At 46.9% G+C, this 71621-nt stretch overlaps 3 protein-coding genes across 4 annotated transcripts; 2 read left to right on the top strand and 1 right to left on the bottom strand.

Annotated features, from left to right (window-relative positions):
* The first annotated feature begins 3697 nt into the window (after positions 1-3697).
* LOC147962907 (B3 domain-containing protein Os03g0212300-like) lies at positions 3698-5682 on the top strand. Its single transcript, XM_087534352.1, has 3 exons — positions 3698-3802; positions 3889-4119; positions 5677-5682. The coding sequence occupies exons 1-3, from the start codon at positions 3698-3700 to the stop codon at positions 5680-5682; spliced, it is 342 nt and encodes a 113-aa protein (XP_087390478.1).
* Positions 5683-32252: 26570 nt separating this feature from the next.
* On the top strand, positions 32253-38591 carry LOC125519632 (ABC transporter G family member 28-like). Of its 2 annotated transcripts, none has more exons than XR_015610773.1 (14): positions 32253-32591; positions 32756-32826; positions 33197-33466; positions 33582-33645; positions 33791-33937; positions 34238-34272; positions 34905-34978; positions 35091-35929; positions 36028-36324; positions 36448-36924; positions 37135-37283; positions 37516-37805; positions 37875-38039; positions 38216-38356. XR_015610773.1 is itself a non-coding variant. In XM_048684370.2 (14 exons), the coding sequence occupies exons 1-14, from the start codon at positions 32398-32400 to the stop codon at positions 38370-38372; spliced, it is 3186 nt and encodes a 1061-aa protein (XP_048540327.2). In that variant the 5' UTR covers positions 32253-32397; the 3' UTR covers positions 38373-38591. The 2 variants fall into 2 exon arrangements, 1 of the variants encoding a protein (XP_048540327.2); XM_048684370.2 differs by having other exon boundaries at positions 37918-38039; positions 38216-38591.
* Positions 38592-44699: 6108 nt separating this feature from the next.
* On the bottom strand, positions 44700-58489 carry LOC125519633 (putative disease resistance protein RGA3). The gene is made up of 6 exons (XM_087534351.1): positions 58340-58489; positions 58082-58180; positions 57904-58034; positions 56965-57828; positions 56247-56889; positions 44700-45311 (listed from the first exon to the last, which is right to left on the bottom strand). The coding sequence occupies exons 1-6, from the start codon at positions 58487-58489 to the stop codon at positions 44700-44702; spliced, it is 2499 nt and encodes an 832-aa protein (XP_087390477.1).
* Between the last annotated feature and the right edge of the window lie 13132 nt (positions 58490-71621).

Genomic DNA, 71621 nt, shown 5'->3' with positions numbered 1-71621 from the left:
CCAACAAATGGCTAGAGGCCATGCAATCTGAGATAGGATCCATGTATGAAAACAAAGTATGGACTTTGACAGACTTGCTCGATGATCGGCGAGCGATAGAAAACAAATGGATCTTTAAGAAGAAGACGGACGCGGATGGTAATGTTACCATCTATAAAGCTCGACTTATCGCTAAGGGTTATCGGCAAGTTCAAGGGGTTGACTACGATGAGACTTTCTCTCCCGTAGCGAAGCTGAAGTCCATCCGAATCATGTTAGCAATTGCCGCATACTATGATTATGAGATATGGCAAATGGACGTCAAAACGGCATTCCTTAACGGCTATCTTAAGGAAGAACTGTATATGATGCAGCCGGAAGGTTTTGTCAACCCTAAGAATGCTAACAAGGTATGCAAGCTCCAGCGATCCATTTATGGGCTGGTGCAAGCATCTCGGAGTTGGAACATTCGCTTTGATGAGATGATCAAGGCGTTTGGGTTTATGCAGACTTATGGAGAAGCCTGCGTTTACAAGAAAGTGAGTGGGAGCTCTGTAGCATTTCTCATATTATATATAGATGACATACTTTTGATGGGAAATGATATAGAACTTTTGGACAGCATTAAGGCCTACTTGAATAAGAGTTTTTCAATGAAGGACCTTGGAGAAGCTGCTTATATATTAGGCATCAAGATATATAGAGATAGATCAAGACGCCTCATAGGTCTTTCACAAAGCACATACCTTGAAAAGATATTGAAGAAGTTCAATATGGATCAGTCCAAGAAGGGGTTCTTGCCTGTGTTGCAAGGTGTGAAATTGAGCTCAGCTCAATGCCCGACCACGGCAGAAGATATAGAAGAGATGAGTGTCATCCCCTATGCCTCGGCCATAGGGTCTATTATGTATGCCATGCTGTGTACCAGACCTGATGTAAACCTTGCCGTAAGTTTGGTAGGAAGGTACCAAAGTAATCCAGGCAAGGAACACTGGACAGCGTTCAAGAATATCCTGAAGTACCTGAAAAGGACTAAGGACATGTTTCTCGTTTATGGAGGTGACGAAGAGCTCGTCGTAAAGGGTTACGTCGACGCTAGCTTCGACACAGATCTGGATGACTCTAAGTCACAAACCGGATACGTGTATATGTTGAATGGTGGAGCAGTAAGCTGGTGCAGCTGCAAGCAGAGCGTCGTGGCAGGATCTACATGTGAAGCGGAGTACATGGCAGCCTCGGAGGCAGCGCATGAAGCAATTTGGGTGAAGGAGTTCATCACCGACCTAGGAGTCATACCCAATGCGTCGGGGCCGATCAAACTCTTCTGTGACAACACTGGAGCTATTGCACTTGCCAAGGAGCCCAGGTTTCACAAGAAGACCAGGCACATCAAGCGTCGCTTCAACTCCATTCATGAAAATGTTCAAGATGGAGACATAGAAATTTGCAAAGTGCATACGGATCTGAATGTCGCAAATCCGTTGACTAAACCTCTCCCTAGAGCAAAACATGATCAACACCAGAACTCTATGGGTGTTCGATTCATCACAATGTAACTAGATTATTGACTCTAGTGCAAGTGGGAGACTGTTGGAAATATGCCCTAGAGGCAATAATAAAAGCATTATTATTATATTTCCTTGTTCATGATAATTGTCTTTTATTCATGCTATAATTGTGTTATCCGGAAATCGTAATACATGTGTGAATACATAGACACCAACATGTCCCTAGTAAGCCTCTAGTTGACTAGCTCGTTGATCAACTGATAGTCATGGTTTCCTGACTATGGACATTGGATGTCATTGATAACGAGATCACATCATTAGGAGAATGATGTGATGGACAAGACCCAATCCTGAGCATAGCACAAGATCGTATAGTTCGTTTGCTAGAGCTTTTCCAATGTCAAGTATCTCTTCCTTAGACCATGAGATTGTGTAACTCCCGGATACCGTAGGAATAATTTGGGTGTGCCAAACGTCACAACGTAACTGGGTGACTATAAAGGTATACTACGGGTATCTCTGAAAGTGTCTGTTGGGTTGACACGGATCGAGACTGGGATTTGTCACTCCGTATGACGGAGAGGTATTACCGGGCCCACTCGGTAATGCATCATCATACTGAGCTCAATGTGATCAAAGTATTTGATCACGGGATCATGCATTACGGTACGAGTAAAGTGACTTGCCGGTAACGAGATTGAACGAGGTATTGGGATACCGACGATCCAATCTCGGGCAAGTAAAATACCGTTTGACAAAGGGAATTGCATACGGGATTGATTGAATCCTCGACATCGTGGTTCATCCGATGAGATCATCGAGGAGTATGTGGGAGACAACATGGGTATCCAGATCCCGCTATTGGTTATTGACCGGAGAGGTGTCTCGGTCATGTCTACATATCTCCCGAACCCGTAGGGTCTACACACTTAAGGTTCGGTGATGCTAGGGTTGTAAGGATATGAATATGCAGTAATCCGAAAGTTTTTCGGAGTCCCGGATGAGATCCCGGATGTCACGAGGAGTTCCGGAATGGTCCGGAGGTAAAGAATTATATATAGGAAGTGCAGTTTCGGCCATCGGGAAAGTTTCTGGGGTCACCGGTATTGTACCGGGACCACCGGATGGGTCCCGGGGGTCCACCGGGTGGGGCCACCCATCCCGGAGGGCCCCATGGGTTGAAGTGGGAAGGGGAACCAGCCCATAGTGGGCTGGTGCGCCCCCTTGGCCCACCCCCTTGCGCCTAGGGTTGAAACCCTAGGGTGGGGGGGGGCGCCCACTTGCCTTGGGGGGTACTCCACCCCCTTGGCCGCCGCCCCCTTGGGAGATTAGATCTCCAGGGCCGGCGCCCCCCCAGGGGGCCTATATAAAGGGGGGGAGGGAGGGGCGGCCGCACCCTGAACCCCTGGCGCCTCCCTCTCCCCTGCAACACCTCTCCTCCTCCGTCACGCGCTTGGCGAAGCCCTGCCGGAGTGCTGCGTCTCCACCAACACCACGCCGTCATGCTGCTGCTGGAGCCATCTTCCTCAACCTCTCCTTCCCCCTTGCTGGATCAAGAAGGAGGAGACGTCATGCTGACCGTACGTGTGTTGAACGCGGAGGTGCCGTCCGTTCGGCGCTAGGATCTCCGGTGATTTGGATCACGGCGAGTACGACTCCATCATCCACGTTCTAGTGAATGCTTCCGCTCGCGATCTACAAATGTATGTAGATGCAATCTGAATACTCGTTGCTAGATGAACTCATAGATGGATCTTGGTGAAACCGTAGGAAAATTTTTGTTTTCTACAATGTTCCCCAACAAGTATAGTTTTACAAGCTTCAGCAACTTTTTCTTAACTGCTGCTGCTGCTGTTATGCCTGTATTCACTGCTGCTACTGCTGTACTTGTCATGATGTTGTACTTGTGATGATGCTACTTGTGATCTTCTGAATGACCCATTGGCGGGGATAATGATTTTGCAGGTACCCCGAGAGGCCCTTGAGTTTGCCGGAATGTCGATTAACTTCCGTTCCGGCAAATTCGGGTACTCCATATGTCCTATTTTCAGCAAAGATGTGGCTGAAGTTTTCCGTGAATTTTAGCATGACTTTGCTAAAAATAGGACATATGGGGTACTTGCGACTAATGTTGATTATCTTCTGCTCAAAATTTATGCTGCTATAATGTTGTAAGGGTACTAATTGGTCTCTTCTGCTGCTTATCAGAGATGGGGGGAAGCAGCCACCGCCGCTCTGCCTCACCGGAGTACGAGTTGTATGCTTTCGAGTTCTTCACTATCATACTTTCTTCTTTAGTATCAGCCACGAGGCAGGTATATAAAACGAGAGATCTCCCCTTCACCCATCTCATTATGATAACTCTGTTGTTTGCTACATCACTCCTTGTCCCAAATTGCAGAGGCTGCCTGACGCTTTTATGAAGATGCTGCGTGAAGATCCGCCAGATAATGTGAAGCTCCGACAGGCCGACAACGGGGTTCGCAGGCTGTGGGACGTGGAGTTGGTGATCGAGGAGGGCCACATGTACCTGTGCCGTGGCTGGAAGAAGTTCTATAGTGCCTATGACCTGCGGACCGAGTACTTTCTTCTCTTGAGGTACGACGATGACGCCACAATGCTCATCGTGAAGGTTTTCAACACGACTATGTGTCACATGCGCTACGCTGAAGATGAAGATGCCAGTGCGCTCTGCCTCTTCTTATTCCTCTACATTTGGTTTTGTCTCACATCGATTGTTAACGGTCATTGTTGCATTTGGACAGGCAATGGGAGTAGCAGCAGCGACACTGGCTACAGCGATTCTGGCAGCAGCGATTCTGGCAGCAGCGAAGACAACAAGAAGGATGATCCGGACTGGAGTGGGGGAGAAGAGGAGCAGAGTGGGGATGAGGAGCTGCAGGATGACGATGGGCATCAGGCTGAGGATGACCTAGCACTGGTGGTGGCTGACCAAGGGCAAGAGATGGTGGTGGCCGACCAGGTGCAAGAGATGGTGGTGGCTGACCATGGGCAAGAGATGGTGGTGGCTGAGGGTGGCCTCGCGATGGTGGTGGTGCCTGACAATTACCATGCACCGATGGTGGCGCCGGCGATCCCACAGCTGGGCGACATGACCACGCCAATTGTGGTAGAAGACTACATCCCACAGCTGCCTCCACCGCCTCGCCGCTCTTGGCGCATTAGGCTGAGGAAGGAGAAGGAGAAGAACAATGAGAACTGAACTATGTTAGGTATGTCAGATCTCCAAAATGATATATATATATATACTTAGTTACCTATTTATCTCTAATATGCTTATAGTCTTCTTCTTATTCTTCTTCTTATCCAAAATGACATATGTTAGCTTCATTTTACCTAAGTTGGCTCTAATATGCTAACTTAGAGCTTATATGCTTAGTTTCCTATAGGTTAGCTCCAAAATTACTTATGTTAGCACAAAATGACCAAGTTTACATAATAAGCTTATAGTCTTCTTCTTATTCTTCTTCTTATCCAAAATGACATAGGTTAGCTTCATTTTACCTAAGTTGGCTCTAATATGCTAACTTAGAGCTTATATGCTTAGTTCCCTATAGGTTAGCTCCAAAATTACTTATGTTAGCACAAAATGATCAAGTTTACATAATAAGCTTATAGTCTTCTTCTTATCCAAAATGACATAGGTTAGCTTCATTTTACCTAAGTTGGCTCTAATATGCTAACTTAGAGCTTATATGCTTAGTTTCCTATAGGTTAGCTCCAAAATTACTTATGTTAGCACAAAATGATCAAGTTTACATAATAAGCTTATAGTCTTCTTATTCTTCTTATTATTCTTCTTCTAGTCTTCTTCTTCTTCTTCTTCTCTTCTTCTTCTAACTTCTTGTTTATCATTTTGCAGATTTGATTTAATTCACGGAAGCTTGCATGGATGGAGTGCTTCTTTTCCATTTGTGTTTTTATTTTGTATCAATGTGAAACTTTTGTGAATTGATGGATAACGGTGTTGAATGAACATTGTGAAACTTTTGTAATATGTAACGATGGAACTATGTGTTGGCTATGTATGTATATATGATGAAACTTGTGTGTTGGATATGATCTGGTGGACGCAGGTAACATCGTTACATATGGCCCCCTGTATGTAAGCTAAGCAGATCTGTGTTGTATGTTATCTCTAATATTTTTTAACCTGTGAAAATATCAGAAATGAAAAAAAATCCCTAATATTCATACTAGTGGCGCACCACACAAGACACTAATGGCGCACTGTGATAATCACACTAATGGCGCATCACCCAACAGTGCGCCATTAGTATGCCAAAGCACATGGTTAAATATGGCCCCTGGGAGGCATACTAATGGCGCATGGTGCTCTATACTAATGGTGCACTGGGTGGTGCGCCATTAGTATACCAGATACTAATGGCGCACCAGTGGTGCGCCATTAGTAATAAATACTAGTGGCGTGATACTAATGGCGCACCAGTGATGCGCCATTAGTAGGCAAAACTGGTACGCCATTAGTGGGCCTTTTCCTAGTAGTGGTTAGACCGGTTGTGGAGTACGGCGGACACCTATCTAGATTTGGTAGCGAGTGCTGCTGATGCGACCGAACACTTTCGAGATCAAGAAGATCGCGAAGTGGAAAAGCTCTTCTGGTCGCAGTTCCACAATCCAGAGCGTCCACTGTCAGTGGCCGATCGTCTGGCCGAATGGGCCGAACTGAATAGGTTGTCCGGACTCGCCATGAAGTGCGTCATGAGTCATCTGTGGCCGGAGAGATCGGAGCCAAAAAGTTATTTCAGCTTGGTGCAGCAGTTCCTTGGTGCGGTGCCGCGTATTAATGCAATGAAGAGGTCAGCATGCATAGAGGGTGCGCGGATGGCTCTTGCCCGTGTCAAGACATACTGGGCGGAGATGGAAACCACCGCTGTTGCATCCCGAGATTCGGACGGAAGCCGAGTACCTGCCGAGCACTATTTTCCAGAAGTTCTACAAGGCGCTCGTGTAATAGAGACGCAGTGCTCGAAGGATGCTATATTCGAATAGCATGTGTTATTGTAAAACAATATTTTGATAAATTGTAGAAGCTTTTTATACTTGTGCCTTCAAGTATTGTAACACCTCCTGTGCGGCCGTTTACGATATATATATATATATATATATATATATATATATATATATAATCTGAAAGATGGCAGTCGTCGGCTTCAGCCCCCACGCAAATAATGTGGGGGTGTTCGCAGAAGGCGCATTTTCACACTTGATCCAACGTCTTGGTCCTACAAAGGAGGTGATAGCGCAGCGAACTAGGCAATCAGACTATAGTGCTTTATCACTTTCACTTAGCCATAGGAGCTTGACAGTGAGGCTACTTAGATAGCCCCTGGTGGCGACCGTGCTCGCCCGAATTCGGGGCGCGTATGTGCCTGGCCGAGAAACGGCCCTTCGTTAATGCGGAGGAATCCTATAGATTCCGGTAAGACATTGAGTGCTTGACCAGTCTCACGCTATATCATGACAGTCAGTTTTCGGCTTTCTCTACTGAGGTGCTCGCCTGGCCGAACCGGGGCACAATCGCAGTAGTTCTCCTAGTGCCGCCTTAGCCGATAGAGCGGAACGTAAGGCAGCAAAACACAGGAGCCGCGCAACCCAACATTTGACCAAAGACATGATTCGGAGCTGATGCATATAAGGCCAAACTCGCGACGCCGAACACTCCCTAAGGTATTCGGTCTTTATGAGGGCGGGCGAGACAACACCCTTAGTTATAAGCCCCTAGTGTCCAGGCACGCGCAAAAATTCTGACGTGGCCACATGCCAAGATACCAGCCTCCTCCTTGGTTATACCAGAAAAAACCAGGGGATGTGTATCAACAAGAGACAGTAAAAAAGGTTTACGCAGGGTATTAATCTGAAAAGAATCCTTGGAACGGGTCCCTGCTGCACGTCTGTGCCTGTGTCTCCGTTGTGCCGTATCCTGGACGGGCGCAGCACGGTGTTCATCTGTAAAAGAGAGGAACTTAGTTGAAAAAAGGGTCATGCCGAACAGAAGTTATACTAAATAAACAAAGTATAAATTGAAATGGGTAAAATTGAGCTTGATTTTCTCTTATTTTATATGCGCTGTCCCCCTAGTGCAGGGGTATATGGCTATTTAAGCCTTTATCAGTTATATGTTTATACCGGACTCGTCTAGCCATGTCCGTGGTCTTAACGACCTGTTTAGATGTTTTGGCTGGTGAAGCCGTTTTATTGTGAGGCTGTTAAGGCAGCCGCACAATGGGGGGGCGCACTCAATGTTTTCCCTTTAATGAGATGATGCCTCGTGGACCGGGCATCTTGAGCGTAAGAGACGCATAATGCGGTATTGCGTTAAAGCGGGCGAAAGCTTCGCGTCCCAGCAGTGCTTGATAGCGACTTGAGAATGGGGTGATGTGGAAAGTTAGCTTTTCGCGGCGGAAGTTATCGGGGGAGCCGAATATAACTTCAAGCCGGAGAAAACCCATGCAATGGGTGTCCGGACCTGGCGTTACCCCTTGAAAGGAGGTTTTGCTGTGGCGAATTCTTGTTGGGTCTATCCCCATGTGGCGGATTGTGTCCTGATATATTAGGTTTAGACCGCTGCCGCCGTCCATCAGGACATTTGTAAAGTGGAGTCCGCCAATTATTGGATCTAATACCAAGGCAGTCCAGCCTGCGTTCCTGATACTTCTAGAGTAATCCAGATGATCAAAGGTGATTGATTTTAACAACAAGTGGCGAGACTCCTTTGGGATAGGCCGTATGGCGCGTACCTTTATGGGCGCCGCACGTTTTGTTATGTGAAGTAAGTTTACTGTTTTTACTTCTTGTGGAAAATTCTTTTGTTTCCTGGTGCTCTGCTTTTGGGGTTCGTCATCGTCTTCGCTTGGTGTGTCGAGCCCCTTGTGTTCGGCGTTGAGTCTGCCGGATTGTTTAAAAACCCAGCAATCTCTATGGGTATGGTTTGCGGGCTTCCCAGGAGTACTGTGTATCTGACATATCTTGTCCAAGATTTTGTTTAAGTTGGACAGCTCGTCCTAATTATCTTTGAGGGGCGGCTTTTTCTGATTCTGCTGCGAGCTTTTGAATCCGGCATTGACTGTCGTGCTCTTCGGACTGTTTTCCTTAGTCTGGCGACGGTCCTTGTTGCATCGCAGTTTCCCGTTTCCATCCCTAGTTTCAGATGTACTTGGGTCGCTGGTGCTACATCTTGCCAACCAGCTGTCCTCTCCTGCGCAAAAGCGGGTCATGAGGCTTGTTAATGCGGCCATTGTTCTTGGCTTTTCTTGGCCGAGGTGTCTGGCGAGCCATTCGTCTTGGACGCTATGTTTAAAAGCTGCTAAGGCTTCGGCGTCCGGACAGTCGACTATCCGATTCTTTTTAATAAGAAATATATTCCAGAATTGCCGAGCTGACTCTCCAGGCTGTTGAGTTATGTGACTGAGATCGTCTGCATCCGGAGGGCGGACATAGGTCCCTTTAAAATTTGCTCAGAAAGCGTCCTCGAGCTCTTCCCAACTTCCAATTATGTTTTCAGGAAGGCTTTTGAGCCAATGCCGGGCTGGCCCTTTAAGCTTGAGGGGTAAGTATTTTATGGCGTGGAGGTCATCTCCTCTGGCCATATGTATGTGGAGGATATAATCCTCGATCCAGACTCCAGGGTCTGTTGTTCCGTCGTACGCCTCTATGTTTACGGGTTTGAATCCCGCTGGAAATTCATAATCCAGGACCTCATCGGTGAAACATAGGGGGTGCGCGGCACCCCTGTATTTGGGTGTGCCGTGATGTTTGGATACTGGTTTTGTTGCATTGCTTACGAGAGCTTGCTTTCTTGGCCCATAAATAGATCTGGCTGGGCCATCTTTTTGATGCGAATCCTTAAGTGGATCGCGTGCCGGCTTGTGTGCGGCGCCACTTGCCGCTCTGTGCTAGCCATGGGGTCGTCTATCCGACCGAGTGGCTTTCTTACTTTTTGACTGCGGGGGCTCTAAGGCCTCCTCGTCGAATTCAGGCAGTAGCTTTTGCTTCGGATAGCTTTTTGTGCGACGACTACCGCCGTATTTGTCTGCGGTGTTGAGTACTTTGCTCCATCTGATTCTGAGTGCATCTTTCGCAGTTTTTAGCTTCCGCTTCTGCTTTTTCAGGCTGCGTGCGGTTGCAACGAGCCTTTTGTGGAGGTTCTTCTGCTCCGTGAGCTTATCCGGCGTAAGGTCGTTTGGAATGCCGTTTTCGCCGGGGACGGGTTGTTCGGTTTCTTTATCTGAGTTGCCCTGTTCGGACGGTTTCTCTAAGGCATGCTCATCGTCCACTGGCTCATCCTGCTCTATGGCTGGGTCTGTATGGCTGTTGTCTTTATCGAGGCGGGGCTTGGAGCGGCGTTTACGCCGCCGCTTTGATTGCTTTTCGAGAGATCGATCCCTCGTTGCATCCCCGTGTTCCTCGTTGTCGCTTTCTTTAGGTGTATCCACCATGTACACATCATGAGATGAGGTGGCTGTCCAATGCCCTATAGGCGTTGGTTCATGTGCGTCTCCTGCATCGTCGTCCATACCGTCGATGTCTTCGGAGTCGAAATTGAGCACGTCGTTTAAATTATCGACAGTGGCTACCAAATGGGTGGTGGTGGGCTTTGAATTTCTTCATCGTCCATATCCCAACCTTGCTGACCGTAGTCCGGCCAGGGCTCTCCTGATAAAGAGAGAGACTTTAGTGACTTCAGAATGTCGCCGAAGGGCGAGTGCTGAAAGATGTCTGCGGCGGTGAACTCCATGATCGGCGCCCAATCGGATTCGACCGGCAGGGGCGCGGAGGGCTCGGAGTCCGGAGAGGAATCCGGCCCCTCGGAGTCACGGGCCTTGCGGAGTGCGGGGCTGGTGTTCGGCTCGATCGCCTTTGGGATCGCAGCCCCCGAGGCGGCGTCCAACCACTCATCCTCGATTGGTGCAGTTGGCTCCGAATTAAGGGTCGGAACCGATGCGTGTGCGGCCCCCAGGGCACTGTTCGGCGGCAGAGCTAGATCATGCCCATCGTGACAGTGCGGCGCGCTCGGCTGTGGATCGAATCGGTCGAAGATCAAGTCCCCGCGGACGTCAGCCGTGTAGTTTAAACTTCCGAATCTGACCTGATGGCCAGGGGCGTAGCTTTCGATATGCTCCAGATGGCCAAGCGTATTGGCCCGCAGTGCGAAGCCGCCGAAGACGAAGATCTGTCTGGGGAGAAAAGTCTCACCCTGGACTGCATCGTTATTGATGATCGAAGGAGCCATCGGGCCTAAAAGCGACGACACAGAGGAACTCTCAATGAAAGCACCAATGTCGGTGTCAAAACTGGCGGATCTCGGGTAGGGGGTCCCGAACTATGCGTCTAGGAGGATGGTAACAAGAGACAAGGGACACAAAGTTTTACCCAGGTTCAGGCCCTCTCGATGGAGGTAAAACCCTACGTCCTGCTTGATTAATATTGATGATATGGGTAGTACAAGAGTAGATCTACCACGAGATCAAGGAGGCTAAACCCTAGAAGCTAGCCTATGGTATGAATGTTGTATGTTGTCCTACGGACTAAAACCCTCCGGCTTATATAGACACCGGAGAGGGTTAGGGTTACACAAAGTCGGTTACAATGGTAGGAGATCTAAATATCCGCATCGCCAAGCTTGCCTTCCACGCCAAGGAAAGTCCCATCCGGACACGGGACGAAGTCTTCAATCTCGTATCTTCATAGTCCAGGAGTCCGGCTGAAGGTATAGTCCGGCCATCCGGACACCCCCTAATCCAGGACTCCCTCATGGGGCGCTGGCTTAAGGGCGGTATGCTCCAAGAGATCCAGCAGCGAGCAAAATCAACCCCTGTCAACCCATTCGCCATGAAGGCCCTAAGTTTGGATAGTTGAGGAAGCATATTTGAGTCTCTCCTTGGCAGTCAGCCTCTAAGGAAAAGGGTGTGTATTGCTCAGACGTTCCGGACGGTAACCCAACAGGGGATTTTCTTCGGAAGGAGAGGTGTCCTTGCAATAAAACCATGTCTGGTTCCATTCTTTGGGATGGCTGTGAAGATTGGCATGAGGGAAGGTTACTTCTTTCCTCTTTTGAATCGCCATACCGCCCAGTTCTGTGTTGGGTCCGTCTTTGAACTCTGTGCGACGGTTCAGGTGAAAGCAGTCTCTGAATAGCTCTACTGAAGGTTCCTCCTGAAGGTAAACCTCACTAAAGACTTGGAAGTGGCAGATATTGGTTACGGAGTTAGGACCGATATCTTGTGGGCGCAGTTGAAAATTGGCTAAGACATCCCGGAAAAACTTTGAACCGGGAGGGTTGAAGCCCCGACTTAAATGATCAGCAAAAACAACGACTTCTCCTTCTTTGGGAGTAGGAGGACATTCCGTGCCAGGGACCCTCTAGTGAATGACGTTTTTCTTGCTTAAAGCGCCCGTTTTGACCAAATTGTTTAGCTGATCCTCAGTCACTCGAGAAGGGATCCAGTTGCACTCATACGCTTGTTTGGCCATGGCAGGATCTACAATGCAATATTTGCCGGTTTAAGAACACGTTGGACAAATCTATAAAGATGCATATTTGCTAAACCGGGGTCAGCTATCTACAAACCGGAGTTCAACAATGAAGTAACGCCCTAGTAAAGGGATTGGCGGTTCAACCAGGGGACTAATGGTATATACCGGATTGTCATTTTTTCTGCAAAAGTTAAACCACCTAGCCTAAGCATCGAAGAGTCAAGACTATAGATGAGTAAGTGAATGAAAACAGGTTTCACAAGATTATGTTATGGTTTTGGATCTGAGGCATGTCAGAAAAGGGAAATATATTCAGAACCTAAGAAGCAGTACCGGACCAATGAGCAAAGGTTTGGATGAGATCTACTATTTTGAGATGCGTAAATGAAAACAGAGGCTAAAGGCTACCGCTATACAGAGCTGATATTCAGGAGTTATCATAATTATCATATGAAAAAAGATCTCCATTGATGAACACCAAAGAACTTGAGAACCCTAGAATGGATCTATGGCGGAAAGGGCAGAGAACTTACCGGAGATGAGGAAGAAGCGGAAGAGTGCCGCAGTGTTTTGGTGTGTTCAGGGTGATGCAATGGCCAAGGTTGGAGCAGAGATGACAGTCGATGGTCGACGGTGGCGGCGAAGCTCCAGAAGCTGAGAGGCGCAAGGAGGACGACGCGAAGAGGCACGAGGGGAAAAAAGGAAATGACCCTTCGGTCCTGTTTATAAAGGCAGGAGATAAGTGTCAGGCGCGAAAATCAAGGGCCCACGAATTTGGAAGTGAGGCGCAGCTGTCGCCTCGATTGTTGGAGACCCATTAATGAGGATATGTCATATACAGTTTCTTTATAATATATGACGTCACGACGGTTTACCAAGATCCAAGAAGATGATGTCACGGCGGTTTACCAAATTATGAAGATATTGAAGATGAAGTTTCTGCTAAGGATTGACATGAACCTGTTCAAATCAATCTGGGGCCTAATGTTGGGGATATTACTACTGGGCGTAAACCGGCCAGGACAGGCCGGGTTAACTTCATCAGTACTTGAGTATGCTTGAAGCCCGTGAAGGCAGATAGGAATGATAGATAGGGGCCCAAGGCCCAGAACCGGTTCAAGGCCTGTAACCGTGAACCGGCATTGGTATGTAACTTGTATGATAATATAGAAAGAGCGGAGACCGAACCGGACATGTTTATGAGCCGATCTCGGGACTCTGCAAACCGACGAGTGTCACCCATGTATATAAGGGGACGACCCGGCGGCGGTTCAGGACAACAGACAACAACTCGAGACTTAGGCGAAGCATATTCGCTCCCTGGTCATCGAAACCCCATCAATTCCATCACAACTAGACGTAGGCTTTTACCTTCATCGAAGGGGCCGAACTAGTATAAAGCCTCTTGCGTCCCTTGTCCGCTTTAACCCCTTCAAGTTAACACATAACGATGGCTCCATGACTAAGTCCTTTCAAGAGGACATCTGCCGTGACAAAACCACGACACCTTTAATATTAGCCATATAATCACCCAAGTGTTTAATCATATAGGAATCGTATTTCAATTGTCTACCAAAATAAGCATTGAAGTGTTCTTGCTTAAACATAAAGTTATCAAACTCATCCAAGCACTGACTAGCAATTTTAGTAGGAGGGATTTCAGCTTTATCATATCTATAGAGAGAATTTACCTATACTACCTGTGTCGGGTTATCGGGATCAGGAGGTTCTTCAATAGGTAATGGATCAAGATCATATGTTTCTTCAACAGGCGGTAAATTAAGACCATGTATTTCTTCAATAGGAGGTAAATTCTTAACATCCTCATCTTTAATACCTTTTTCTTTCATAGATTTCTTTGCCTCTTGCATATCTTTGGGACTGAGAAATAGAACACCTCTGTTCTTCGGAGTTGATTTAGGAATAGGCTCAGTAATTGGAGCGGGAGCTGGCTTAGGAGTGCCCAATTATTTTCATTTGCCAACATATTATTCAATAAAATTTCAGCTTCATCCGGTGTTCTTTCCCTGAAAAGAGAACCAGCACAACTATCCAGGTAATCTCTGGAAGCATCGGTTAGTCCATTATAAAAGATATCAAGTATTTCATTTTTCTGAAGAGGATGATCAGGCAAAGCATTAAGTAACTTGAGAAGCCTCCCCCAAGCTTGTGGGAGACTCTCTTCCTCAATTTGCACAAAGTGTATATTTCCTTTAAAGCAGCTTGTTTCTTATGAGCAGGGAAATATTTAGCAGAGAAGTAATAAATCATATCCTAGGGACTACGCACACAACCAGGATCAAGAGAATTAAACCATATCTTAGCATCACCCTTTAATGAGAACGGAAATATTTTAAGTATATAAATGTAGCGAGATCTCTCATCATTAGTGAACAGGGTGGCTATATCATTTAACTTAGTAAGATGTGCCACAACAGTTTTAGATTCATAACCATGAAAAGGATCAGATTCAAGCAAAGTAATTATATCAGGATCAACAGAGAATTCATAATCCTTATCGGGAACACAAATAGGAGAAGTAGCAAAAGTAGGGTCAGGCCTCATTTTATCTCTAAGTGATTCCTTGTTCCATTTAATTAATAGCCTCTTAAGTTCACGACTATCTCTGCAAGCTAAAATAGCGGCAGAAGATTCCATATCAAAAACATAACCCTCAGGAATAACAGGCCTTTCTTCATCATCACTTTCATCAATATAATCAGATTCAAGAATTTCTTTCTCTCTAGCCCTAGCAATTTGTTCATCAAGAAATTCACTAAGGGGCACAGTATTATCAGGCATAGAAGTAGTTTCATCATAAGTATCATGCATAGCAGAAGTGGCATCATCAATAACATGCGACATATCGGAACGAATAGCAGAAGCAGGTTTAGGTGTCGCAAGCTTACTCATAACAAAAGGTGAATCAAGTGCAGAGCTAGATGGCAGTTCCTTACCTCCCCTCGTAGTTGAGGGATAAATTTTTGTTTTTTCGTCTTTCAAGTTCTTCATAGTGTCCAGCAGATATAAATCCCAAGTGACTCAAAGAATAGAGCTATGCTCCCCGGCAACGGCGCCAGAAATTGGTCTTGATAACCCACAAGTGTACGGGATCGCAACAGCTTTCGAGGGTAGAGTATTCAACCCAAATTTATTGATTCGACACAAGGGGAGCCAAAGAATATTCTCAAGTATTAGCAGCTGAGTTGTCAATTCAACCACACCTGGATAACTTAATATCTGCAGCAAGGTATTTAGTAGTGGTAGCGGTAACAAAAGGTAACAAAAGCAAAAGTAATATTTTTGGTGTTTTGTAATGATTGTAACAATAGCAACTGGAAAGTAAATAAGCGTAAACCAGTAGATGGAAAACTCGTAGGCATTGGATCGGTGATGGATAATTATGCCGGATGTGGTTCATCATGTAACAGTCATAACATAGGGTGACATAGAACTAGCTCTAATTCATCAATGTAATGTAGGCATGTATTCCGAAGATAGTCATACGTGCTTATGGAAAAGAACTTGCATGACATCTTTTGTCCTACCCTCCCGTGGCAGCGGGGTCCTAATGGAAACTAAGGGATATTAAGGCCTCCTTTTAATAGAGAACCGGAACAAAGCATTAGCACATAGTGAATACATGAACTCCTCAAACTATGGTCATCACCGGGAGTGGTCCCGATTATTGTCACTTCGGGGTTGCTGGATCATAACACATAGTAGGTGACTATAGACTTGCAAGATAGGATCAAGAACTCACATATATTCATGAAAACATAATAGGTTCAGATCTGAAATCATGGCACTCGGGCCCTAGTGACAAGCATTAAGCATAGCAAAGTCATAGCAACATCAATCCCAGAACATAGTGGATACTAGGGATCAAACCCTAACAAAACTAACTCGATTACATGATAGATCTCATCCAACCCATCACCGTCCAGCAAGCCTATGATGGAATTACTCACGCACGGCGGTGAGCATCATGAAATTGGTGATGGAGGATGGTTGATGATGACGACGGGACGAATCCCCCTCTCTGGAGCCCCGAACGGACTCCAGATCAGCCCTCCCGAGAGGTTTTAGGGCTTGGCGGCGGCTCCGTATCGTAAAACGTAATGATTTCTTCTCCTCTATTTTTTTCTCCCCGAAAGCAAATATATAGAGTTGGAGTTGGCGTCGGAGGAGCTCCAGGGGGCCCACGAGGTCTTCATCTTTGGCAAGGATTTTTTATTATTTTTAACTTGACGTTCCATGGAGTTTCAGGTCATTCCGAGAACTTTTGTTTTCTGCTCATAAAACAACATCATGGCAATTCTGCTGAAAACAGCGTCAGTCCGGGTTAGTTCCATTCAAATCATGCAAATTAGAGTCCAAAACAAGGGAAAAAGTGTTTGGAAAAGTAGATACGACGGAGACGTATCAGGCAATTTTCCAGATCCATTTACACATCAACGCGATATTTAGAATCCTTGAGTTAGTGATCCCAAGGCCCCCCAAGGCCTTGGGTCGACACACCCATGCCCATTTAACCATATGATATTTACAGTTCGGACCAGTTCCTTCCCAAAAGAACTTGGCATAGGGTGTGTCCAACTTTGCATGAACCCCTTCCGCGAGCAGAAACAGGCCCATAGCAAACATGGCAGTGAGGAGAGGCTCGAGTTCATGAGGACGAGCCTTGCCTCTTTCAAAAGGAATTTACCCCTCCAAGGACATACCCTACCCTCACCTTGGCACATAGAGGTTCCCAATCCTCTGTCGTGAGATGTTTGGTGTCCACCGGTAGGCCGAGGTACGTAAACGGAAATTTGCGCACTTTGCAGTTGAGCAAATCAGCTATGCGCCTTCCCTCCTCCGGCACTACCCCCATCAAGAGGACCTCACATTTATGGAAGTTTATTTTGAGGCCCAACATGAGCTCAAAACAAAGAAGAAATGCCTTGACCGTAGCTATGCTATGATGATCCGGGCGAAACAGCAGTAGCGTATCATCCGCGTACTGCAAATGAGTTACTCCCCCTGGTATGAGATGGCCTACCAACCCTTGGATATGGCTAGCCGCGGCCACCTTCCGAAGCATAGCGGACAGCGCATCGACAACAAAGTTGAACAAAAAGAGGGGACATCGGGTCACCCTGCCTGAGTCCTCGTTTGTTCCGAAAGAAGTGCCCTACTTCTCCGTTCACCGAGACTGCAGTTTGGTCTCCCGAGACCAACTGCATTACGCGGTGCACCCAAACAGCAGAGAAACCACGGCTAATAAGCACCCGACGTAGGAAATCCCAATTTACCCGGTCGTAAGCCTTCTCGAAGTCTAGCTTCAGCAGAATGGCCGCAGGTTCCTTCGTGCGTTTGAGTTCGTGAACAATCTCCTGGAAGGCAGCCGGGCCTTCTAGAATGTTGCGGCCGCGAATGAGCGCGGATTGGTTGCGGTGGGTCGAGTGACGAGCAATCGGTCCTAGACGTGTGGCACACACTTTAGCACAAATCTTAAAAGGAACGTTGATGAGCGCAATAGGGCGGAACTGTCTAATGTTCTTGGCCCCTTGGACCTTCGGAATAAGCGATAAGACTCCAAAATTAAGTTGGGCTATATCTACCGTCCCTCGCATAAACCCATTGCAGATCGCAAAGATTGGGCCTCTAAGAAGTGGCCAAAAATTCTTGAACATAGCCACCGGCCACCCGTCCGGGCCCGGAGCCGTGTCCAGTTTCATACCCATCAGGGCGACGTCAATTTCTTCTAGGAGGAAAGCGAGCCCTAGATCGACATTCTCACACTCCAGGACTTGTTGTGAGGCTTCCCACACGTCCGCGCGAAGGCCAGCCCCCTGGGCCTCGCAAGACCCCATCAAGTTGATGTAAAACTCATAAATGTGGCATGTGATGTCCTCATGTCCCAACAGCAGTCCTTGTTCCGATTGCAACCTGAGGATTGTGCATTTCCTACGCCGGCCATTTGCATAGGCGCGGAAGTACTTGGTATTGGCGTCGCCTTTAAGTGTCCACTTCAGACCACCACGACGGCGCCAATATTCCTCCTCCGCGTGTAGTAATGCCTTGATGTGCCCCTCTAGAACATAACGATGGGCCCATTCCTGCTCCGAGAAGGCTCGTGCATCAGCCTGCGCGTCAATCCTCGCTATCTCCTTGCTAAAGTTGTTATTTATATTTCCTTATATCATGATAAATGTTTATTATTCATGTTGGAATTGTATTAACCGGAAACTTAGTACATGTGTGAATACATAGACAAACAAAGTGTCACTAGTATGCCTCTACTTGACTAGCTCATTGAATCAAAGATGGTTAAGTTTCCAAGCCATAGACATGAGTTGTCATTTGATTAACGGGATTGGCTTGACCCATTCCGTTAGCTTAGCACTTGATCGTTTAGTATATTGCTATTGCTTTCTTTATGACTTATACATGTTCCTATGTCTATGAGATTATGCAACTCACGAATACCGGAGGAACACTTTGTGTGGTACCAAACATCACAACATAATTGGGTGATTATAAAGGTGCTCTACAGGTGTCTCCGATGGTACTTGTTGAGTTGGCATAGATCGAGATTAGGATTTGTCACTCCGATTGTCGGAGAGGTATCTCTGGGCCCTCTCGGTAATGCACATCACTATAAGCCTTGCATGCAAAGTGACTAATGAGGTAGTTACGGGATGATGCATTACGAAGGAGTAAAGAGACTTGCCGGTAACGAGATTGAACTAGGTATTGAGATACCGACGATCGAATCTCAGGCAAGTAACATACCGATGACAAAGGGAACAACATATGTTGTTATGCGGTGTGACCGATAAAGATCTTCATAGAATATGTGGGGGCCAATATGAACATCTAGGTTCCGCTATTGGTTATTGACCGGAGACGTGTCTCGGTCATGTCTACATAGTTCTCGAACCCGTAGGGTCCGCACGCTTGACGTTCGGTGACAATCGGTATTATGAGTTCATGTGTTTTGATGTACCGAAGATAGTTCAGAGTCCCGATGTGATCACGGACATGACGAGGAGTCTCGAAATGGTCGAGACATAAATATTAATATATTGCATGACTATATTCGGACACCTGATAAGTTCCGGGGATCACCGGATAATTATCGGAGTGCCAGGGGGTTATCGAAACCCCCGGGGGGGACTATTGGGCCTACATGGGCCATAGGGAAGAGGGGAGGCAGCCCACAAGGGGCAGCCGCACGCCCACCCTATAGGGAGTCCGAATTGGACTAGGGAGGGGGGCGCGCCCGCCTTTCCTTCTCCTCTCCCTCTCCTTCCTTCCCCCTTCCTCCTCCTAGTTGGACTAGGAAAGGGGGAGTCCTACTCCTAGTAGGAGGAGGACTCCTCCCCCTCCTTGGCGTGCCCCAAGGGCCGGCCGGCCTCCCCCCTTGCTCCTTTATATAAGGGGGCAGGGGGCATCCTAACACACAAGTTGATCATTGATCCCTTAGCCATGTGCTGTGCCCCCCTCCACCATAATCCACCTCAGTCATATCGTCGTAGTGCTTAGGAGAAGCCATGTTCCGGTAGCTTCATCATAACCATCATCACGCCATCGTGCTGACGAAGCTCTCCCTCGACACTCTACTGGATCGTGAGTTCGTGGGACATCACCGAGCCGAACGTGTGCAGGTCGCGGAGGTGTCGTACTTTCGGTACTAGGATCGGTCGATCGTGAAGACGTACGACTACATCAACCGTGTTGTCATAACGCTTCCGCTTTTGGTCTATGAGGGTACTGGACAACACTCTCCCCTCTCGTTGCTATGCATCACCATGATCTTGCGTGTGCGTAGGAATTTTTTTTGAAATTACTATGTTCCCCAACAGTGGCATCCGAGCCAGGTTTATGCGTAGATGTTATATGCGCGTGTAGAACACAAGTGAGTTGTGGGCGATAATAGTTATACTGCTTACTAGCATGTCATACTTTGATTCGGCGGTATTGTTGGATGAAGAGGCCCGGACCGACATTACGCGTACACTTACGCGAGTCTGGTTCTACCGACGTGCTTTGCACACAGGTGGCTGGCGGGTGTCAGTTTCTTCAACTTTAGTAGAATCGAGTGTGGCTACGCCCGGTCCTTGTTGAAGGTTAAAACAACACATACTTGACGAAAAATCGCTGTGGTTTTGATGCGTAGGTAAGAACGGTTCTTGCTCAGCCCATAGCAGTCACGTAAAACTTGCAACAACAAAGTAGAGGACGTCTAACTTGTTTTTGCAGGGCATGTTGTGATGTGATATGGTCAAGACATGATGCTAAATTTTATTGTATGAGATGATCATGTTTTTTAACAAAGTTATCGGCAACTGGCAGGAGCCATATGGTTGTCGCTTTATTGTATGAAATGCAATTGCCATGTAATTACTTTACTTTATCACTAAGCGGTAGTGATAGTCATAGAAGCAATAGTTGGCAAGACGACAATGATGCTACGATGGAGATCAAGGTGTCACGCCGGTGACGGTGGTGATCATGCCGGTGCTTTGGAGATGGAGATCAAAGGCACAAGATGATGATGGCCATATCATATCACTTATATTGATTGCATGTGATGTTTATCCTTTATGCATCTTTTTTTGCTTAGTTCGACAGTAGCATTATAAGATGATCTCTCAGTAAGTTTCAAGGTACACGTGTTCTCCCTGAGTATGCACCATTACGAAAGTTCGTCGTGCCGAGACACCACGTGATGATCGGGTGTGACAAGCTCTACATTCACATACAACGGGTGCAAGCCAGTTTTGCACACACAGAATACTCAGGTTAAACTTGACAAGCCTAGCATATACGGATATGGCCTCGGAACACTGAGACCAAAAGGTCGAGCGTGAATCATATAGTAGATATGATCAACATAGTGATGTTCACCATTGAACTACTCCATCTCACATGATGATCGTACATGGTTTAGTTAATATGGATCACGTGATCACTTAGATGATTAGAGGGATGTCTATCTAAGTGGGAGTTCTTTAGTAATTTGATTAATTGAACTTTAATTTATCATGAACTTAGTACCTGATAGTATTTTGCATGTCTATGTTGTTGTAGATAGATGGCCCGTGCTGTTGTTCCGTTGAATTTTAATGCATTCCTAGAGAAAGCTAAGTTGAAAGATGATGGTAGCAACTATACGGACTGGGTCCGTAACTTGAGCATTATCCTCATTGCTGCATAGAAGAATTATGTCCTGGAAGCACCGCTAGGTGCCAAACCCACTGGAGGAGCAACGCCAGATGTTATGAAGGTCTAGCAGAGCAAAGCTGATGACTACTCGATAGTTCAGTGTGCCATGTTTTACGGCTTAGAACCGGGACTTCAACGCGTTTTGAACGTCATGGAGCATATGAGATGTTCTAGGAGTTGAAGTTAATATTTCAAGTAAATGCCCGGATTGAGAGATATGAAGTCTCCAATAAGTTCTATAGTTGCAAGATGGAGGAGAACAGTTCTGTCAGTGAACATATACTCAAAATGTCTAGGTATAATAATCACTTGATTCAACTGGGAGTTAATCTTCCTGATGATAGTGTCATTGACAGAATTCTTCAATCACTGCCACCAAGGTACAAGAGCTTCGTGATGAACTATAATATGCAAGGGATGGATAAGACAATTCCCGAGCTCTTCGCAATGCTAAAGGATGCAGAGGTAGAAATCAAGAAGGAGCATCAAGTGTTGATGGCCAACAAGACCACCAATTTCAAGCAAAGGGGTAAAGGGAAAAAGGGGAACTTCAAGAAGAATGGCAAGCAAGTTGCTGATCAAGGGAAGAAGCCCAAGTCTGGAGCTAAGCCTGAGACTGAGTGCTTCTACTGCAAAGGGACTGGTCACTCGAATCGGAACTGCCCCAAGTATTTGGCGGATAAGAAGGATGGCAAGGTGAACAAAGGTATATGTGATATACATGTTATTGATGTGTACCTTACTAATGCTCACAGTAGCACCTGGGTATTTGATACTGGTTCTGTTGCTAATATTTGCAACTTGAAACAGGGACTACAGATTAAGCGAAGATTGGCTAAGGACGAGGTGACGATGCGCGTGGGAAATGGTTCCAAAGTTGATGTGATCTCGGTCGGCACGCTACCTCTACATCTACCTTCGGGATTAGTTTTAGACCTGAACAATTGTTATTTGCTGCCAGCGTTAAGCATGAACATTATATCTGGATCTTGTTTGATGCGAGACGGTTATTCATTTAAATTAGAGAATAATAGTTGTTCTATTTATATGAGTACTATCTTTTATGGTCATGCACCCTTGAAGAGTGGTCTATTTTTATTGAATCTTGATAGTAGTGATACACATATTAATAATATTGAATCCAAAAGATGCAGAGTTGATAATGATAGTGCAACTTATTTGTGGCACTACTGTTTGGGTCGTATTGGTGTAAAACGCATGAAGAAACTCCATTCTGATGGACTTTTGGAATCACTTGATTATGAACCACTTGGTACTTGCGAACCATGCCTCATGGGAAAGATGACTAAAACTCCATTCTCCGGAACAATGGAGTGAGCAACAGATTTGTTGAAAATCATACATAATGGTGTATGTGGTCCGATGAATGTTGAGGCTCGCGGCGGGTATCGTTATTTTCTCACCTTCACAGATGATTTGAGCAGATATGGGTATATCTACTTAATGAAGCATAAGTCTGAAACATTTGAAAAGTTCAAAGAATTTCTGAGTGAAGTGGAAAATCATCGTAACAAGAAAATAAAGTTTCTACGATCTAATCGTGGAGGAGAATATTTGAGTTACGAGTTTGGTCTTCATTTGAAACAATGCGGAATAGTTTCGCAACTCACATCACCAGGAACACCACAGCGTAATGGTGTGTCCGAACGTCGTAATCATACTTTACTAGATATGGTGCGATCTATGATGTCTCTTACTGATTTACCTCTATCGTTTTGGGGTTATGCTTTAGAGACGGCTGCATTCACGTTAAATACGGCACCATCTAAATCCATTGAGATGACGCCTTATGAACTATGGTTTGGCAAGAAACCAAAGTTGTCGTTTCTTAAAGTTTGGGGCTGCGATGCTTATGTGAAAAAGCTTCAACCTGATAAGCTCGAATCCAAATTGGAGAAATGTGTATTCATAGAATACCCAAAGGAGACTGTTGGGTACACCTTCTATCACAGATCCGGAGGCAAGACATTCGTTGCTAAGAATGGATCCTTTCTAGAGAAGGAGTTTTTGTCAAAAGAAGTGAGTGGGAGGAAAGTAGAACTTGATGAGGTAACTGTACCTACTCCCTTATTGGAAAGTAGTTCATCACGGAAATCTGTTCCTGTGACTCCTACACCAATTACTGAGGAAGCTAATGATGATGATCATGTAACTTCAGATCAAGTTACTACCAAACCTCGTAGGTCAACCAGAGTAAGATCTGCACTAGAGTGGTATGGTAATCCTGTTCTGGAGGTCATGTTACTTGACCATGACGAACCTACGAACTATGAGGAAGCGATGATGAGCCCAGATTTCGCGAAATGGCTTGAGGCCATGAAATCTAAGATGGGATCCATGTATGAGAACAAAGTGTGGACTTTGGTTGACTTGCCCAATGATCGGCAAGCCACCGAGAATAAATGGATCTTCAAGAAGAAGACTGACGCTAACGGTAATGTTACTGTCTACAAAGCTCGAATTTTTGCGAAAGGTTTTCGACAAGTTCAAGGAGTTGACTATGATGAGACCTTCTCACCCGTAGCGATGCTTAAGTCCGTCCGAATCATGTTAGCAATTGCTGCATTATATGATTATGAAATTTGGCAAATGGATGTAAAGACTGCATTCCTGAATGGATTTCTGGAAGAAGAGTTGTATATGATGCAACCTGAAGGTTTTATCGATCCAAAGGATGCTAACAAAGTGTGCAAGCTCCAGCGATCCATTTATGGATTGGTGCAAGCATCTCGGAGTTGGAATAAACGTTTTGATAGTGTGATCAAAGCATATGGTTTTATACAGACTTTTGGAGAAGCCTATATTTACAAGAAACTGAGTGGGAGCTCTGTAGCATTTCTAATATTATATGTGGATGACATATTGTTGATTGGAAATGATATAGAGTTTCTGGATAGCATAAAAGGATACTTGAACAAGAGTTTTTCAATGAAAGACCTCGGTGAAGCTGCTTATATATTAGGCATCAAGATCTATAGAGATATATCAAGACGTTTAATTGGACTTTCACAAAGCACATACCTTAATACAGTTTTGAAAAAGTTCAAAATGGATCAAGCAAAGAAAGGGTTCTTGCCTGTGTTACAAGGTGTGAAGTTGAGTCAGACTCAATGTTCGACCACTGCAGAAGATAGAGAGAAAATGAAAGGTGTTCCCTATGCTTCAGCCATAGGCTCTATCATGTATGCAATGCTGTGTACCAGACCTGATGTGTGCCTTGCTATCAGTTTAGTAGGGAGGTACCAAAGTAATCCAGGAGTGGATCACTAGACAGCGGTCAAGAACATCCTGAAATACCTGAAAAGGACTAAGGATATGTTTCTCGTTTATGGAGGTGACAAAGAGCTCATCGTAAATGGTTACATTGATGCAAGCTTTGACACTGATCTGGATGACTCTAAGTCACAAACCGGAAACGTGTTTATATTGAATGGTGGAGCTGTCAGTTGGTGCAGTTCTAAGCAAAGCGTCGTGGCGTGATCTACGTGTGAAGCGGAGTACATAGCTGCTTCGGAAGCAGCAAATGAAGGAGTCTGGATGAAGGAGTTCACATCCGATCTAGGTGTCATACCTAGTGCATCGGGTCCAATGAAAATCTTTTGTGACAATACTTGTGCAATTGCCTTGGCAAAGGAATCCAGATTTCACAAGAGAACCAAGCACATCAAGAGAGACTTCAATTCCATCCGCGATCAAGTCAAGGAGGGAGACATAGAGATTTGCAAGATACATACGGATCTAAATGTTGCAGACCCGTTGACTAAGCCTCTCTCACGAGCAAAACATGATCAACACCAAGAATCCATGGGTGTTAGAATCATTACTGTGTAATCTAGATTATTGACTCTAGTGCGAGTGGGAGAGTGAAGGAAATATGCCCTAGAGGCAATAGTAAAGTTGTTATTTATATTTCCTTATATCATGATAAATGTTTATTATTCATGCTGGAATTTTATTAACCGGAAAGTTAGTACATGTGTGAATACATAGACAAACAGAGTGTCACTAGTATGCCTCTACTTGACTAGCTCGTTGAATCAAAGATGGTTAAGTTTCCTAGCCATAGACATGAGTTGTCATTTGATTAACGGGATCACATCATTAGAGAATGATGTGATTAACTTGACCCATTCCGTTATCTCAGCACTTGATCGTTTAGTATATTGCTATTGCTTTCCTCATGACTTATACATGTCCTATGACTAGGAGATTATGCAACTCCCGAGTACCGGAGGAACACTTTGTGTGCTACCAAACATCACAACATAACGGGGTGATTATAAAGGTACTCTACAGGTGTCTCCGATGGTACTTGTTGAGTTGGCATAGATCGAGATTAGGATTTGTCACTCCGATTGTCGGAGAGGTATCTCTAGGCCCTCTCGGTAATGCACATCACTATAAACCTTGCAAGCAAAGTGACTAATGAGTTAGTTGCGGGATGATGCATTACGGAACGAGTAAAGATACTTGACAGTAACTAGATTGAACTAGGTATTGAGATACCGACGATCGAATCTCGGCAAGTAACATACCGATGACAAAGGGAACAACGTATGTTGTTATTGCGGTTTGACTGATAAAGGTCTTCATAGAATATGTGGGAGCCAATATGAACATCCAGGTTCCGCTATTGGTTATTGAACGGAGACGTGTCTCGGTCATGTCTACATAGTTCTCAAACCCGTAGGGTCCGCACGCTTAACGTTCGGTGACGATCGGTATTATGAGTTTATGTGTTTTGATGTACCGAAGATAGTTCGGAGTCCCGGATGTGATCACGGACATGAAAAGGAGTCTCGAAATGGTTGAGACATAAAGATTGATTTATTGGATGACTATATTCGGACACCGGATGAGTTCCGGGGATCACCAGATAATTATCGTAGTGTCGGGGGGTTATCGAAACCCCCGGGGGGACTATTGGGCCTACATGGGCCATAGGGAAGAGGGCAGGCAGCCCACAAGGGGCAGTCGCGCGCCCTCCCTATAGGGAGTCCGAATTGGACTAGGGAGGGGGGCCCCTTTCCTTCTCCTCTCCCTCTCCTTCCTTCCCCCTTCCTCCTCCTAGTTGGACTAGGAAAGAGGGAGTCCTACTCCTACTAGGAGGAGGACTCCTCCCCCTCCTTGGCGCGCCCCAAGGGTCGGTTGGCCTCCCCCTTACTCCTTTATATACGGGGGCAGGGGCCCCCCCTAACACACAAGTTGATCATTGATCCCTTAGCCGTGTGCAGTGCCCCCTCCACCATAATCCACCTCGGTCATATCGTCGTAGTTCTTAGGCGAAGCCCTGCACTGGTAGCTTCATCATCACCGTCATCACGCTGTCGTGCTGACGAAGCTCTCCCTCGACACTCTGCTGGATCGTGAGTTCATGGGACGTCACCGAGCCAAATGTGTGCATATCACAGAGGTGTCGTACTTTCGGTACTAGGATCGGTCGATCGTGAAGACGTACGACTACACCAACCGCGTTGTCATAACGCTTCCACTTTCGGTCTACGAGGGTACGTGGACAACACTCTCCCCTCTCGTTGCTATGCATCACCATGATCTTGCGTGTGGGTAGGAATTTTTTTGAAATTAGTACGTTCCCCAACAATCATTCCTCCCTAGGTTAGCGCCCCACCCCTTGAGGCTAGCCCTGAGCCGTCGCCCGACCGCGTTCCAGAACTCCATCAGGCCCCACTGGGGCCCATCCTGGTTAACGCACGCCCACCATATTCTCCTTAAAGATCTCCTTGAAGCCTAGCGTTTCAAACCAGGCCGTTTCGAAGAAAAAACGTGGGCTACGTCGTAGCCTATCCTCCCCCGAGGAATAGACTAACGGAACATGGTCAGAGTCGATGCGAGTCTCCGCAATCAGTGAGCATAGAGGATAATCCATTTCCCACTCCGGCGACATGAACACCCGATCCAACACTGAGCAGACCGGGTTAAGTTGCTTGTTTGTCCATGTAAATCTCGCGCCCGACCTGGCCACTTCCCTTAGGGCCATGGAGGCAATGGCAGTATTAAACATGGACACCCGAGGCCAGTTTATGTTACTGTTGTTTTTGTCCGCTCCAGACTTGATCAGGTTGAAATCCCCTCCCACAAGGACAGGGAGCGCCGCTACAGTCACCATGGTGACTTTAGCTTGGAGTTCTCCGAAGAACTCTGCCGATTGAGAGTGATCAGCCGGACCATAGACCTGTATGACAACTAACTCGCGAAGAGATGCACAGATGCGAAAATGCACAGCAATGAAAAACATACCAATATCCCAAGCGATAATATCATACAAGGCACGGCTTAAACCCATCAGCATGCCACCCGAGTGCCCAACCGCGGGTACGTGCTGCCATTCAAAACGCTCAAGCGGGTCTACAGAAAGCAGCCCGTGAAAACGGAAGTCCGGCTTGATCGTTTCCTGTAAACCTACGATATCGACGTCCTCTTTGTGCATGTACTCCTTAAGCTGGGTTCACCGCCCCGTGTGGCCGAAACCATGAATATTCCAAAATAAGACTCGCATCTAGATCACGCGGTTACACAGCCGGACACCTCGCGAGGTGACCGCTTTTGCCACGCGCCTCGCCTTGCCCCTACAAGGCGAGGGAGAGGGGGCAACCCCTATTGCCTGACCCCCCTCTTCGGGCACAGAGAGAGCAGCGACGACCCCTCCCTCGGGGTCCCCCGGCCTCTGTTCGGCACGTGCTACAGCCGCAGCCGCAAGCGCTGCCTGCGCTACCTCCTTGGCGCGGACGAGGGAAATCAGCTCGCGAGCCCCACCCACACATGAGGGGTCAACACTGCTCACATCCAACACCTCATGCAGATGATCATCCGAGAAAGAATCTAAAACCGTAAAGCGAGGGGGTGGATTACCTGAAATCTCCATGTTCTTCTGCGCGTGAAGGAGTTGCGCCCACTGCAGGGACGTCATGTTGCCCTTGGCCCCTTGGAGCGTGAGCTGGTGCACACTGGCGCCGCCGGCACCGTCTTGGTGCGCTTGGCCTTGGAGATCAGCACCGTCTTGGAGGCTTCTTGCAGCAGCGGTTCAATGGAGGAAGGCACGGACGGGGCCGCCAATGCCATGACGGACCGCCGTGGAGTGGGAGGCGCACCCAACGTCTCCATTGCACGCACCGTCTCCGCGTTGACCTTGCGCACCGCCGTCTTCTTCATCTGCTTCACCGAGCCACTCAGGGAGGTGCCACGGCCGCCTGAGGCAGGGGACCGGGCCGGGAGGAGGCGCGACGGGCTTGGGGAGAAAGCGAGCGGGGAACAAACACTGCCCGCACCCACCACCGCAGCAGGGGCCGAACACCTGGGTGGTGAAGACACCGAGCCCAAGTTGGACCCGTACTGGTTGGGGATCAAGAGCGCCATCCCAGCAAAACCCGTCTCCTCGGTCGCTCGCGGCACCGCCGCCCCCACCGCCGGCGCAACAGGGCCTGGCACAGACATCCCGAGCTTGTCCCATGCTGCTTTGTCAATTGAGTCATCCTCCTCCATGCTAGCATCGTGGTCTTGGTCCTTGTCCTTGTCCTTGTACTTGTCCTTGTCTTGGTCGCCCGCGCCCCTACCGTTGGAAGGAGGAGGTGGAGGTGGGAGGGCAGGGGCCGCCTGGTGAGAGAGGTCCATCTCCGGCTCGAGCTTAATGTTGTAACCCTCACCATTGAACCAGATCTACACCAATCCATGCAACTTGGCCGGCGCACAGCTCGTCCACCACCAGAGGCCGGCCTATCATGGTCTTGGCCGCCATCAGTTGCTCCACCCGCCTCTGCTTTGGAGGAATGCCCCACATCTTCACCCACACTTCCGGCATGGACAGCGCCTTGGGCTCGGCGAGGGCCGCGTCACGTATATCTGCCATGATGTTGTTGATGGAGAGAAAGAGCTTGCCGCTGCGTGTCGCCATCCTCAACCTGACCGGGTCAGGGAAGGCCACTGAGAAACAGTCCTGTCGAAAGGGGCCACCAGCCAGTCCCACTCGCCCTCGAAGAGATGAGGGAGCTCCGCCTCCAGGAGCTCCTTGGACAGCACACCGGGCGCCACCGAAACCAGAGCCGCGTTGGCACCCAGCAGGCCTGCCGGCACCGCATCCGCCTCCCCGGGGTACTGCAAGCAGAAGAAACCACCGCCAGCAAATGCGTGGCCCATGGACTGCAGCATCAGAGGCGTGCCGCGCGTGGGGCAGTAGGCCGAGGCGTGACCCTCTTGGCTGCAGAGCACGCAAAGTTGCTTGAAGGTGCAGTCGTTCTGGTAGTGGCCCCATGCGCCCACACTTGAAGCACTTAGGCCCATCCGCCTCCTCAACGGGGATGGGCTCCGCCGTCGTACCCTTGGAGGAGGAGGGCTTGGAGGCCGCCGCCATCGCCGGCTTGTACTTCTTCTGCTTCTGCTAGGAGAAGGGGTCGCCGACACAGTCGCCGCAGTGGGGGTGGAGCACCTCCTTGCGCTTGAGCTCCAACCCCTGTTTCTTGTACTCCTCCTTCTTCTTCTTGCACTCCTGTTCCTTGAGCCACCAAGGAGGGGGAGTCCCCCCAGCCACCCTCCTCGCCGGCGCGCTCCGCTGCGTGCGGCTTCGCCTGGGTTCACAGATCTCGCTCGCGACGCCGCTCCACCTCTGGATCCGGCTCCGCCCGCTTGTCCGCACGCCGGTCCACCTTGGATCCCATGGCCATGACCTCGGTGAAGGAACGCACGAGGGGTGGGGCAGGGGAAGGGGGGAGAAGGAGCGTGCGGATTAGCCGAAGCACCGCACCTCAGAAGGAGTGGCTGGAAACCCTAGAGAGCAATCTAGGGCGCCCCGACGGATCCAGAGCCACTTAAGTACCGGGTGCGACGAAAGCGGGTCAGGGGAGCCAGGCCTGGGCCGAGCAGCACAGCCCACGTCCTCATGCACCGCTCCCACCGCGGGGGGACCGGCAACCTAGGCCAAGCACGGCTCGCACGGGGCGGTGCGGCCCACCACCAGAGTCTGGCCCAGCGGCCTGTCCAGGCCACCCGAGCCAACCCTAGGCCAGGGCTCGGGCACCTCCGCCGCCGCCGCCCGTGGCATCGCCGGCGCCGCCGCTCCGGGCTCCGCCACCGACGCCGTCGCAGGCACCAGGGCCCGCGGATGAGAAGCAGCCGACGACAAGGCCACTGCTCCTCCCGCCGCAGCCCACGACGCCCGCGCCCGCGACGCCTCCGCCGCGCCCTACTGCGATGCCCGGCACGACACCCCTAGTCGGCGAGGACCGCGGCCGCCGGGTGTGAACGCGCTGCGCCTCCCGGCTCTGAGCGAGCCCCCAAGCTCCTCAGCCCAAGCCACGAACTCGCCGATCGACGGCAGCGTTCCATCACCGTGTCTAGCAACACCCTTGCCATCTTCCACGTCCGAATCCTTGCAGTCACTTACCTCGGCCAACACCCAGAATCTGCTCCCCACCCAGCTCGAAGACGCCGCTGTGCCCAAGGTCGACGCCGGGGGCACGCGCCCCGGCCGCACCGTCGCTCGTACCTCCGACCAGGCCTCCGACTCGCTGGGGCAAGCGGCCAACGCCGCATCGCCAGCCCCATCGCCGCCCGAGTCGCCAGGCCGTACCAGAGCCGTTGGAGCCATCCACCCAAAACCTCCTTTCTTGCCTTAATCCTGATTTGTATTTTTCTGTCGATGCTGCTGCTTTTCATTTTCAGGGTCTTCATCGATACCAACAAGACATCAATGTGCGGATGGTTGTCACACAGATTGATGCTGCTGCTTTTGATTTTTCAGGGCCTACACACAAACGATATGCATGCATGCGTAGTGCTTCAACAACAGGGAACCTACACACATATTGTTGTCACATGACGCTCGATGAGTAATTGAGTCATTGCCTCCCGAGGTGAACTGGCGAGACTTAAAATCAATTTTTCTAAGAGTCACGGGTACTTCCCTCAAAAAAAACTTTGATTTTAAGTCTCGAGAGCGCTTCGAAGCAAAGGAGGATGAACTTTAAATGAGCAATACAAGGATTGTTCAACTCAACCATAATAATCGTATCATCATCGTACTGAAGATGTGTCAGCCCTTCCGGGAGGAGATGTGAGACTATAGGAGAGATGTGACCCGCTGCGGCCGCCCGGGATAAGGTACAAGAAATGGCATCGGCCACGAAATTAAACAACAAGGGGGATATGGGGTCCCCTCTCTTCCGGGAGGAGAAGGAACCAAGATTAGACCATAAGGGGGCGGGGATATGAGAGGAGCATTTCTTTCTCTCTCTTTTGCATTGTAACATGTGCCTCATTTATGTCGTAAAGATCATAGTGTCACGTAGACACGGATCTGACATGACTGAAACGACGACACAAAGAAGCACCGGCTAAGAAAGAGAAATACTATCAAGATCGAAAAATCCCTTGAGCTTGACGCCTCCGGCACCACCATAACAACCACCTCCTCACCCGAGCTCGAGGTGGCTCCATCGCTAATATGCAGCTTTGCAGACCTCCAAGACAGCTCATCAAAGTTGAAGCCATTGTCGTTGAAAGGATCAGACCCTGGCAACACCCCGGAGCTCCGGATCTGGCACCCCCACATGACTAAAACGTCGGAAGAGGCGGACCACAAAGCCAGGAGATGATCCACTATCTTCCGGATGGATGCCGTCGATGCAGTCCACACTCCATATCCGCTCACTCTTGGACTACCTCCCAAACCCAGCGTCGGCATTGGAGCAAACGGCGTCACAACAGAGAAGCCCAAGGACACACACAGGGCACTATGATGATCTGACGCCGCCGCCACGCCACGCCGTCCTTACTCGAACAGAATTGAGGGTCAGAGACTATTGAGAGTATGTATAGTGTACGTGGTACTAGCTCTTTTTTTTTTCTTTTCATTTTGCCGTGGACGAGGAAAATGTAAAAAGACACAAGTTTTGGGAGAAGGACGCAAGTTTTGCGAGCAGCTTGTGTCTCCGCCGCATCCTTCGCAACCCGCGTCTCCCGCTCCCTCCGACGACGTGGGGATGGAGATGGTGATGGTGATGGGGATGGGGATGGAGACGGAGACGGAGAGTCTCCTCCGCTTCCTCCTCCTCTTCCCGCCTTCCCCTTCCTCCGTTGGCTGGCACGGGCATCCCGTCTTCTCCGGCCCGCTCCGGTGGTCTCCGTCCCCGTCCGGCCGGTCGCCATGGCGGCGGCGGGAGCGCCAGCGCGCGCGCTTCTGCCCACCGTCCTCCTCCTCTTCCTGGCGGTGGCGGAGGCGCAGGTGGACCCTATGAGCAACGGCGCCGTCACGTCGGCGCTCAACGCCAAGCTCAAGAAGCTGACTGACGCCTTCGCTCCGCAGGTGAAAAGGGAGCTCGGTTACTGCATCCAGGACACGTACGCACGCTTCCTTCCCTGCTGTTTCTTTCTTCAATACAATCATCGATTCAATTTCAATCTCAGTCCCCCCAAATCAAATCAAATCAAATCGAATCAAATCTTGCCGGACCGGAGAATGAATCGAATCGAATGGAATTGCTAATTGAATGGCTGCGCTGCAGGGACGCCGAGTGGGACGCCACCTTCAACTTCTCCTCCGATCCCAAATTCCTCGTCGACTGCATGAAGAAAGGTAATTAACCTGCTCTGCTCAATTGCGCTCATCTCATCCATGCTGGAATGGAATGGAACGGAACGGAAGGATTGTTTCTTTATTTATTACATTATTACATACACTTTTAATGGATAAATGAATTGAAATGCTTTCATTAATCCATGGTGGCAAATTGCAGCATTTTTTGCATCCATGAGGCAAAGGGGGTGTGCCAATTTCCATGCTATGTTCCTCACTCCTCACTCAATCTTTCTGAAACCATGGTTAAGCATTTTGGTTTCTACTTACCCACCGGACTCGATCCGACCTCATGCGATACCGATCCTTTACTTACTTATTATGTTTACGCGTGTGAATTAACCCATCCGGCGCGTGTGCGTGCGTGCAGGGGACCTGCCGCAGCGCGTGTGCACAGCCGCCGAGCTCAAGTTCTACTTCGAGAGCATCCTCAGAAGAGGCAAGAAGAACTACGTGAGGCCAAACAAGAACTGCAACCTCTCGTCCTGGATCGACGGCTGCGAGCCCGGCTGGGGCTGCACCGCCGACGCCGGCAAGGAGGTGGACCTGCAGGACGCCGAAAACTTCCCCTCCAGGACCGTCGACTGCCAGGGCTGCTGCCCCGGCTTCTTCTGCCCCCGCGGCCTCACTTGCATGATACGTACGTAAGCCCTCAGCCTCACACCTACACACAAACACTCCGCGTCCCGTGCGGTCATTTCTCTCTTCAGATTTTTGGATTGTTCACATTCACACGCATGCTATTGCTGATGCAGCCTGCCCTCTGGGAGCATACTGTCCACAGTCCACCCTCAACAAAACCACCGGAGTCTGCGATCCGTAAGTTTCTCTCCTCTCTTGCTCGTATATATTCATTCTCTCCTCTCTTTTATATACACACTGTCCATGGAAATACATACATACCTATATGGAAAGGAAATGGAAGGGTGAATGAATTATCGATCATTTGCGCACTGCACTGCAGATACAACTACCAACCGCCTCCTGGGCAGCCCAACCATACTTGCGGCGGTGCCGACAGATGGTCGGATGTCATGAGTACTGACGATGTTTTCTGTCCAGCTGGTTACTACTGTCCAAGCCCTATCCTCAAGATCGATTGCAGTAGTGGGTAATTCTATCTATCTATCTATCTATCTATCTATCTATCTATCTATCTATCTATCGAATGCTTCATTTCTCATTCGGCCAATCTCCATCCTAGGATTGAACCTTGATCCTTACAATGATTCCCATGCCATTGCCACCACACCACACCACACCACACTAGTAATGAAAGCTCCATTTATCGGGAAAAAAAAGAGTAATATGCGAAAGTGAGCTGCCTTACATAGCAGGTCAAACTTTTTTAATTTTTACATCATTCCCCAAAGAAAATTACTGAAAAATGCAAGCTTCTGGATGTGTGCAGGTTCTATTGCAGGAAAGGATCAACTATCCAGACCAGTAAGTTTGCTCCTTGTATTGTCGTGTTCATATAATATACTTCTATAATAAGATAATATGATGCTTCCCTTTTTCTGCTTTTACTACACTGTGTTCTTCATTAATTGACATTTGACGGTAATTTTCAGTATTGTAAGAAAAAAAATTGAAGCTTTCCCAGAATCCTTAGTATTGTTTTCTTGATTTTATAGATTTTTTTTCATTTTTTTTCTGAAAACTATGTATTTTTACACGGAAAATTTGGGCATGAAATAAAATTTGACGGATTTTAATTTTTAAGAAAAAGTTTCTGAAAATTTCTTGGAATGCTAATTATTGTTTACAGAATGTTTTCAATTTCTCTGAAAACTTTGAATTTTTGATAAAATTGGGCAGAAAATGAAATTTGCATCAACATGGCTTGCTGACTGGATGGTCAGCGTGGTCAAAACCACCTCACAATGTTCTAGGGGGGCAAAGTAAATGATATTGATAGTTTTAGGCTGTGTCGTAACCGGTTTAGAGTTGGAGGTTGAAATATATATGCACTTGTCTCTCAATAATTCAATAGGGTTTGCCCTTCAAGGTGCTTGAAATGATGGAATGTGCCAACTTGTAAGCGTATTAATTGATTTGCTTTTAACTGCATGCAGAATGCTTATCCAAGGGCAGTTGTAAACCAAACTCTACAACCCAAGACATCACAATATTTGGTGCCATGCTAGTGGTAATTAACATACAACATTTCCTACACGCACGCTGTTGATATCATCATCAAATCTTTAACGACCTGACATACAGGTTGAGCTGTGCTTAATTAATTTGCATGACCAAATTAGGTTGCCCTGAGTTTAGTGCTGTTGATCATTTACAACTTCTCTGACCAACTTCTGACCAACCGAGAGAAGAAGCAAGCGAAATCTAGGGAGGCTGCTGTAAGACTCGCGAAAGAGACCGTACAGGCCCGTGAAAGGTGGAGATCAGCTAAAGATGTCGCAAAGAAGCATGCCGCAGGCCTGCAGACATCTCTCACCCGCACATTCTCGCGCAAGAAGAGTCTCAGCAGCTCACATGAATCATCTAAAGGGCATCCACCTGAAGAGCATGGTGCGGATCATCCGTCAGAAGAATCAGGAGAGAAGAACACCGGAAGCCCCACTGCGGAAGTAGGAGGAGGAGGAGGAGATAAAAAGAAGAAGGGGGGGAAACATGCGCACACGCAGAGCCAAATCTTCCAGTATGCGTATGGTCAAATCGAAAAGGAGAAGGCACTGGAACAAGAAATGGAACAAAACAGTAATAACCTTTCCTTGTCAGGAGTGGTAGCCATGGCAACTGATGAAGATTTAAGGCAAAGACCTAGAATTGAGATTGCTTTCAAAGACATTACTCTCACCTTGAAGGGGAGTAAGAAAAAACTATTAAGGTCTGTGAGTGGGAAGCTTATGCCTGGTCGGGTAGCTGCCGTGATGGGCCCATCAGGCGCGGGAAAAACCACCCTCTTGAGCGCTATTGCCGGCAAGGCGACTGGATGCGCGACAACCGGTACGATACTCATAAACGGGAAGCAAGAGCCTATCCGTGCATACAAGAAGATCATCGGCTTTGTCCCGCAAGACGATATTGTCCATGGAAACTTGACTGTTCAAGAGAACCTCTGGTTTAATGCGAGATGCAGGTATGTTATGTATTATATGCTATATATGCACATGCACATTCTTTTTTAATTTATTGCATGCATTTTCACGATTAATTCTTGTAATTATGTCTCCTCAGGCTCCCTGTTGAGATGTCCCAGGCTGAAAAAGTTCTTGTCGTGGAAAGAGTTATCGAGTCCTTGGGGCTGCAACCGGTTCGCGATTCCTTGGTTGGAACTGTTGAAAAGCGTGGCATCTCTGGTGGCCAGCGTAAGCGGGTAAATGTCGGCCTAGAGATGGTCATGGAACCCTCTGTGCTCATCTTAGATGAGCCAACATCTGGTTTGGACAGTGCTTCGTCTCTGCTTCTACTTCGCGCTCTACGGCGGGAAGCTATGGAAGGGGTCAACATCTCCATGGTGGTTCATCAGCCCAGGTTAGTACTGTACTGTACTGTACTGTAGTATAGTAGGTTGCTTCCACTTACTAGTCCCACACGACCTTAATTTTACTCATGTGAATTACTCCTGAACCTGAGGACATGCTTGCTTACATGCAGCTACACACTGTACAATATGTTTGATGACTTGATACTTCTCGCCAAAGGTGGTATGCCTGTTTACCACGGGCCTGTGAAGAAAGTGGAGGAATACTTTAAAGGGTTGGGGATTGTCGTCCCGGACCGCGTGAATCCGCCCGACTACTACATAGACATCTTGGAGGGGATTGTGAAGCTAGACACGAATGCGGTCAACGTCAAAGATCTCCCTCTGCGGTGGATGCTGCACAACGGCTATGAGGTTCCACGAGATATGCTCCAGAGTTCTTCCGGCTCGGAATCATCGTTGAGTGGGGAAGCAGGTGGTCATGCCCCCCAAGCTGAGGCCAAGAAGTCCGTTCTTGGTGAATTGTGGGGCAATCTCAGGGACATACTAGGCCAGAAAAAGGATGAGTACGATTACAACAAATCTTCTGAAGATTTGTCTAACCGCCGCACACCTGGAAAACTTAGGCAGTACAAATACTACCTGGGAAGGTACGTAAATTACTGAATTTTGTTTCCTTCCTTCCTTCCTTCCTTTCTTCATTGTTGTTGTTGTTGTTGTTGTTGTTGTTGTTGTTGTTATTGTTGTTGTTGCTGCTGCTGCTGCTGTTGTTTTTGTTGTTGTTGTTGTATTCCATTCTTATGAGCTCGCTAGCTTCATGCATCCCTTTCTGTATGTAAAGATTTCTTCTTCTTATTCAGATGTGGCAAGCAAAGGCTTCGTGAATCTAGCATACAAGGAGTCGACTTTCTGATTCTGGGTCTTGCTGGTATCTGTCTTGGGACACTAGCTAAAGTGAGCGACGAGTCTTTCGGAGCACTTGGCTACACATACACCGTCATCGCTGTCTGTAAGTTTTCTTTTTCCATTCATTCTTCTGGACGACATGATGCATGCATGCCCTCTATATATGTGGACTCAATTCTCGCTGCAACATGTTTATGAATACAACATTGCAATTCAGAGTCAGACTGGAGCTTACATAAACATGTTTCTGAATTCAAAAATTGAAACACGTACTAGAGTTCTTTCAATTCTCTTAAGCAAACAAAATATAGTTAATTAATGTTGCCTGGCTGCAGCTCTGCTTTGCATGATTGGAGCCCTCCGCTCATTTTCCTTGGAGAAGATACACTACTGGCGAGAGAGAGCGGCGGGCATGAGCTCGCTCGCATACTTCATGTCCAAGGACACGATCGATCACTTCAACACGATCGTGAAGCCGATTGTCTACCTCTCCATGTTCTACTTCTTCAACAACCCGAGGTCGTCCATCTGGGAGAACTATGTCGTTCTCGTAGCGGTCGTCTACTGCGTCACGGGGATCGGCTACACCTTTGCCATCTTCTTCCAGCCCGGTTCAGCGCAGCTGGTATATATGGTTTCCGCACCAACTACTGCTAGTAGCTAAGCTCCATTAATATGTTTATTGATTAACCAGGGCGAAGAAAGTGATGGCTTGTGTGGTTTTGATGATGATGCAGTGGTCAGCGTTGCTTCCGGTTGTCCTGACCCTCTTCTCGAATGAGCAGAAGGACAGCGTCTTTGCTAACCTATGCTACACAAAGTGGGCGCTCGAGGCGTTCGTGATTGCAAATGCGCAGAGGTAACTTATCATCCGTTCATTTAGCTCGATGCTGCTGTGGCTGTTTGCTGCAACTCAATCAACACTCGGCCGACCGTAAATATGAAATATTTTGAGTTGCAGAAGGACAGACATATAGAACACTAATACATAAATATTTCGATTAAAAACTTAGGATGCGACGGAATGCAATGCAGGTACTCTGGTGTTTGGCTCATCACGCGGTGCGGTTCGCTGGTGAAGATGGGGTACGACATCGACCACAAGATCACGTGTATACTTGTCCTCGCTGCAAACGGGATAGTGTTCCGGTGTATAGCCTTCTTCTGCATGGTCATCTTCCAAAAGCACTGATGATTTCTTTCGTTTTTCTTTATCAGCATATGTATCCCATGTATGTATGTATGTATATATGTATGTATGTTTGTAACTGACAGACTGATCGAGTAGTAGTAGAACAAGAAGAAGAATTAATGCATACAGTGAGTTGTTAATGTATGCCGAATTAATTAGATGGATCGAATTCCCTTACATGTACTCCATTAGCCAGATAACAAGTTGGGTTAACAAGAATGTGTGTGTGCTACATGCACCATTTAGGCACACTCAGCTGTCAGGTTATGTTTGTATTTTGAACTCTATGTGTGAAGTACGCGGTTGTTATTACAATCACACACTAGGAACTACGCCATAGAATCAATAAAAAGGAATCATCCAACCTGAGATGATGGTGATGATGATATGGCTATAGAAGAATCACAGCATAGTTTCTATGAGATTGACTGGAACACAGCATAGCTTCTTCCTTGCTTGGTTAATGAAACAACACAACCAAGGATGCAAAGTACTCAGTAGAGCAAGTGATGATTACATTAGTAGTCTCTCTCATACCATCTCAGGAGAGATGGAGCCGAACTACTCGAAAAAACGCATGTCCTGGGCTCCTTCCTGACTATGGTTGGTGCCTTGGAACTTCACTGCCACTCCGAAAATGCCGACTGTCCCACCTGCCCGAAGCCTTCTTCCTCGAGCCTCTATCACCTCCCTCTGCATTCACTCCGAAAATGTCAACCGTACCCGTGTTCGTTCCAACGGCTAGCAATTGATTAGCTCAAGTAACACCACAATCGGCATTGATTAGCTCTGACAGACGTAGGGAGCAGGCAAGTAAGAGTGAGGCACTCACAGATATCAGTCACAGTGATCTGTGACAGACGTAGGGAGCAGACAAGTAAGAGCGAGGCACTGGTCCTTGGCACAAGTAAGATCCGCATGTAAGCAGCAGTCGACACGCAAGTAGATCCTTGGTCTATGAAACGATTGTGTCACCTCAATATTTCAATTCAATTGAAATGCTCTTTATCAAAAAAAAAGTAGATCCTTGGCAATACTGATAAGTGACATCCTGACATATATCAAAACTGCACTGTTGGTCATGGATCAATGCGAACATGAAAAATCTTTATCTTTATCTTTATCTTTATCACTTTATCTTTATTTTTATCTTTCTCTTTATCTTTACCTAATAATAAAGCGGTTATCGCTTCTTACCATCGTAATTTCGTCCGTTTTTCGTCCGTCGTCGGTCCACTTCACCCATATTATTTTCTATATTCGAGGTGGGACTAATATGTCTATATACCACGATCGATCTTGCAAGTCTCGCAACTCATGATTGTCGCTAGCAAGGTCAGATGGGCCTTTGCTACTAGATGGGCCGGCCAGGCTGTGTCCAACTTTATGTTTACCCGTGTTCATGCCCAAAATACGGAATCAATTATGAGAAAGAGAGTTTAGGAACGTGAATGGATAGTTTTCAAGTGGTGGGCTCTCTTCCCTCAAAAAAAAAAGTGGTGGGCTCTCTTGAACGAGTACACGTGAGACGTACTGCTGTACGTGGCGCCTAAATTACATGGGATGTGCAGTCCATCGCACTGTTGAAAAACAGAGAGAAATTGCAGGTTTTTTCTTTGACGGTTGGGGAGTTGGGATATTTTTCTCAATTTATTGTAGACTTTTCGCGCGATGTCCGCTCAGTGAGAGAAGACGTTCCTGTCGACTACGAAGACACATGTGGTAACTTCGTCAATCTCAAGCGTGTTGTGAGCATCTGCACTGTACCGTGCTAAAAAAAGATAGGTGTGACATGTGAGGGCTGGGCTCATCACCTTGGGATTGGCCCTGTTCGAACAAGTTTTAATCAAGTGAACCGGTTGACCTTTGTCTATGAGCAGAGGCGGACCACGAAGAATTTTTAAGGTGGGGCGAAGTCTCACTAAGATTTTTCTTTATGCGAATCAAAGGAATCAATACACACTCATAATACACACTACAAACTAATAACCAAAGACAATGAAATTGTAGACATGTTTCGATAGGAAAACAACCTAAAACATACCGATAATGACGCATTTAATGGCGTCTAGAAGAGCCAGGCAATGGCAGTGCCCTACCCTCCTTCTGAAAATCTTCCTTAATTTTACCGAGATCAATACTTTGAAGATCTCTCGCTCAATGTAACACACCATTAAGTCAATAAGCCAGCCATCAGACATCTTGCTGCGCAACTCAGTCTTGATGATTTTCATTGACGAGAAGGCTCTTTCAACTGTTGCCGTCGCTACCTGTAGTAGCAATGCCTAACTCAATGAGGCGATAAACAGCAGGAAACATGACATGCCTTTCAAGTTCAACCATTTTTTTTAGCTAGACTTGCAATATCATGACAAGCTCTAAAGTCTTCAATTCTTCTCATATAGATAATGAATAGCTCTAGGTTATCAACTCCTCCCCTTTCCTTTGGATTTTCTACTGCCTTCCTCTTCCTTTCCATCTTCGGGCAATCTGGCCGTGACTGCGCCGGTCGGACTCAGAAGTGGCCAGACGACCGGACGGCCGGACTGCTGTTGCTGCTGCTAGGCCCCGGCTGGAGACGCTGCTTGCTGCCGCGGTGCCACCGCCCTCTAGCCCTCCAACTGCCGCCGCCGTTGCCTGCCCTGCCGCTGGCTGCCCCACCGTTGCCTGCCCCGCCCACTCCTGGCGACCTGGCCAGCCACCGCCGCCGCCAACGGTAGCTTAGGGATTAGGGATTTAGGGTTGGGGAGAGAACAGAGTGTGCTGCGTTGCGTCTCTGCTCGCTCGCGTGGACGCTCGAACCTGGCTGGCTGCCTCGCGTGGAGGCTCGAATCTGGCTGGCTGTTGGCCCATCTGGCCGCTCGCTGTGTCGGGCCGTCGGCCCATCACGTATTAACAGCGACAAGGCAGTGTATTGTGCTAGCGATCGATGCATATTAGCTATAAATTTTTTTTTGCTCAAAATTAAGGTATGGCAGGCGCCATACCCTGCCCACCGGGGAGGTCCGCCAGTGTCTATGAGGGTAGAAGGATAAGTGGCAATATATATGAGGTACCTTTTATTCCAGACTTTTCGCGCGATGTCCGCTCAATGGGAGAAGACGTTCCCGTCGACTACAAAGACACACCTGGTGGCTTCGTCGATCTCAAGCGTGTTGTGAGCATCTGCACTGTACCGTGTTCAAAAAAAGATAGGTGTGCTGTGTGAGGGCCGGGCTCATCGCCTTGGGATTGGCCATGTTCGAACAAGTTTTAATCAGGTGAACCGTTTGACCTTTGTCTGTGAGGGCAGAAGGATAAGTGGCAATATAGATGAGGTACCTCATAGTATTGAAATAGAATATGTGGACATATATGTATGAGGTGTCTTATGACATGCTTACTACTCCTTTCCGTTCCTAAATATTTGTCTTTTTAGAGATTTTAACAAGTGACTAAATACGAAGCAAAATGAGTAAATCTACACTCTAAAATATGTCTATATACATCTATATGTGATAGTCCATTTAAAATATCTAAAAATACAAATATTTAGAAACGGAGGGAGTAAGTTAGGTGCGTACAATATTATTTCTGCCGTTGCAACGCACGGGCATGTTTTCTAGTACTAATAATTACAGATCGAGAACAAGATTAAACTCAACAAATGTAATTTCCGTGTGATGTTATACCGACCCCGCAAAAAAAACATAGTAAGCTAGTTTTGATTATTAATATGGGCTGCAAAGTGCAGAGCCTACTTCCACTGTAACTTGAATAATTCACTATTTCCAAAGTTGTATCACACGCCACGTATTCGTATTACTACTTTTTTTGCATAAACACCACAACAGTTATACAACCACCTTCCATACAGATGCAAAGCGAGAACCTTTCAGTGATCTGACAGATGAAATTGCATCCACTGGGTAGTACCATTCTCATGTGGCCGACCAGATGATCTTCTACAAATTAAAGAAACATCATACATAATTGACGTGGGATTTTATGTCTATTTAAAATAGGAAGGATAATATATATATATATATATATATATATATATATATATATATATATATATATATATATATATAAAGTGGACACTGAAAACTGTTATACCTCAAAACACGAACAGAAGTAGTATGCAGGGTACACTGTTCTGAAGTTCTGTTCAGTTCAGTACCTTACTAAGAAATAACACGAAACTTCTGCGTTACTTGAAATGCAAATCGTGTACAAGACTGCATGCATGGTGCTTTTTACCATGATAGAAGATTGATAAGAGATCTGCAAACCATAAAATAAAAAATATGTGAAAATAGTAAAACATACTATGCCATACTAAGTCGAAATTCAGGTCAATGCATCAACTTACTCTGCAGCTTCACGAGTACATTTTGGTGACAATTGCATAATTCGGAGTGCAACTGACATGATAACCAGCAGTACATGCATGCTTGGAGCTCTCATATATAAGAGCACACCTTGATTCTATTTTCAAAGAATAAGATCATAATATGAATCAAGTTAATGCCATGATGATTGTAAAAAAGTCATCACTGAGTTGTAACCAAAAAAACCACCTCATGTTTCTGAAAGATTATAGCGTGATTTCTGAAAATCCATATCACAAGCAGACCTGTAAAGCAAAAGAATGTGCTAGGATAAAATAACTGAAACAACGTGTATTTGATGTTTAATAGTGAATTCTTTACCAATATGACTGAATGGCACGCCTCTTGCCACATCACATAATTTTCCAGTGGAACACACTCATAGCTCAGGATCCTCTTCATAGATAAAGCTGACAATGCAAAACTGAATTTGGGAGATGGCCGGTAACGATCTAGCAATGAATTTGAAAAACTGCAAACCTAAATATGAGCAGCAAAACACTGAGAAGTTGTTTTTTTTTCACAATTATCCATAATGATCTTTTGATTCTCAAACCTAAACTCGTCCAGGTACGTACACCACCGAGCCTTCGTGAGTGTCAACCTGAACCCTACCAGAACAAACATGAAGAACACCTGCACGACGAGCCAAGATAACTGGTGAGTGGAAGAACACCTGGTACCAATAGCAATGTAGCGGTGGGTAAGAAAATGGCAAACCAGAAAACCCAAGACTGATTTATATATTCCACAATATAATCATCCCGGCCGGCCACCGAAAACCTTAATATTTTGATCTTAACACCACCAAGCCTGGATGAGTCACGGCCACCAAAATATAAATGCAAAGTATGCATAATAAGCCAAAGAGAATGATCATAAGAACACCGGCCTGCACAGAAAGCAAACAGAAATGGTGAAAGAATGCATGACAGATTTCATGTATTTTCATCTAGAAAATAGAGAAAGAAACTCCCCAAAGGAATTAACTGATAATCATATATAGTATTGATTTCTCATCTTGTGATAAAAAATACGTGAAATCTGTCATGTATTCACCATTTATTTTTGCTATCTTGGAAAGAAAAGAAAAATAGAAATCTGCCATATGAGGAATATAAGTGGGAGTTGTTTTGATATATATATATATATATACTTACCAGATTTATGTACATAAAGGAATAACCGAACAATATGGCCACAATATCAGTATTGTAGCACCTAGCTACGCCATGGTGATATTCTCACACCTGAACTAGGCAAGTAGACCACCAAGTATTTGAAGAGCACTCAAGACCCAAATGTGAATGGAAAGTATATATGTAGAAACCTATCAGAATAATGGTACAGCAAGAGCAAATTAGTTCTAAGTTGGATATACTTACCAGATTTATGTACATGAAGGAAGACCAAGGAGTACAAGTGCGCCGTGAGGGTTGAGATCTAGTACAAGGCTAGAAGAATGTACAAAGGAACTCCAAGGCAGAAGCCTGTGTAGTAGGTAGAAGGAAACAAACACTGATCAGAATATTATTACGCAGGAAAAGAGCAAGGCTAATTAATGTCGCCATCTGTGTTTGTTACCTTGGTCAATCTCAAATTGCCAGGAAGATTTCTGGTATGGTCAATTTCTCACTAACCCATCGCACTGCTGTATTAGCTCATCGTTTTGGCACAAGCTGACATCTAAATCTTGAAGTGATTTGGGGAGGCCGGCCATCTTTGGGCAGCGACCGGACGGCCGGACATTCCCAAACTAGCAACCGCTTGAGGTTGGTAAGCTTGTGGAGTGTTGCAGGGAGACTGTGAAGCTTGTTGAATTCCTTAAACTCCATCTCTTCTCTGCCGATCCCAAAAAGTGTCAGACGGCACAACAAGGAGTCCCATGGCATCATCCGTACGTCATCAGACTCTAGTTTGGATGAACTCGGGGCAACAAGCCTGGGATTAATTGTCATCCCATCCAGCAAACAATATAGGGCTTCTTCTTCGGGGCAACAAGCCTGGGATTAATTGTCATCCCATCCAGCAAACAATATAGGGCTTCTTCTTGGAGAGCCTTGGGAGGTGGGTGAGCCTCATCTCCTGATGATGGCCCAACCAGACCATCTAAACTGTCTGTACACAATTTCTTCAGTGAGGTTAGCATCAGAAGGTGCTTCCACTCCAAAGGTGGGCACTTCCTGAGGTCCAGACACTCAAGCCCTATCAGTCTATTGAACGCTACCACCTGATCTAAGCTCTGCAGATCATCATTTCCAACAATTTCCAATCTTACTCCATAGTATGATTTTGGGTCGTAATCAAACATCTCAAGTAGCCTTACGTCACTTATATAAACAAGACAAAGAGTCCCAGTCCACGGGATCTGAGGCACTAACAATAATTCTGTACAGTTAATTATCTCAAGCTCTTGTAGTTTGGGAAACCAATCAATGTTCCAATTTTGATCTGGTTTAGGGTAAACAATGTGGTTTGAAAATGGCAACTCCGAGAGTTTAGGGCAGTCTCTAATAATCAATGCTTGCAAGAGAGGAAACATATGATGAGGGTCATGTGATGGTACCTACCACTACCAGAAAAACTGGGGTTGCCGACGGCCAAATCTATGCCGAGGCCCCCGTCGGCATCGCCAGACATATGCCGACGGCCAAGGATAGGCCGTAGGCGTAGAAAAGCCGTCGGCATACATCCATCTACGCCGACGGGGCCGTCGGCATAGACGAGGCCGTCGGGACCGTCCGAGATACGCCTACGGGGCTCGTCGGCATAGGTCAGGCCGTCGGCATAGCACGGGCCCACCTGCCCGGTCAGCGCTGACCATTTGACGGCGTTGAACCTACGCCGACGGGTGGTAACGGCGGCCGTCGGCATATCTGTGGCAGAGGTATGCCTACGGCACAGCCGTCGGCATAGGCCCCTCCGCCACGTCATCAATCCTTGTGCCACGCCACGTCACCGATCCGTGGGACAACCTCCGTGTGTGCACATATATGCCGACGACCTTGCCGTCGGCATACGTGGGCATTACTTTATTTTTTATTTTTACTTTGTTTTGTTATTTTTACTTTATTTTAGTTTTTGCTTTTGCATAAGATAATTATGCCTTATCTAAAAAAACATAACCGATGGTATATCGATTGCCCCCCGTTACGAATGTCGCTATCGCCGTGTCACGGAGGGGGGAAACGGTCGACACGGAAGGAATTCTGGTTGGTGGGGGGGTTCGGGGTGTAGCTATGTCACCGAAACATCGCACGGGTCCCGATGCATATGTGAAAGTGTTCATGCATGCGTAGACGCCCGTCTTGGGGCTCCGGGGTATGCCCCCCCTCACGGACGGCGCCGCCGCCGGCACCTGGAGGGGGGAAACGGACGCGTGGGGTCTACACGGAGGGGATCTTGCTGTGGGTCTGGCCCGGATGTTGCTCCAAAGTGTTCCTATGGGCTGACCTAACACAACCGGTGGGGAGGTCCACTGGTCAAAGCCCGTCCGTGCAAAGTCAAAGGGCTAGATCTCGTGGTCAAACGCTACAGGGTTAGGCGGGACGGGGGCACTGGGGGGGGGGGGGGGTAGCAATGCCACCGGAGCGTCGCACCGGGCCCTCATACATGCGGGGTGGTGTGGTGGCATGTCCGAAGAGGCGGGACGCGTCTCCGGGGCGTGGGCCCCTCTCACGGACGGCGATGACATGGTAGTAGACGTTCTGCGGTAACGATGCGGCGTCAATATTACTAAATACTCGGAGCACAATAAAATCATAAGTTTTTTTGCACGACGCGGGCACATGTTCTATAGGAATGATGTTATTTTTTCATAATTTTTGGTGATGGAGAAGTCTCTGAAAAATTCCCTCTACGCGGATTGCCCTTCGCGCGTCTACGGCTGTGGCCGGCGGCCTCCGGGGGCTAGCATGCCGCCAAATCTTGCGTAGGCGGCCTCTCACAAGTCTGGAAGTGTTGTGGCGGTTGCAAACGCCCGGCACGCGTGTCCGGGGTGTGCCCCCCCTCACGGACGGCGCCGCCGCCGGCACCTGGAGGGGGAAACAGACGCGTGGGGTCTACACGGAGGGGATCTTGCTGTTGGTCTGGCCCGGATGTTGCTCCAAAGTGTTCCTATGGGCTGACCTAACACAACCGGGTGGGGAGGTCCACTGGTCAAAGCCCGTCCGTGCAAAGTCAAAGGGCTAGATCCCGTGGTCAAACGCTACAGGGTTAGGCGGGACGGGGGCACTGGGGGGGGGGGGTAGCAATGCCACCGGAGCATCGCACCGGGCCCTCATACATGCGGGGTGGTGTGGTGGCATGTCCGAAGAGGCGGGACGCCTCTCCGGGGCATGCCCCCCCCTCACGAACGGCGATGACATGGTAGTAGACGTTCTGCGGTAACGATGCAGCGTCAATATTACCAAATACTCAGAGCGTGATAAAATCATGAGTTTTTTGCACGACGCGGGCACATGTGCTATAGGAACGATGATATTTTTTCATAATTTTTGGTGATGGAGAAGTATCCGAAAAATTCCCTCTACGCGGATTGCCCTTCGCGCGTCTACGGCTGTGGCCGGCGGCCTCCGGGGGCTAGCATGCCGCCAAATCTTGCGTAGGCGGCCTCTCACAAGTCTGGAAGTGTTGTGGCGGTTGCAAACGCCAGGAATGCGTGTCCGGGGTGTGCCCCCCCTCACGGACGGCGCCGCCACCGGCACCTGGAGGGGGGAAACGGACGCGTGGGGTCTACACGGAGGGGATCTTGCTGTGGGTCTGGCCCGGATGTTGCTCCAAAGTGTTCCTATGGGCTGATCTAACACAACCGGGCGGGGAGGTCCACTGGTCAAAGCCCGTCCGTGAAAAGTCAAAGGGCTAGATCCCGTGGTCAAACGCTACAGGGTTAGGCGGGACGGGGGCACTGGGGGGGGGGGGGGGTAGCAATGCCAGCGGAGCGTCGCACCGGGCCCTCATACATGCGGGGTGGTGTGGTGGCATGTCCGAAGAGGCGGGACGCGTCTCCGGGGTGTGGCCCCCCCTCACGGACGGCGATGACACGGTAGTAGACATTCTGCGGTAACGATGCGGCATCAATATTACTAAATACTCGGAGCGCGATAAAATCATAAGTTTTTTTGCACGACGCGAGCACATGTGCTATAGGAACGATGTTATTTTTTCATAATTTTTGGTGATGGAGAAGTCTCCAAAAAATTCCCTCTACGCGGATTGCCCTTCCCGCGTCTACGGCTGTGGCCGGCGGCCTCCGGGGGCTAGCATGCCGCCAAATCTTGAGTAGGCGGCCTCTCACAAGTCTGGAAGTGTTGTGGCGGTTGCAAACGCTCGGAACGCATGTCCGGGGTGTGCCCCCCCTCACGGACGGCGCGCCGCCAGCACCTGGAGGGGAGAAACGGACGCGTGGGGTCTACACGGAGGGGATCTTGCTGTGGGTCTGGCCCGGATGTTGCTCCAAAGTGTTCCTATGGGCTGACCTAACACAACCGGGTGGGGAGGTCCACTGGTCAAAGCCCGTCCGTGCAAAGTCAAAGGGCTAGATCCCGTGGTCAAACGCTACAGGGTTAGGCGGGACGGGGGCACTTGGGGGGGGGGGGTAGCAATGCCACCGGAGCGTCGCACCGGGCCCTCATACATGCGGGATGGTGTGGTGGCATGTCCGAAGAGGCGGGACGCATCTCCGGGGCGTGGCCCCCCCCTCACGGACGGCGATGACACGGTAGTAGACGTTCTGCGGTAACGATGCGGCGTCAATATTACTAAATACTTGGAGGGCGATAAAATCATAAGTTTTTTTGCACGACGCGGGCACATGTGCTATAGGAACGATGTTATTTTTCATAATTTTTGGTTGTGGAGAAGTCTCCAAAAAATTCCCTCTACGCGGATTGCCCTTCGCGCGTCTACGGCTGTGGCCGGCAGCCTCCGGGGGCTAGCATGCCGCCAAATCTTGCGTAGGCGGCCTCTCACAAGTCTGGAAGTGTTGTGGCGGTTGCAAACGCCTGGCACGCGTGTCCGGGGTGTGCCCTCCCTCACAGACGGCGCCGCCGCCGGCACCTGGAGGGGGGAAACGGACGCGTGGGGTCTACACGGAGGGGATCTTGCTGTGGGTCTGGCCCGGATGTTGCTCCAAAGTGTTCCTATGGGCTGACCTAACACAACCGGGTGGGGAGGTCCACTGGTCAAAGCCCGTCCGTGAAAAGTCAAAGGGCTAGATCCCGTGGTCAAACGCTACAGGGTTAGGCGGGACGGGGGCACTGGGGGGGGGGGGGGGGGTAGCAATGCCAGCGGAGCGTCGCACCGGGCCCTCATACATGCGGGGTGGTGTGGTGGCATGTCCGAAGAGGCGGGACGCGTCTCCGGGGTGTGGCCCCCCCTCACGGACGGCGATGACACGGTAGTAGACATTCTGCGGTAACGATGCGGCATCAATATTACTAAATACTCGGAGCGCGATAAAATCATAAGTTTTTTTGCACGACGCGGGCACATGTGCTATAGGAACGATGTTATTTTTTCATAATTTTTGGTGATGGAGAAGTCTCCAAAAAATTCCCTCTACGCGGATTGCCCTTCGCGCGTCTACGGCTGTGGCCGGCGGCCTCCGGGGGCTAGCATGCCGCCAAATCTTGAGTAGGCGGCCTCTCACAAGTCTGGAAGTGTTGTGGCGGTTGCAAACGCTCGGAACGCATGTCCGGGGTGTGCCCCCCCTCACGGACGGCGGCGCCGCCAGCACCTGGAGGGGAGAAACGGACGCGTGGGGTCTACACGGAGGGGATCTTGCTGTGGGTCTGGCCCGGATGTTGCTCCAAAGTGTTCCTATGGGCTGACCTAACACAACCGGGTGGGGAGGTCCACTGGTCAAAGCCCGTCCGTGCAAAGTCAAAGGGCTAGATCCCGTGGTCAAACGCTACAGGGTTAGGCGGGACGGGGGCACTTGGGGGGGGGGGGGGGGGTAGCAATGCCACCGGAGCGTCGCACCGGGCCCTCATACATGCGGGGTGGTGTGGTGGCATGTCCGAAGAGGCGGGACGCATCTCCGGGGCGTGGCCCCCCCCTCACGGACGGCGATGACACGGTAGTAGACGTTCCGCGGTAACGATGCGGCGTCAATATTACTAAATACTTGGAGGGCGATAAAATCATAAGTTTTTTTGCACGACGCGGGCACATGTGCTATAGGAACGATGTTATTTTTCATAATTTTTGGTTGTGGAGAAGTCTCCAAAAAATTCCCTCTACGCGGATTGCCCTTCGCGCGTCTACGGCTGTGGCCGGCAGCCTCCGGGGGCTAGCATGCCGCCAAATCTTGCGTAGGCGGCCTCTCACAAGTCTGGAAGTGTTGTGGCGGTTGCAAACGCCTGGCACGCGTGTCCGGGGTGTGCCCTCCCTCACAGACGGCGCCGCCGCCGGCACCTGGAGGGGGGAAACGGACGCGTGGGGTCTACACGGAGGGGATCTTGCTGTGGGTTTGGCCCGGATGTTGCTCCAAAGTGTTCCTATGGGCTGACCTAACACAACCGGGTGGGGAGGTCCACTGGTCAAAGCCCGTCCGTGAAAAGTCAAAGGGCTAGATCCCGTGGTCAAACGCTACAGGGTTAGGCGGGACGGGGGCACTGGGGGGGGGGGTAGCAATGCCAGCGGAGCGTCGCACCGGGCCCTCATACATGCGGGGTGGTGTGGTGGCATGTCCGAAGAGGCGGGACGCGTCTCCGGGGTGTGGCCCCCCCTCACGGACGGCGATGACACGGTAGTAGACATTCTGCGGTAACGATGCGGCATCAATATTACTAAATACTCGGAGCGCGATAAAATCATAAGTTTTTTTGCACGACGCGGGCACATGTGCTATAGGAACGATGTTATTTTTTCATAATTTTTGGTGATGGAGAAGTCTCCAAAAAATTCCCTCTACGCGGATTGCCCTTCGCGCGTCTACGGCTGTGGCCGGCGGCCTCCGGGGGCTAGCATGCCGCCAAATCTTGAGTAGGCGGCCTCTCACAAGTCTGGAAGTGTTGTGGCGGTTGCAAACGCTCGGAACGCATGTCCGGGGTGTGCCCCCCCTCACGGACGGCGGCGCCGCCAGCACCTGGAGGGGAGAAACGGACGCGTGGGGTCTACACGGAGGGGATCTTGCTGTGGGTCTGGCCCGGATGTTGCTCCAAAGTGTTCCTATGGGCTGACCTAACACAACCGGGTGGGGAGGTCCACTGGTCAAAGCCCGTCCGTGCAAAGTCAAAGGGCTAGATCCCGTGGTCAAACGCTACAGGGTTAGGCGGGACGGGGGCACTTGGGGGGGGGGGGGGGGTAGCAATGCCACCGGAGCGTCGCACCGGGCCCTCATACATGCGGGGTGGTGTGGTGGCATGTCCGAAGAGGCGGGACGCATCTCCGGGGCGTGGCCCCCCCCTCACGGACGGCGATGACACGGTAGTAGACGTTCCGCGGTAACGATGCGGCGTCAATATTACTAAATACTTGGAGGGCGATAAAATCATAAGTTTTTTTGCACGACGCGGGCACATGTGCTATAGGAACGATGTTATTTTTCATAATTTTTGGTTGTGGAGAAGTCTCCAAAAAATTCCCTCTACGCGGATTGCCCTTCGCGCGTCTACGGCTGTGGCCGGCAGCCTCCGGGGGCTAGCATGCCGCCAAATCTTGCGTAGGCGGCCTCTCACAAGTCTGGAAGTGTTGTGGCGGTTGCAAACGCCTGGCACGCGTGTCCGGGGTGTGCCCTCCCTCACAGACGGCGCCGCCGCCGGCACCTGGAGGGGGGAAACGGACGCGTGGGGTCTACACGGAGGGGATCTTGCTGTGGGTCTGGCCCGGATGTTGCTCCAAAGTGTTCCTATGGGCTGACCTAACACAACCGGGTGGGGAGGTCCACTGGTCAAAGCCCGTCCCGAAGGGGGGAAACGGCCACGTCGGGCCGACACGGGGGGTATCTTTGGGTGGGTTGGGCCGAGATGGTGTTGGGGGGTGCAGCTATGGTCTGGGCTACGAAAATCAGGTGAAAAGGTCCACCGGTCAGACCCAGTCCGGCACAAGTCAAAGAGCTAGATCCGGCGGTCGTCTATGTCAGGGTTAGACGGGACGGGGTACCGGAGGGGGTTGCAATGCCGCCACGTGTTGCGGTGGGCCCTACTACGCTTGTGGAAGCATGGTGGCACGCTCAGGCACCCGACACGCGACTCCGGGGTGTGCCCCCCTCACGGGCGTCGCTGCCGCCATGTCTTGGAGGTGGAAAACGGCATCCATCATGGAAAGTGGACTATCACGGTGAAACCTTCAGACTATTTTTGGGCGAGGTGGGACTATTTTTTACATTGTGCTGAGAGTCACACATATGTCGTAATAAAAAAATAAAAAATGCAAAGTATCTATGCCGACGGCTTAGCCGTCGGCATAGCAGCGCGCACGACCACGGATCGATGACGTGGCAAAGGGCCAGGCCTATGCCGACGGCCAAGCCGTCGGCATAGGTTGACCTTATCCGCTGCGGTTCGCCCCCGACCACACATTCCCCATCTCCCCCTTCCTCCCGACCCACACCCGCGCCGCTGCCGGATCCTCTGCTCCGCCCGCCGCTGCCCTTCCTCTCTAGTCGCTGCTGCCGCCCTTCCCTCGCCCTGCTCCGCCGCCGCCCCACCCGCGCTCTGGGCCACCACCGCCTTTCCCTCGCCACTCGCCGCAGCCGCCCCACCCGTGTTCCGCCCCGGCCTCGTTGTCTCGGGTCGCGCCGCCGCCGCCCTTCCCTTGCCACGGTGGGGTGCGTGGAATCCTACCCGGCCACCCCTCGCCCGCGCCCTCGTCGAGCTCGGTTCGGCCGGACCTCCCCGAGCCCACTCCTCCCTCAACGCCGCCCGACCGTCGCTCCGGCCGGCGGCTAGGCTGCACCGGCCCTCCTTTGCCGCTGCTCCGGCCGGCCTAGCCCGAGCCCGAGCTCCCCTCCGCCTCCCCCTCCGTGCCTGCCCCCCCTGAGCCAGCCCTCCCCCACGGTGAGCTCCTTCCCTCCCTCTTTGAAGGAATTTTTTTAATTTAGTTAGATGATAGATGGATGGATGCATTATGTATGATGATATATGGTTATATGGATGTATGCATGCATTATTTATGATGATAGTTAGATGATAGATGATTTGATGATAGTTAGAAATATGAGAAACGCAAGAAATGCAAAAAAAAATAGATGATAGATGATGATGTTGATGATGATAGATTATGATGTTAATGATGATAGATGATGATGTTGATGATAGATGATAATGCTTTTTTTATGCCTTGATAATTTTTAGATGATGATGATGACAGATTTCCATTTTTTGCGAAAGAGATGATAAATGATGATGATTGTTGGATCATGATAAATGATGATGATGATTATTTTTTTATGCTTTGATGATTGTTACATGATGATAGATGATGACGGCGATGTTCTTAAATTTTGTCACAGTGCAGGTTCTGTGGTGTTCCATCTCGGTGGAGTGATCGTCGTAGGAGCTGTTGGACCCCGGTTGGGGAGGGGGAGGCAGGCGAGGAGGAGGGTGGTGGCGGGGATTATGGTGGTGACGGGAAGGGGGTTGACAAGAAGGGGTGGCTGCGTGGCAAGGCAAAGCTACCAAAGCAGGTTCCTGCTACTGAGGAGCAGAAGTGGCTCATTGAGCCCACGGGAAAAGAGTAAGTGGTTCATTATTTTGCTTGTCACATGCTTATTCCGGTTGTTATTTATTTTTCTTGTCACATGCTAATAGTTCATTCTTTTGCAGCAACTGGATATATTCTAAAGGGGTCCGTATTCCCAACGGCCTCATCACCGTCTTGCTGAAGTTATATTGGCCGGGGTTGTACTGTCCTGATCTAGTCAGGCAGCCGGACCGTCGGGTTTTGGCCACGAGCTGGGACCACTGGGAAGCGGCCCGCCACGCGGACCATGAGACCCATGCCAAGGCCGTGATCACTACTTTCTGGGTGAGTTCTCTTCAGAAGCACAAGTTCATTCTAGTTTCACGAATGATTTAACTCATGGCTTCTTCCATTCTTGTTTCATGCATGATTGTAGAAATTCTATCGAGTTCTTCCGGAGCACAGGGCTAGAGCGGACCAGATCGTGCTGTGCCAATGCAAGAAGAAGGCCCGCCAGATGCAGTACGAGGTGCGCTATGTGGCCATCTCCACATACTACCACGACTATCTTGGTGTGAAGATGACCAAGGAAGAAGCGCGGAGGATGGGCATTACCTTGGAGAGGCCCGAGTTCTTGGCGGTAAGTATAAAAGATTTTTCATTATGCTTTCATATATTATGCTTTCATTATGCTTTCATTACCTTGTGGTACATTATGCTTTATGCTTTATGCTTCCATAACACCAATTTGGACACACCTACATGCCATTATGCTTTTATTATGTAGGTGTGTCCAAATTGGTGTTATGGAAAAGACGAGTCCTGGGCGGCATTGGTGGATCTTTGGTGTGATGAGGCTGGAGCCTGGGCGGCTATGAGAACCAAAAATAAGGCTAACCGAGGGACGGAGGGAGTACATGCTCAGGGAAACCGAAACCACTATCTCCACAAGGCAGTTAATGTATGACTAACCCCATTAAACATTCTTCTTCTTCTATTTACCATCACTTTCTTATGTATGACTAACCTCTGTTTGGTGGTGCAGGAGGAGAAACTGAAGCGGCCGCTCTCACACATGCAGGCGTGGGAGATCGCCCATACGCGGAAGGACCCCAAGCCTGGCGAGCCCAAGTACTACGGCAAGAAGACCGCAGGGAGGAAGAAGGCCTACTCCGAAGCGTATCTGAAGTTACATCCTGACACACCTGACCCCATTGCGGCGCCTCTGGACGACATGGCGGTGGTGAGGATGGGGCCCAAGGAGCACGGTCGGGAGGCGGTTCTCGATGCTGTGATCACTCCTAGTATCTCCTACACACAGCTTCGTCGGATCGACCCGAGCCTGAGCCAGCGCACGAGCCAGCCAGTGACTAGTACACAGTCCCTCTTTCAGGAGCAACAATCTGTAAGTATTTTCCCTCTTATCTTCATTTCTCACTTCATTTTCCGCATTTAGTAGTTTTATGAGTTCCATCATGTCATACCGTAGGCCTACATGGAGTACACACGCCAGGAGACCATGGCGTGGCATCAGAGGCTTTATGAACACCAAGCGCAGAGGGATAGCCAGATGCGGCAGGCTTTTCAGGATATGGCGGCCGGCAGGTGTCCTCAGTTCCCTCCAGCACAATGCCCTCCAGCACAACCAGTGCTGATGAGCTTTGAGGAGTTCGTGGCACAGAACGCTGGCCCCTTGCCGGTTAGTTCATCCCCAATCTATTCACCCAAAGCATGTCATGCCTTTCAACACAGTCATATATCCCGTGCATATGTCTTTTCAACATCCAGGGAACAGGTGGATCTACCGTTGGCGGTGGTCTTCGCAGCACTCCGGAGACACGGAGCCCGACCACTCCAATCCATGGAGGCGGAGGCGGAGGCGGTCTTGGCGGTAGCGCTGCCACTAGCAGTGACGACCTGGGCTTTGGCCGTCTTGGCGGTGACGACCTCCGCGGTGCTCGATGATCCTTGTGTGGTGATGATGCTTGAGATGACTTGTGTGTGGTGATGATCATTTAGATGACTTGTGTGCTTCTCTATATGCTTATGCTTATGTTGGTTGTGATGATGTTCATTTAGAGACTTGTGTGTGATGATGCTTATGCATATATTGTTGTGATGGTGCCGGATGATATCCCGTTGTGTTTTATATGTCTATCCCATCATATATATCTGCTGATATGTGCTGCTATTTGAATTGAATTGATCTGAAAACAAACAGAAAAAACAAAAAAAAGCAAAAGCAAACTATGCCGACGGCTAGGCCGTCAGCATAGGGCTAGCGTGAGCTCCCAGTAGCTGACACGTGGCACCTATGCCGACGGCCTAGCCATCGGCTTAGTTTAAAAACTGTGCCGACGGCTAGGCCGTCGGCATAGGCACCCACGTGTCAGCTACTGGGAGCTCTGTATGAAGGACTATGCCGACGGCCTGGCCGTCGGCTTAGTTTCAAATTATGCCGACGGCCAGGCCGTCGGCATAGCCCTGGTCCTAGAGCAGCGGCTGGTCGCCCCGTGGCACACCCATGCCGACGGTCGAGCCGTCGGCATAGTTTTTGACTAAGCCGACGGCTAGGCCGTCGGCATAGTGGTGCCACGTGGCGACTGTTCGTTGGGCAGACTTGACAGCCGCCGCCGTTAGGCGTGATAGTTGCCGATGGCCAGGGCCGTCGGCATAGATGTACGGCCCCCGTCGGCGTATCATATATGCCGACGGCTTTTCTATGCCGACGGCCTCCCTGGCTGTGCCGACGCATATGTTGCCGACGGCCCTATGCCGACGGGGGCCGTCGGCATAGGCCTATCCCGACGGGACTCAGGCCTATGCCGACGGCCCTGGCGGGCCGTCGGCATAGGGGGCGATTCCGGTAGTGTACCCATTTTTTAAAACTTTCCAAGCCAACAAGTTCAAGCCTTATTAGCCTGCAAAAGCTTTGCTCTATAACAAACTCCTCCATTGCCACCATATCCTCCAATATTACTTTACAAAGACCCCACATCTTCTCTAAAGACGGGAGACTTTGCCAAGAAGCACCAAAAAGACGGAGAGATTCAAGAGATTCAAGGGTGATTAGCCATGATGGACAAGAAGGACCTCCATGCCCTCTAATGCATAGATCTTTAACATATATATGTGATTTAAGGCTATCAAGGACAACTCTTTCGACACCAGGCTCGATATTAGACCGTTCACTATCGCAGTCCAATCTTAACCTCTCCAAGTAGTTTTTTTCCAGTAGTTTTGCTTTTGCTGCTTCTTCTTCCGTGTGTATATTCTCAAGGTTGTATATACCAAGCTCTCTTAGTTCGGTCAAATGCTCTAGTTGTGTTGGTTCAAATCCTTCATTTTCTTTATTGACTCGAAATACCTTCAATTCTTCTAAGAGTCTAAGTTTCCCCACATTATAAATATCAGCATGAAGCTCGTCACTTCGGGTATGAGAACAACACAATTTTGCAAGGTTGCTCAAGTCTCTGGGTAAATCACTACAGCCATACCAGGATCCTAGATCCAAAATCCTTAAATGATACAATATAGAAATGGCAAGTGGTAATTGCATCTCCCTTGCATTCCTTTTTTTCATTAAATGATACCTTTTTGTCCCCAGGCATAGGTATTGTAGGTGGATAAGTGTCGATAAGTTATGTAAAATGGACTCCACATAAGACGGCATGTCATCAAAATGAAGAACACGGAGAGCATTCGCTTCCCTAAATAGATCACCCAAAATATTGGCAAAACCTTCATCCATTTTTCCAAATAACATCAAACTCTGCAAATGTTCAACCTTCAACCTTGTCTTTAGTTTCCTCAATTCATTCTTAAAGTTTCCATTGGACACACCATTATCAACCCCTAATTTATTAATGATTATAGACATGTGACGGATGGATGGCTGGATTTCCACCGACCCCGTGTTGGAGTGATGTAAACTTATACAATCGTGAGAAGAAACTTGCAATGCCAAATCATGTAGCAGGTCATGCATAACATAGTACAAACAATCATCAGTCTCCTCTTCTCCAAAAAACCCATTCTTGACCAAATCATCTAAATTTCTCAAACCTATATCTTGAAATGTTAGGTTTCGAGAATCAGACTGTAAGATATCTGGTCCTATCCACAAGTTAATCAGATTGATGCTACTGAAATGGAAATCATCAGGAAACAATGCAGCATAGGAAAAGCATTTTTGTAGATGAACATGAAGATGGTCATAACTAAGCTTCAAGGCAGGCATAATGTCATTGGCACCGGTCTGTCTCTCCCATTCTTTACTTTCTAAGACCATTTTCCAGTGATGCAAATTAAGGTCTTTTCTTAGTAATGCACCAACGGTTTTTGCAGCAAGAGGGGATCCCTTTAGTTTTTCCATTATCTTATCTCCAGTCTCGAGCAAAAAACTGTGATCATTTCTACATTGGTCATCACCAAAGACAAATGCATGGAATAACTTCCTAAAATATTCAGATTCTAAACCTTTCAGTTCTATATGATTAGTTGTTTCAACCATCTTTGCTATTGCTGGAAACCGAGTTGTTACTAGAATGATGCTACCCTCTTTTTGTGATGTTTCCAGTGGCAACAATAATCTTTTCCAGTCATCCTCATCACTACAGTCCCATATATCATCCAATACAAGCAAGAACCTTTTGGATTTAATCTTTGTTCAATTAGCTCTTCTGGTCTATACCCCTTTTCCCCTTCAACTTGTGGGATATCTTTATTAATATCTTCAAGCAACTTGTTCAGATTGAAATTGACAGATACACATACCCAAATCTGTACTTGAAAATGGTCTCGCACTTGCTTATATACAGAGGAAGATGTGCATGCTTTGGCTAGTTTGGATTGGAGCCTCCACAAAGCTGCGTATACTTTACTTTACTTTGATGACACTCTCTCTTTTTCTCTCCCTCTCTCTCTCTCTACATTGGGCTACCAAAGGATCTGATTCCGATGAATGACCTGATATATATGGTGATGGAATTTCCACTTTTCGTGTGTCAAGTCGATGTCCCCAAGCAAGAAAATTGCTGCCAGCCAGGGAAAGTATCCATTGTTGAGCTTCCTCTTATTCCAATGGCTGCTGGACAAGAGCACAAAGAAGCATCCCATTGGTCTGCTGGTAAGTAAAGAAAAGCATCCCATGCATTTGAGGAGGCTGCTGGTGAAGACAACGTAGTAGTACAAAGTTGGGTCATCTATTTTGGAATGGAGGGAGTAGTACATAAAGGAAGGAAGGAAGGAAGCTCCCCTCAGCAATGGGGACAAGGAATAAGAGGAATGAAGCTCAACAATAGAATGGATGCTGCCCTCAATTAAATATACCTGCGTTTCTGGACCAAGCTAGCTAGCTACCGCGGTTCTCAATGTTAAACATTGTACATACGGTATAACTATAAACCGTATATTGTGTGCGTGTGTGTAGCTGTTGTACTCCTGGTTAGGCTGTTGAGATTTGATCTTATCCTTTGTTGTATCTTGGAGATCAATCCATGGCATAACCACCCTGTAATCTTGCGGCCTTTGTGTCTATATTAACATGCACGCGTCCCTGCTAACTGCATACGCTTAAGCCTCATTTTCTACACTCAAATAGTTTGGAACCTGGATGCCAAATGATACATACAATTACCCCAGAACTGAAACTTTCCAATGAATGATCTTCACACGTACGTACGGTAGCTAATCTGTCGAAAATTGAAGTAAATGATGGGCAAGTAAAGCTCCTACATTGAGAGAGGGGAGATTAAGAAGAGTGAGCACTGACAATCCCATCGCATGTGTTTTGCATGGGATGGGGATGGGGTTGAGCAGGAAGCAAGTAAACCCTCTGTCCAAATGATTTAATATTGTCCATACCCATACAGAAGAGAAACCGGATGGCCTATTTTTCGTGCGGAAAAGATAATTATTTTATTTGGCACAATAAGTTAATCCCTAGCTACAAAGGATAAGTTTCAGGACTCCCCTAGCTGGATTATGCTTTACTTTGCTTTATTTATTCTTTACTTTGCTTTATTGTGCTTTACTTTGCATTGATTTATTCTTTACTTTGCTTTACTGTGCTTTACTTTGCTTTGATTTATTCTTTCAAGCTTCATTCTTTTTGGTGGTACAAGGAGTCTCCTGTAGAAGCTCAACAATATAGAGACAGGGATTATATAAGGCCCGGCCCTTTTACTCTTTTGTACAGTAAGCACTAACCAAGTAATGAATCACGTGTGCTTATTATTTATAGTAGCATATATAGCAGGGTGGAGTAATCATTCAATATGTACTATATGAACTTTCTCAATTTTGATGGGCTCTCCTCTCACGGTTGGTTGGTTGGTTCACAGCGGAGCAAAAGAGCGAAAAAGTAAATTTACCGGACCGGTACCTACCGGTTAGAAATCCACCACACATGCATTTCATCAAGATTCATGTGGTCTGACAACGTATATCATATCTTGCTGTATACATTGTGAATACTAGTGACATAGCCTGACAGAAAGTACATGGTGGCAGCCTTTTACAGAGAAGAGAGAGATAGGGAGGAGAAAAATAACCGTGCATGCATGCATTCTCTCTCCCATACATCTAACATATATTAATTTTCATCCTCATATTTTAAATGATTGATATCTTTTCAAACAAATGTCCACTTTTTAAACTTTTTATATATTAGAATTCGCGTTGACAAGACCTTCAAAACAAGATCAATCTAGGATATATTTCAACTAATTTTTATTTTGTGTATTTCAATTATCTTTGAAATCCCTTTCAGAAAAATATAAGATTATTTCGGTAATTCACAAAAGTGATTTCGATTGTTTCACTAATTTCCAAAAAAATATGATTTCACTCGTTAAAAAAAATTAATTTCAAACATTTTTAAACACTGGTTTCACTTATTTAAAAATACATATTTCACTAATATTCAAAATCAAGTTCACTAATTTCATTAAAATGATTTCACTCATTTAAAAGAACTAATTTCACTCGTTCTTAAACACTAGTGGAAGTGTTATGTATTTCTCAAAACGATTGGAAAGATTTTCAGTGAGATATTAATTGAAATAACTATGTGTAGTTGAGCTGTGCAAAATATGTGAAACTGATATTTCAATGTGTTGTTGCAAGTTGTCAAACTAATTTCTGTGAAAATATATGAAATTACTTCTCTGAAATATATGAAACTGATATTTCTCATATTTGTAACTTGTTCTTTCAGTGAGATATGTATTGAAAAATATGAAATTACTTCCCTGAAATATATTTGAATGTGGTGTTGCAAGTTGTGAAACTAATTTTTGTGAAAATATATGAAATTACTTCTCTGAAATATATGAAACTGCTATTTCATATATTTGTAACTTGTTATTTTGGTGAGACATGTATTGAAATATATGAAATTACTTCCCTGAAATATATTTCAATGGAGTTGCAAGTTGTGAAACTAATTTCTGTGAAAATATATGAAATTACTTCTCTAGAATATATGAAACTGCTATTTGTCACATCTGTAACTTGTTATTTCAGTGAGATATGTATTGAAATATATGAAATTACTTCCCTGAAATATATTTCAATGTGGTGTTGCAAGTTGTTAAACCAATTTAACTGTAATGGTTTGTGCAAGATATGTGAAATTTATATTTCAGTATGGTGAAGCTAGATCATTTTTAGCTTGTGGAAGTGTTATATATTTCTCAAAATGATTGCAATGCTTTTTGGAAGAGTTCAGATGATATTTCAGTTAGATATGAATTGAAATTGCTATGTCTAGATGAGCCGTGGACAAAAAAAATGCGAAACTGACATTAAAAACAAAATTATATTTTAATAGGTACGACTAAATGAAATTGTCAAAGAAACAATAAATGTAGGAATTTGTGGAGATAGAGAGGAGAAACAGTGAGTTTATTCTGTGCATGCACATGCACTTTGTATGATCCACCCGTACCTGTGTATGACAAAAAGCTATCAATAGTACCCATGTGGAAGGAAAGTTGTCAGAGAAAGAAAGAAAGAGAGATACGGAAGTGTGTGAAGCTGAATACATGCATATACTTATGAGGTGGTGGGACCGCTGCACAAATCTGAAAGCAAACCAACCGTGGATGTTCCACCGGTACATCCCTGAACCGGTAAAAAGAGCTTTCTGAGCAAAAGAGGCAGTTAGCTGTAGGCAGTCGACAGGATGGAGGCTCACTGCGTCGAGTTCTCGAGGCTTCGCACAGAGAAGCGAGCCACTAGCGATCAAGATGTGCCGGCCCAATTAGGAGATAGCGCAGGCGCTACAGCGTCCGGTTTTGGGAATCTTCTAGAGGGCTCTTGAAAAGTTTTAGGAACCTTCTAGTAGGTTCATGAACCGGGTTTTCACTTGTTTTTTCTGTTTGCTTTTTCTTTGTTGTTTTTACTGTTTTTTTCTTTTTCTTTCTACGTTTTTCTGGTTCTTTATTTCATCTTTCAATTCCTTTTTCTTCTCGTTTTATTTTCTTTTTGTTCACGTTTGAAATTATGTTTGGGAGTTTCAAAAAATCTTGCCATTTCAAAAATTGTTCACCAAATTCAAAAAAATGTTCATGTTTTCAAATTTTGTTGCGAGTTTCCATAAATGTTCCATTTAAAGAATTGTTCGAAATTGCAAAAAATGTTCATATTTCAATTTTTGTTTGGGAGTTTCAAAAAATGTTTCCAGTTTAAAAAAATGTTTGAGTATCCAAAATTTGTTTTCGAATTTGAAAAATGTTTGGGTTTTCAAAAGAACTTTCACGTTTTATATTTTTTGGAGATTTTACAAAAATGTTCCAATTCCGAAAAATTGTTTGCATCTTTTGAATTGTTGAGTTTTTCCAAATCTTATTCACAATTTCTAAAAGTGTTCGCTGTTTCATACAACCTTCACATTTTTTTCTCAAAAATAGTGTTTCTCGTACTAATCTTTAAAAACAATAACTTAGTTTTTTGTAACATCTGAACAAAATGAAAAAACAGGAACAATTTTTTATCTTCAGAACATTTTTTTGAAATTTCGAACAAATTTTGAAATTCAGCAGACAAAATGGTTGCATATTTGAAAAAATGTTCATAAATTTAAAAAAATCCTGTTTCAAAATATGTTCTTAACTTAAAAAATGTTCGCCTTTCAAAATATGTTCATAACTTGAAAAAATGTTCCACTTCTCAATTTTTATTCAAATATTCCATTAATGATTATAATGTTGGCTTTTTCTAAATTTTGTTCAGAGTTTCGATTTTTTGTTCACAGATGAAAAAAATGTTTCCTTTTGTCGAAAATGTTTTTGTTTTTGTTTCAACATTTGTTCATAAATTCGAAAAAAAACTTCTTTTTAAATTTACTCACAAACTCAAAAAATGTTCGTGTTTGTCAAAAAATATTGAAAAAATGTTCCCATTTTTCAAAATTTGTTCACAAATTCACACATTCTTTCCATTTTGAAATTTGGTAACAAATTTAAAAATTGGGAAATTGTTTCAATACTTTTTCCTGTATGTTGGAAATTGTTCAGAATTTCTTTTGTAAGTATTCAGATTTTGATTTAAATGTTCGAGAAAATAGATTTTTATCTGTCGGTATTCTTAGTGCTAAAAGACTTTGCGTTGCACATTTAACCATAGTGCTGATCAGCTCCGGTGATTAGGTACGGTCTCTATTAGTGCTGAGTCGCAAGTTCGTGTCGAGGGCTGCTCTTTTTTGCGTTGTATTTTTCCAGCATGCTTTAACCTGTGCGTGGGCCGGGCCAGACAAAGCCTTAACCTGTGCGAAGTCCCTCCAATTCTGCGGCAGATAGGGGAGGTCCCCGGGTTCAGCGGCATGAGCGGGGCGAGTGCCAGCGTGCTTTGGGCTGGGCTAGGCTCAATGAATGCTGCGACTGCGTGATACGGGCCCACTATTATGCACTCTTTTTGAGAGAGAGAGAGAGAGAGCGGATTCAACGGAGAGCTCCTATCCTAAATTGTGTGTTGCTACCGCTAAAAAAAATGTGCGTGTTGCTCTTTGCACCCCTCAAAAACAAAGTGAGGCTCTTTGCGACAAACTATTATGCACTTTTCTTTCCCCTTTTTCTTTTTTCAACACATGTCTATCTTTTCATACACATTGTACATTTGTCGTATGCGTCAAATCTATTTTATTTATACATGTTTAACATTTTTTCGAGGAATATTTAACATTCCATGATTAACCTTTTCTTTGCGGTTATCCGTTCATTATCCAACATGTACACGCGTGGGCTAACACCAGTGGAGTGAGAGAGTGCATGTTTCACATCTTTCTTTGTGAAAAGTTTTCAGGATTTTTTTGACTTTAAAAAGAATCAATTTTTTTGCCATATCAGGTGCATATGCACTCAAGTGCATCCATGTATTTTTCATGTTTCGCATGTGCTCTTTTGTGTTGCGTTGGAACTATACAGATAGTGGTCTTTACACACCTCAACAAAAACACAGACAACAACAAACACTTGCTTGAACAAGTAACTTTAATTTTATGTACAAAACTGTGACCACACAGTAGACCAGAACCAATCTCTTTAAGTTACTAAGCTCGCGGGGAATAAAGCCCTTGGAGAGCTCGGGGCCTTTTTCCCTATGTGTCCGTCTATTATGGTCGGGATGGAGCTTACGGCACCTATGTCAGGATCCTGAGGCAACAATCTCATGTTGGTTAACCTCCACGTGGCCATGTCGGTTTGCTACATCTTTGTACCTTCATGGTTGCAGGAGAAGCCTAACATCATCATGGAGCCATCTTTCCGTGGTGCGGTGGTGGATTCGGAGCCAAAGTGCGATGCACCAGCAGAGGTCGAACAAATTTATGGCTTTTGAAGGCATTGACACCAAAAGAGATTCTATAGATGTGATGTGCAGATGAGGCCATTTCTAACCGATCCCCTATAACCGGCTAGTTGAATAAAATTTCAATTTTACTCCACTAACCGGCACCTAGCTGATCCCCTATCGGCCGTTAGTGGAGTATATTTTTTACTTCATCCCCAAAACTTCCCTATTTTTACTCCATCGATATGCGGCCGAGTAAAAATATGTGGCTCGCTCTCTCGTCTGTGCGGCCGCTGCATCTTCGCCGGCGCGCCTCCCGCCGGCCCCGCTGCTACCTCGTTTCATCCCTTTCCCTCCACCGCCATTCTTCCCGTCGGCCAGCCCTTTCAGACCCCATCACCGTTGCCAGAATCAAGGTGAAACAACACCGCCGTCGCCATTGTTGATTCGTTCGCTTTCTTTTCAATTTCTTCCTTGTCTAGCGGCCGCCGCATCTCACCTTACTTGAGCACTGCTGCAGGTCACCCGCCACTCGCCACTTCTGTCTAAACCATGCCGGCCGGTTTTTGCACCACCACAGCACCCCAAGCGTTCGAAGAATTGCCTAGGTGAGTTTTTTTATTTGTTTCTCTTTGTACCGAGTCGTTTGATTGAACCGAACCATTTGGATTGTATATGGAGAGGTTGAGGGAGATGGCGTTGGAGGACTCATCGTCGTCCGAAGAGGAGGAAGAAGACGATGATGACTTTGACACCATTTTAGGCATGATTTTTAATTATGATGTTCGGCGGCCGAGGAGAGGATCACAATTTGGCCGCATACACATCAACCGTGATAGAGCGGAGGGCCATGCCAAGATCATGCAAGATTACTTTGATCCAAACCCAACCTATCCAGAGAAGTACTTTCCCTGATGCTTTCGGATGCACAGAAGTCTTTTTCTAACCATTGCAAAAGCTGTTGAGAGATATGATGACTGGTTCAAGCTCCGAAGAAATGCGTCTGGAGAGATCAGTGCAAGCCTATGCTGAAATGCATTGCGGCTATTCGAGTCTTGGCATATGGGTGTTCTGCCGATGCAATTGATGACTATGTATGCATTGGCGAAGACACAATCTTGGAGGCTGTGCGAAGGTTCACCAAAGTAGTGATCGTTGTCTTTGGCCCGGAGTACTTGAGAGCACCAACCGAGGAAGACACCCAAAGGCTGATGACTGAGAGTGAAGCAAGAGGATGGCCAGAGATGCTAGGATCACTTGACTGTATGCACAGGAGATGGAAGAATTGTATCCTGCAGGTTGGAAGGGTCAGTACAAAGACTATGTCAAAAGTCCAACAATCATTCTTGAGGCAGTTGCATCTTCTTTGGTCTGCATGGCTCTCACAATGACTTGAATGTGCTATCGAGAACACATCTATTTTCCAGGCTTATAAAAGGTGAAGCTCCCGCTTGCGAGTACTCGGTCAATGGGCACAACTACTCGATGGGTTACTACCTTGCGGATGACATCTATCCATCATGGGACACCTTGGTCAAAATAATTTCGCGTTCAAAAGCTAACAAAAACACTCACTTTGCCCAATGTCAAGAAGCTACAAGGAAAGATGTGGAAAGAGCCTTCGGTGTGCTTCAGAAGCGCTTTGCAATTGTTCGTGGCCCTGCCGAGTACTGGAACTCCAAGGTTCTATGGTGAATCATGACTTGTTGCATCATATTGCATAACATGATCATTGAAGACGAGAGAGATATGCCTGAGAACTTTCGGTACATCACCAATGGGAGTCCGATTGAGCCAGAGCATGATACAAACAGGATCTTGACATTCCTTGAGGGGCATCGCAAGGTGGAGAACCGTCAAGTTCATACTCAGCTCCAACAAGATCTTGTTGAGCATCATTAGCAACATCTAAGCGAGTCCTAGTTGTTCTATGAAATGCTATTTGCTACATTTGAACCATTCGGTGTGTTTAAATTAGGTTTGTAAACTTTGAATTTGGTTTGTAAACTATAAATTTGGTCTGTAAACATTCAAATTTATGTTCAGTTTATATATGTGTGCCAATATATAGTTTCAATTTATACTAGAATTGCAAAGTTCAGAAAAACGAAAATTTACTCCGCTAAGTTTAGGGCATCAGCTAGGTCTGGTTAGAAATGCCCTGAGATATGTTTATCTTTGCTGGAAAAAGTCAGTTTATGCATTGGATCTACAAAGCTATTGCTGATTGTGCTAGCTCACCAACCATCTTCAGGAAGGAGCACGACACCTAGGTGCCTTCGTCGCCCATAGCAGAGGAACATAGGCTTTCGCCAGCGCCCATGGAAGGTGAGACGGGCATGATCCACACCAAAGCCTCCAGGAAGGTAATCGGCACCGCGCGACGTCGACATTGGTGAGGCCGCCGCCGGCCTAGAGTTTCCCCTAGATCCATGCCCACCCGCTAGATCCGTCTAGCCAACACCACGCAGGTATTGGAACTAGCACGAACCGGAGCAGATCGAGTCAGAGATGACGCTACAGGGATTCACAGCAGGCCGCCGCCTACTAGATTCCCACCGCCACGCACGTTGAAGCCGACTCCGAACGATGCCGGCACCACGCAAACACCTCCGGCTGCCCCCAACCATGCCGGTGAAGGAGGGAAACCTCGGCGCCAGCCCACCTCCGCTCAGGGCCGCCGTCCGGTGCCCGAGCCTGCACAATCTGGAGGAGAACTGATCTGGGGAGAGGAGCCCCAGATCCGCCGTTGATACGTCTCTGTCGTATCTACTTTTCCAAACACTTTTGCCCTTGTTTTGGACTCTAACTTGCATGATTTGAATGGAACTAACCCGGACTGACGCTGTTTTCAGCAGACCTTCCATGGTGTTATTTATGTGCAGAAACAAAAGTTCTCGGAATGACCTGAAACTCCGCGGAACTTATTTTTGGAAAATATTAAAAATATTGGCGAAAGAATCAAGGCCAGGGGGCCTACCACCTGTCCACGAGGGTGGGGGGCGCGCCCCCTGCCTCGTGGGCCCCCTGTTGCTCCACCGACCTCAACTCCAACTCCATATATTCGTGTTCGGGGAGAAAAAAAATCAGAGAGAAGGATTCATCGCGTTTTACGATACAAAGCCGCCGCCAAGCCCTAAAACCTCTCGGGAGGGCTGATCTGGAGTCCATTTGGGGCTCCGGAGAGGGGAATCCGTCACCGTCGTCATCATCAACCATCCTCCATCACCAATTTCATGATGCTCACCGCCGTGCGTGAGTAATTCCATCGTAGGCTTGCTGGACGGTGATGGGTTGGATGAGATTTATCATGTAATCGAGTTAGTTTTGTTAGGGTTTGATCCCTAGTATCCACTATGCTCTGAGATTGATGTTGCTATGACTTTGCTATGCTTAATGCTTGTCACTAGGGCCCGAGTGCCATGATTTCAGATCTGAACCTATTATGTTTTCATGAATATATGAGAGTTTTTGATCCTATCTTGCAAGTCTATAGTCACCTACTATGTGTTATGATCCGGCAACCCTGAAGTGACAATAATCGGGACCACTCCCGGTGATGAACGTAGTTTGAGGAGTTCATGTATTCACTATGTGTTAATGCTTTAGTCCGGTACTCTATTAAAAGGAGGCCTTAATATCCCTTAGTTTCCGCTAGGACCCCGCTCCCACGGGAGGGTAGGACAAAAGATGCCACGCAAGTTCTTTTCCATAAGCACGTATGACTATATTCGGAATACATGCCTACATTACATTGATGAATTGGAGCTAGTTCTATGTCACCCTATGTTATGACTGTTACATGATGAACAACATCCGGCATAATTCTCCATCACCAATCCAATGCCTACGAGCTTTTCACATATTGTTCTTCGCTTATTTACTTTTCCGTTTCTACTGTTACAATCACTACAAAACCCAAGAATATTACTTTTGCTATCGTTACCGTTACTTCCATATTACTTTGCTACTAAATACTTTGCTGCAGATACTAAGTTATCCAGGTGTGGTTGAATTGACAACTCAACTGGTAATACTTGAGAATATTCTTTGGCTCCCCTTGTGTTGAATCAATAAATTTGGGTTGAATATTCTACCCTCGAAAACTGTTGTGATCCCCTATACTTGTGGGTTATCAAGACTATTTTCTGGCGCCGTTTCCGGGGAGCATAGCTCTATTCTTTGAGTCACTTGGGATTTATATCTGCTGGTCACTATGAAGAACTTGAAAGACGCAAAAACAACAATTATCCCTCAACTACGAGGGGAGGTAAGGAACTGCCATCTAGCTCTGCACTTGATTCACCTTCTGTTTTGAGTAAGCTTGCGACACCTAAACCTGCTTCTGCTATTCATTCTGATATGTCACATGTTATTGATGATGCCACTTCTGCTATGCATGATACTTATAATGACACTACTTCTATGCTTGATACTACTGTACCACTTGGTGAATTTCTTGATGAACAACTTGCTAGGGCTAGAGAGAATGAAATTATTTAAACTGATAATATTGATGATAGTGATGATGAAGACTCTCCCCCTAATAAGTATGAATTACATGTTGTTCCTGAGGGTTATGTTATGGATGAAGAAGCTGCTAGAGCTATTTTTCCTTGCAATGATAGATATGATCTTAAGAAGTTATTAGCTAATTGGAAGCAGCAATCTCTTAATGCTAGAATGAAACCTGACCCTGCTTTTGCTACTTCACCTATCTGTGTTACTGATGAGGACTATGAATTCTCTGTTGATCCTGAGATAATTACTTTGGTCGAATCCGATCCTTTTTATGGCTATGAATCTGAAACTGTTGTGACACATCTTACTAAATTAAATGATATAGCCACCCTGTTCACTAATGATGAGAGAACTCGCTACTTTGATATCCTTAAAATATTTCCTTTCTCATTAAAGGGTGATGCTAAGATATGGTTTAATTCTCTTGATCCTGGTTGTTTGCGTAGTCCCCAGGATATGATTTATTACTTCTCTGCTAAATATTTCCCTGCTCATAAGAAACAAGCTACTTTAAGGGAAATATATAATTTTGTGCAAATTGAAGAAGAGAGACTCCCACAAGCTTGGTGGAGGCTTCTCCAATTACTTAATGATTTGCCTGATCATCCTCTTAAGAAAAATGAAATACTTGATATCTTTTATAACTAATGGACTAACCGATGCTTCCAGAGATTACCTGGATAGTTGTCTTGGTTCTGTTTTCAGGGAAAGAACACCGGATGAAGCAGAAATTCTATTGAATAATATGTTGACAAATGAAAATAATTGGACACTTCCTGAGCCAACTCCTGAGCCTATTCCTAAACCTACTCCGAAGAAGAGGGGTGTTCTATTTCTCAGTCCTGAAGATATGCAAGAGGCAAAGAAATCTATGAAAGAAAAAGGTATTAAAGCTGAAGATATTAAGAATCTACCTCCTGTTGAAGAAATACATGGTCTTAATTTACCGCCTGTTGAAGAAATATATGATCTTAATCCCTCACCTATTGAAGAAACTCATGGTCTTGATAACCCGACACAGGAAGTAAAGGTAAATTCTCTCTATAGATATGATAAAGCTGAGATCCCTCCCACTAAGTTTGCTAGCCAATGTTTGGATGAATTTGGTAACTTTATGGTTAAGCAAGAATATTTTAATGCTTATATGGTAGATAATTAAAACAATATGCTTATATGATTAAACGCTTGGGTGATTATATGTCTAGAGTTAAAGGTGAACTTAAACTCATTAGTAAACATGCTGCTATGGTTACCACTCAAGTAGAACAAGTACTTAAAGCTCAAAATGATTTGCTCAATGAAATGAACAGTAAAAATAATGACTATGCTATTAGAGTGGCTACTAGAACTGGTAAAATGACTCAAGAACCTTTGTATCCTGAAGGCAATCCTAAGATAATTGAGCAAGATTCTCAGAGAAATAATTTAGATGCACCTAGTCCTTCTAAAAAGAAGAAAAAGAAAAATGATAGGACTTTGCATGCTTCTAGTGAACCTATTACTGAACCACCTGAGAATCCCAATGATATTTCTATTTTTTATGCTGAAACACAATCTGGTAATGAACATGAACCTAGTGATAATGTTAATGATGATGCTCAACCTAGCAATAATAATGATGTAGAAATTGAACCTGCTGTTGAACTTGATAACCCACAATCAAAGAATCAACGTTATGATAAGAGAGACTTTGTTGCTAGGAAACACGATAAAGAAAGAGAACCATGGGTTCAGAAACCCATGCCTTTTCCTCCCAAACTATCCAAGAAAAAGGATGATGAGGATTTTGAGCACTTTGCTGAAATGATTAGACCTATCTTTTTGCGTATGCGTTTGACTGATATGCTCAAAATGAATCCTTATGCTAAGTATATGAAAGAAATTGTTACTAATAAAAGAAAGATACCGGAAGATGAGATTTCCACCATGCTTGCTAATTATACTTTTAAGGGTGGAATACCAAAGAAACTTGGAGATCCAGGAGTACCAAATATACCATGCTCAATTAAAAGAAATTATGTTAAAACTGCTTTATGTGATCTTGGAGCCGGTGTTAGTGTTATGCCTCTCTCTTTATAACGTAGGCTTAATTTGAATAAGTTGACACCTACTGAAATATCTTTGCAAATGGCTGATAAATCAACTGCTATACCTGTCGGTATTTGTGAGGATGTGCGTTGTGGTTGCAAACGTTACTATTTTAGCGGACTTTGTCATTCTTGATATTCCCGAGGACGATAGTATGTCTATTATTCTTGGAAGACCCTTTTTGAATACTGCAGGGGCTATTATTGATTGCAACAAAGGCAATGTCACTTTTCATGTTAATGGTAATGAGCATACGGTACACTTTCCGAGGAAACAACCTCAAGTCCACGGTATCAATTCTATTGGGAAAATTCCATCGATTATTTTTGGAGGTTTTGAATTTCCCCTTCCTACTGTCAAGAAGAAATATGATATTCTTATTATTGGGGATTTGCACATCCTAGTTGAGGTAACATAGTGTTATTCGAAATTTCTCCGGTTCCATGTTAGTCGGAATGAGTTTGTTAACAAGACCTGATCAACCTTGTTAGTGGATTCCTTTTGATGAGCATGAGATGGATGAAGTTAGAAAGCACAACCTTCTGTACCCTTTCTCTACTTTCTGATATTTAGTTGAAATAAAGTAAAAATAGTATTTTTCTGTCTGTTTTCTAAATTATCCGTGCAATATAAAAATACCCTGAAAATAAAAGTTCTCCAAATGCCCTGTCAATAATATGATTTTTCTGGAATATTTGAGAATATCTGGCACTGAAATCACATCAGGCGGAGCAAGCACCTAGCCACGAGGGTCCAGGGCGCGCCTGATAGCCCACAAGTGTAGGGGATCGCAACAGCTTTCAAGGGTAGAGTATTCAACCCAAATTTATTGATTCGACACAAGGGGAGC

Source organism: Triticum urartu, chromosome 7A (genome assembly GCF_056163025.1).
Source record: "Triticum urartu cultivar PI428250 chromosome 7A, HENAU_Tu73, whole genome shotgun sequence".
Classification (NCBI taxonomy): Eukaryota; Viridiplantae; Streptophyta; class Magnoliopsida; order Poales; family Poaceae; genus Triticum; species Triticum urartu.
Note: the sequence above shows the minus strand (reverse complement) of the source record. Positions and strands in the feature narration are given on the sequence as shown.

What these genes read in the sequence shown, in the direction of transcription:
- LOC147962907 (XM_087534352.1), top strand. Translation starts at nt 3,698, where the DNA reads ATGGGGGGAAGCAGCCACCGCCGCTCTGCCTCACCGGAGTACGAGTTG. An exon ending in TAGTATCAGCCACGAGGCAG is followed by an intron (nt 3,803 to 3,888) that starts GTATATAAAACG and finishes CCCAAATTGCAG; the next exon opens with AGGCTGCCTGACGCTTTTAT.
- LOC125519632 (XM_048684370.2), top strand. Translation starts at nt 32,398, where the DNA reads ATGGCGGCGGCGGGAGCGCCAGCGCGCGCGCTTCTGCCCACCGTCCTC. An exon ending in ATGGTGGTTCATCAGCCCAG is followed by an intron (nt 36,325 to 36,447) that starts GTTAGTACTGTA and finishes GCTTACATGCAG; the next exon opens with CTACACACTGTACAATATGT. An exon ending in GTGATTGCAAATGCGCAGAG is followed by an intron (nt 38,040 to 38,215) that starts GTAACTTATCAT and finishes AATGCAATGCAG; the next exon opens with GTACTCTGGTGTTTGGCTCA.
- LOC125519633 (XM_087534351.1), bottom strand. Translation starts at nt 58,489, where the DNA reads ATGGGATGCTTCTTTGTGCTCTTGTCCAGCAGCCATTGGAATAAGAGG. An exon ending in TTAATAAAGATATCCCACAA is followed by an intron (nt 58,035 to 58,081) that starts GTTGAAGGGGAA and finishes AATTGAACAAAG; the next exon opens with ATTAAATCCAAAAGGTTCTT. An exon ending in ATCATTCTAGTAACAACTCG is followed by an intron (nt 57,829 to 57,903) that starts GTTTCCAGCAAT and finishes TGAATATTTTAG; the next exon opens with GAAGTTATTCCATGCATTTG.